The sequence below is a fragment of the Bidens hawaiensis genome, unplaced genomic scaffold (assembly GCF_021521415.1).
Source record: "Bidens hawaiensis isolate Kalapana, Puna unplaced genomic scaffold, B.hawaiensis_p1.1 tig00054151_1, whole genome shotgun sequence".
NCBI classification, from domain to species: domain Eukaryota; kingdom Viridiplantae; phylum Streptophyta; class Magnoliopsida; order Asterales; family Asteraceae; genus Bidens; species Bidens hawaiensis.
Genome location: NW_027499767.1, coordinates 22,233 through 94,321, shown reverse-complemented (window position 1 = coordinate 94,321; position 72,089 = coordinate 22,233). Strand labels below are relative to the sequence as shown.

Sequence of the window (72,089 nt, the reverse complement as noted above, 5' to 3'; positions counted from 1 at the left end):
ACGGGTTTCCCAATGTCACGCAGAATTTCCCAATGTTCTGCTTGATCTCTGGGATGATGCGGATAGGTCTGTAACCTCCCCGCAAGTCAGGAGCGTTTAGAACCTTTTGTGTAGATTCTCCATGAGGTCTTGGTGGTTTTGAACATAGTGATCAATCATGTTATAACCACCAATTCCATCCTGAAGTTTCAAACAATCTAGTTCTTGACGTTCCCGCTATGCGGGGATGTTAATCCCGTTTCTGCAAGCATGGCCCAGAAGATCCTTCTTGGTTTCAATTCCCATGGAGTGCTCGGTATGCGAAGGGTTTTGCCTTGACGATGTACCCGCACTTCGTCTTATTAGTTACTTTACTCCCAAGGTATCCCTGGCGTTAAATCCCTGCAGGGCTAGGTGCGTGAAGGGTTTTGCCTTGACACTGTACCCGCGCCTGACTTATGGTTGCCGAGGTGTTCCTGGCGTTTAATCCCCTGCGGGCGCTAGGTATGTGAAGGGTTTTGCCTTAACACTGTACCCGCGCCCGACTTACAATTGGGTGCCGAGGTATGACTTTTTACGGGTGTTAGGTATGTGAAGGGTTTTGCCTTAACACTGTACCTGTGCCCGTTTTGTAGTTGGGTGGAATGCCAAGATATTCTCGGCTTCACTTCCCTGCGGGTGCTAGGTATGTGAAGGGTTTTGCCTTAACACTGTACCCGCACCCGGCTTTATAGTCGGGTTTTTCCGGTTTCCGTGCCCTGCGGGTGCTAGGTATGTGAAGGGTTTTGCCTTAACACTGTACCCGCACCCGACTTCATAATTGGGTTTTTCCGGTTTCCGTGCCCTGCGGATGCTAGGTATGTGAAGGGTTTTGCCTTAACACTGTACCCGCACCCGACTTCATAATTGGGTTTTTCCGGTTTCCGTGCCCTGCGGGTGCTAGGTATGTGAAGGGTTTTGCCTTAACACTGTACCCGCACCCGACTTCATAATTGGGTTTTTTTTTTGGCTTCTGTTCCCTGCGGGTGCTAGGTATGTGAAGGGTTTTGCCTTAACACTGTACCCGCAGCCGTCTTACGGTGAACTGGATAGCCAGGGTAAGGGGTTTTTCCCGCTTACTTTTCGAATCTTTTTGAATCTTTGAAATTTGAAGTTGGTGAAAGGATAAGAACAGTCGTCGTGCGACGGTTTCTTCTGACTGTGTCAGGACGTACTGGAAGTTATGACGACGTGACATTATATGGTCATTCCAGACGCTTTTTACGGCGCGTGGGCGCGATTTTTCGGGCGCGTGGCCGCGAAATTAATGGCACTCGTCCTGTCAACAGCTGTTGCCAGCTTGCCCGGTGCCACATGTCACGGTTTCATTGCACCTTCAATTTCTCTCTCCTTCGCATTAAATTCACCGCATTAATTGCGATCACTATATAAAGGGGAAGAGGGTCCTTTGTAATTCACATCTTCACTTCTTCTCTTCATCTCTAAGGCGATTTCTGGTGAATACTCCCTTATTCAGTTGAGCATTCCTCCGAAATCGTTTCTTCTTCCTCTGCAATATGTCTTCCCATAATGCTGAAGCTGTAGCCGACGATAGGAGTACCGCTAGCTAGTGCCAGTGTGCTCTACCTGTCGATCTGTACCAGTACGTCGTCTGGAAATTCATGCTTGAGTCTCTTGAGCCTGAGTTTCCTGAACCCCACCAGACTGTGTACGATGCCCCCAGCGGCAAGATCGGGGTATATGCTGCATTCTTTGTTTATGGGAACCTTAGGTTCCCATTGACAAAGTTTGTGTACCGTGTCCTGGAGAGGCACGGTGTGCACCTGACCGAGGTGCATCCGATGGCGATTGCCAAGATCCGGCACTTCGAGTGGGTGTGCCGGATTCTGGGTATTGAGCCCTATGTGGACCGCCTGATGACCTTCTATACTTGGAGGTGCATCCAGGGGTGGTACACCCTGACAACCCGTATTAAGGGTTTGAAGATTTGCGCGACCGAGCGCAGTTTCCGATCGTGGAAGCGGGAGTTCTTCTACATTTCTGCCCGCGCCATCCCCATTGCCATGAAGTTTAAGAAGGGGCAAGCGCTTCCGAGCCTTCACGCTTCCAACTACCAGGAGGCGGAATGGTTCGCGAAGATATCCCGGGTCCAATCTCCGGTTTACCGGTTTGCGGAGTCTGGGATGGTGATGCTGGGGATGAGCCGGGTATGGAAGGAGGCGTCTCGGTTTCCCATCCTTCTCGAATACGGTTTGAACTCTATTCCTTATGGTATGTCTTGTCTTTCTTGCTGATATGAGTTTGTCTTCTAACTGTTTCTTTTCTTTCAGAGGGGAACGATTTGGAGTCGCTCCTGTACCCGCGGGAAGCTGACAGTCCCGTGCGGGTGGGTACTCGTGCTCTAGACGAGAACGAGTTGCCCATCCTGGAACAAACGGCGGATCGGTTTGTGGAGGTCTATCCGCTGGGCCACGAGATCCTGAGCTACCGGCGGCCAGGTAAGTCGATACTCTATCCTCAACCCCTCAATGCTGTACCCGCTGCTGGAATTCCTGACATCCTGTCTTCTTCTGAGGAATCCGCAGATGGTCCTCCGCTGGTGCGGAAGAAGAAGGCTGCCGGCGGGAAAGGGAAGGAGAAGGTGGCCTCCACAGCTGATCCGGTGCTTCTATCTGACACCGAGTCAGATAGTGAAGAGGTGGCGGGGAACCCCGGTGGTGAGAAGACCACTGCTCCGGAGGCTACGACTGTTACCTCCGGAGAACCAACGACGACGACGGTGACCGGCATCAAGAGACCGGCTCCATCGGGCTCGTCCCCGCCCGTCCGTACGTTCAGGCTCAAGAAAACCCGTAAGTACAAACATCCTTATTTTTGTAGATTTATCACTTTATAAATTTATTGAAACACTTATCTTCTTGTGCAGGCGTGGATGTTGACGCATTCCAGGGTGGAGCGCAGAGGAGTACCCCTCCGCCGATGACGGTAGGCTCGGTCAGCCTACCTGAGGCGACGACCCAGGCGCCTGCGCCTGCTTCCGCTGGATCAGTTGCTCACTCCCTTGAGCCGACTGTTCCAGCCGAGATGACGTCACCGCCGGTGGTAAGTGCGATTTTTACAGCATCTTTCACCGAGCCGGCGGTTACGATTGCTGCGGATTCTGCGGCGGTGACCACGGCGGCCGCTACTATGCCTCCGCCACCGGCAACGACGGCCGGCCCATCAGGTACGCGTGGGGCTTCTCGCCAATCTTTGTCACCTTCCCATCTGCCCAACCTTTTGGATGGATTTCCCTTAGGTTCAGGTGATGGGTTCGGTGGCTATCGGCCTGTGATCGACCCTACAGGTGCGTAGGGTTCTTTTGGCCTTTATATTTTTCTTCATCTTTTCCTAACTGCTTTGTTTCTTTTGCAGTGTCGGATTCCAATGAAGTGTATGTTCCGCGATGGAACATCCGCCGAGGAACAACCCTTCGTACCCCTGTGGAGTGCGTGGAATGGGCTCGCCACGCTGCTCCCCATGGTGCGTTGGGGGAAGCCATGGCTAGCTACCAGGAGGGTAGGCTAACCAATGAGCTTCGGGTTCTCCAGGCCCGAATGCAGCCGCGCGTCGAGCTGCTTTGTCGTGAAAACGACAAGTTAAAAGCAGCTCGCGCCAAGGAAGTATCTCAAGCGCGGGCTCTTCGGGAGGAGAACCAACAGTTGGCCGCAGCTGCTGCGGAGAAGGAGAAGGCCTTCAAGGCCCTCGAGGTTGAGGTTCAAGCGCGACTCGAGGCCCGCTCCAAGGCTGCCCAAGCTGTTAACGAACAGCTTCGGCTGGCTAAGGAGACTGCGAGGAACGCAACCGAGAGGGCCACCAAGGCTGAAGCTGTTGCTGAGCCTTTACGCGTGGAGAACGAAGAGCTCAAGGCCAAATTAGAGGCTCTCCAACGTGCTCATGATGCCTTGGCGATGGAAGATGCCAAGAAGCTCCAAGAGATCCTGGACCAGAGGGGCGTGCTTGACCACACCGAGCGGAAGCTTAAGGGCGTTGAAGAGGCTGCTGCAAAGGAAGTGCTACTTGCCAACCTTAACAAAAGCGAAGCCGAACGCGCCCGCACCCAAGCTCAAGCCGCCCTCCAAGAAGCTCTGGTTGCCAAGGAATGGCTTCTTCGAGAAGCGTTGTCTCAGGTATGTTTAGCTTTACGTCTTCACGCTTTCCATTGTACATAGAAAAGGTGTTTGACACTTGTATTTTCTTTGTAGGTTGTGCATCGGGTCTTCTCAGAGACTACTTACGATGATGCCATGAGCGCAGCCCTCAACGCTTCTCATGAGGATGGGGAAAAGGCCGGCTTCCTGCTTGGTCTAGGGTTCGTTGAGAAAGGCGTCCCGCCTTCCAACTTCCCTTTGTTCGATGTGGACACCGAAGCCGCATATGACCAAGCGGTGAGCCAATATGCCGTCTTCCCGCATCCGGTGGTGGAGAAGGTGAAGGAAGTCGCTGCTGCTGATGATGGACTTGCTATCCTCAAGGCTTTCCTTGAACCGCCACGCTCTACTGATGGGGCGGGTCCAAGTGGAAGTGGTCCTGAAGCTTGATTCTGAAGATCCCTTCCCGCTGCTAGGATAGACTATAGATTTTGTTTTGTAGGCGGGTAGTTACCCGGCCATTCTTGTAATATATCTTTCGTGAAATACAAATCTTTTTGCGGATAAGACTGTTATTTCCTTTGGGTTCATTGCTTTATAAACCTTATATGACTTGCATACTTAGTTTAAATTAGCGATTTCCCAAGTGTTTAGAATAAGTTAACCTTGAATGTGGTTGACAGTAGGTTGAAGTTTTGCTTCCCCCTTTGTGAGTGTGCGGATAGGACCGGCACTTGCACTTGGTAGGATGGCTAAACTTTACCTATGTCTGACCTGCGCGTAGGTTTTTCCTTATCCTTTCAGAATGACTTTTAACCGTTCGATGCGCGGTTGTTAATGAGTTAGTGTTCAGCTTCCGCTACCAGGATTCGTGCGGGTATACCGGCACTTTCACATAGTGGGATGGCTGAACTCTTCCCCTTTAACTGTCCTGCGTGAAGGTCTTGTCATTTTCTGGGTTTATGCGGGTTTTGCCGCCTTCCCCACGCAACGATTCTTCACTTGATGCGGTGAATACCGGCATTAGTGTTCGAATCGACCGTTCAACGCGTGGTTGTTAATAGGTTAGTGTTCAGCTTCCTCTACCAGGATTCATGCGGATATACCGGCACTTTCACATAGTGGGATGGCTGAACCTTTCCCCTTTAACTAACCTACGTGAAGGTCCTGTCGTTTTTTGGGTTTACGCGGGTTTTGCCGCCTTCCCCACGCAACGATTCTTCACTTGATGCGGTGAATGCCGGCATTAGTGTTCGAATCGACCGTTCAACGCATGGTTGTTAATAGGTTAGTGTTCAGCTTCCTCTACCAGGATTCATGCGGATATACCGGCACTTTCACATAGTGGGATGGCTGAACCTTTCCCCTTTAACTGACCTGCGTGAAGGTTTGATGCTTTTGGGTTTGTGCGGGTTTTGCCGCCTTCCTGCGCAACGATTCTTCACTTGATGCGGCGAATACCGGCATCTCCATGTGCAAAGTTCATAAAATATAAATGTAAAATCATCAACTTCAATTTGAAGGAGAATCGTTTCCATTAGAAGTGGCTCTAGGCCTTTTCTTTACAAATTTGGAATTGATCTACATAAACTGTGTAATTGAGCTCCCATTAGACGTGGCTTGGATGGGAGCACCATCGAGCCGACATGTATCTTGTTCGGGATCTCGTTGTTTACGCAGTATGTAATCTCCGTTGAAGCTGCGATTTTATTCGTGCGTTTCCCCAGCTGGGGTTCACGCATCAGCCTGCTCGACGCTCACTTCGCCACAAGGTGCGCGAGTGTCCCATCCTTGACAAATGCTTCGACCAAGTCCTTTACATCTAGGCATTCTTCAGTGTTGTGATCTTTGGTTTTGTGAAAATCACAATACTTTCTCCGGTCAGCATTGTGGCGATGTCGGATAAACGGAGCCTTTGGCCACGGGAGCTCCTCCGTGGCGAATATCTCGGTCACACTCTTTGTGAGTGGCGTCCACCTGGAGTTCTTCTCCGGTTTCACGTTATCTCTTCCGCCCAACCGATGTTGGAAACCGGACGGGGTGTCAAAGTTTACCCTTGACTGCCAAATGCCCAGCTTCCGCTTTTTGTTTAATCGGGCGGTAAGAACGTTGTTTTCCCTCGTCTTCTGGGTGTAGAGGTTCGTGCTCTGTGGAAGATCTCTACCCAGTTGCCTTTCGGTTTCCGCAAAGCGTTTAGCTGCGGTCATGATGGCATCCCATGTGGATGGCATGCCATCTTTGCCCGTTAGGGTGCGGATGAGTTCCGGGTCGTTTGCGCCCTGGATGAAAGCGGCGCGAACGAGATCTTCGCTAACGTTGCCCAGGCTTAGCTTCTTCGAGTTGAAGCGAGTGATGAAGTCAGGCAAAGATTCTTCCTCCTCTCGGACGCACTTGAGGATTGTCCACTGCTCCTCAGTGTACTTTCTTTGCTGACTAAAGTGTTGGCTGAACTTCTGTTGGAAGTCTGCCCAATCATAGATGTGGTGGACCGGCAGACGGTCGAACCACGCTCTAGCTGCCCCGACCAGCGTCATTTGGAACATATAACACCACGTGGGTTCCGTCCAGTTACAGACGGTCGCCCCCGCGATGAATCTGTTCAAGTGATCGTCAGGGTCAGAAATACCATCGTACGTGCCTATGTTGGACATTTGTTTGGCACTTCTTGGGGCGATTGCTTCTGCAATGTCCCTTGCGAATTTGGACGATCTCGCCCTTGCCGCAGTTGGCGTGAATGTTTTGGAGAAGCCCCGTGGGCTGTTGCCCACGTTTATTGGACTGAATGCTTCTCCAAAACGCCTTCTCGGTTGGGAATCCGTTTCTTTACGCTTCCCTTTCGCCCTATGACGAGGGTTCGCGTCTTCCTCGGATTCCTCCGAATCATCGTCGTATTCGAATTCTTCCACTTGTTGGAGTGAACGTAAACGTTCATCCAACTCAGCTTGGAACTCTTTTTGACGTGCTTCGGCCCACGCTTTAACCTCATCGAGTGTTTGGCAGGGGAGCCTCGTCTGTTGATTTTCTAACTGGGTATCGGTGAATCCCAGTGTCTGATTTTTTACTTCACTTGCCCCGGCTTGGGTAGCTGGGGTAGTGTTCGTAAAGTTTGTGTACTCGGTATTCCCCCTTACAGCTGGGGTTGTAATTACCGGAGTGTCTTGGTTACTCGGTTTCGGGACCGGAGTATCCTTAACCATCTTTCCAGAAATTTTGAAGAAACTGGAGAAAAATAAAGTTCTAGCTTTATGCACGGATGGCGCCAATGAAGAAACACCAATCGAACCCCGACAGATTACGAGTAACCTGAGGGTTAGATAGACGTTTCCCACGAGGGGTTAATTTCGGCAAGATGGTTCTTCCGATAACCTGCAAAACAGACACCGTGAGCTCGTCACTAAGAAAGGGGGGGGGGTTCCTCCTTGTGACCACCCTCCGGCGTGAGAATCAGTCTATATTACTCTTTGAATATAAAAGTATATTGAGAATACTAGAGCAGTTATCAGGTAAATTATACAAGATATTAGATTATGAAATGATAGTACCATTTGATGTCTTTTATAGCCGAAGGTGGGTTTCCAAGGAGGTTTAGCCGGCCTATTACTCTGCCAACTGTGGCCTACACACGTGCCCTGCTGGTAATTGGTGGATAGGTAGCGGCTGACAGTGACCAGGCGTGCTGTTCACTTTTCCTTTTCCACCAACTACAGGCTAGGCACGTGGTATGGCAGGAGTTGGTGAGCAGGCGGCGGCTATTGGTCACAGTGCTGTGGCGTGTTGTCTGCCATGCTGCTGTCAGTGAGCTGTCGTATCCTTGGTCAGATCTTTTGTCCATACCTTATCAGGTATCACACAAAAGATCCTCCATTATTATACGGACTGGCTCATTTAGGCGGGAGATTTCCCCCTCCCGCCTTTATGCGGGAATGTTCCCGACTTTGCTCATTCCTTCTTCAGGTGACTACTGAATTATTATGAGTGTTAAGCCTTGTGCGTGTAGCCATGCTGCGCGGGTGGCCAGTCCCTAATGGCGGGTACCCGCGCCTGCGGGAACAGGCGGGTTACTTGGAAACCATAGGGAGGCATTTCCTGCAGGACCAGCTTGCGTACCGCATGTGAGGTCGTCACAACTCTGAGCGTGGTGGGTCCTGCGGGTTTGGTAGGTCGCGGCGCAGACGTCCCTATGGTGAAGTCTGCGTGTTCAACTGCGCAGACGTCCGTTTAAGGAGTCTTGCGTGTTCAACTGCGCAGACGTCTCCTTTTAAGGGAGTCTTGCGGGTCCTAACCACCTCTGCTGAGACCTACCTCTTCAGTTATATACAATCAATCTTTTACCATAAACTTTGTCTAAACATAAAGTGAGAAGTGTGTGTTTTATTTTAGGACTATGATTAGTGGGGCAATTATATATATCTTCTTACTTGAAGGCTGAAACATGTGTCAAAACTAAAAAAATAAATAATATAAAATAAAACTAAAATGATGAATTATAACAATTTATTGTATTTGCCTTTTGGGTAATTCATGTTTCAAACTTTCAATATTAGTTGTACCATTGGTATTGCATAATGTATAATTGTTGTTGGGAATGCGACATAAGATCAAGATATGACAAGTCCATGTGGAGTAGAGAAAAAGCAATTCAACTAAATCCTCAAAAATTTAACTTTTCTATGAATTTAGCAAAGATCAAATCAACTTGTTTTGTAGAACATATTGAATTTTGACTTTCAATAGTCAAATCAATAAACTTTTAGTCCAGAAAATTTAACATATAATTTCATGTTGCATAGAGCTAATAATTAAGTAATTAACACCCTCCTTCAATTTTAAACAATTAATACTCTCTCACACAAAAAAAAAATTTAAAAACTAATAAATTCAACACAAATTTTGAAATTCTATATATTTTTTAAAAAACCAAACTTTTTATCCATCAATTTTACCTTCTCAATCGAGACTAGAACCCACAACCATTTTACCAGTCGAACAAGCTAAGTTTGAACTATAATAATATAATATTAAACTATTAATTAAATGGTTAGTTGGTTTACCTGAGAGAGCAGATACAATCTTCATTGCTTTTCTTTTTTCTTTATCATCATGCAAATCCAATTTAATTATGAACTTCTGAAATAATAAGTATACAAAAATAAGTAAAAAGTATTAATTCATAATAACCTTAAACAGACAGTGAGTTGAAAGGAGATTCTGGAATCCACTTTGGAACCAGAAGACATAAACATGTGTTGGCAATCTAAAGATTCATGGGAAAGTAAAATGAAATTGTAACTAGGAAAAAAAAATAAAAAGAATCAATGGAATGGTACCTTCATGTGGTTGAGAGAATTTGGGATCAAAGCCCAGAAAACAAGTTGAGAGAGAGGAAGTGGAAATGAATAATAATTTGTTGAAAAGGGTAGAAGATTTATGGACACAAGAATGAGAAGTTGGAATCAAACAAGAATTTGCAAACGAGGAGAGAGAATATAAAATCATTTATATTTTGTAACTTATAAATAATAAAATAAGATAAAAAGGAGTGTTTTTTTTTTAATATAAGATTTTACTATATGACATAGTGGTACATAGTATGTGTTATGTTGTGGTCTCCGATCCATCATGGGTCGGGTCCGGTTTAGACGAATAGACAGAATTAGGAGATTAAGCTGTTTGAGTTTTGGCCAAGCCCAAAAGCTCTAATCAGGCCCAGTTTAGTTAAAGGGTTAAACCCTAATTGTCTAGTCTATATATTCTCTCCTGTACTTGTAAGTTGGTATCACTCAATAATAAGAAAACCCTAGTTATCGACAGTGGACGTAGGTCATACACCGTGACCGAACCACTTAAATCCTTGTGTCTCTTTCGTTTATTCTTTCGGTTTTACTATTGTATTCGTGTTTGTGTGTGACTCCGAACCTAACAATTGGCATCAGAGCCTGGTTCTCGATTATACACACAGTTCCGCCGCCGCTGCTCCGCTGCTACAGTACCGCCGCCGCTACAGTACCGCCGCCGCTACAGTACCGCCGCCGCTGCTACAGTTCCGCCGCCGCTGATTAGGGTTCCGCAGCTGCTGGTGCGTTTTTTCTGATCAGTTTCCAGTCCTTTTATTCCTTGGGTAGTTTGGTTGTTTGCTGTAATCAAAACTCAGTTTGGATAATGGCTGAGGACGGAAAGATCAAGATTGAGAAGTTTGATGGTCAGGATTTTGGATGGTGGAAAATGCAAATTGAGGATTTGCTATGTCAGAAAGACTTAATGGAAGCACTAGAAGAGAGGAAACCAGAAAGTATGAAAGATGATGAGTGGAAGGTACTTGACAGAAAAGCCATAGCTGTTATTAGACTCTCACTAGCTAAGAATGTGGCATTCAATATTGTAAATGAAACTACCACGTATGGTCTTATGAAAGCCTTGTCAAATATGTATGAAAAGCCTTCTGCATCAAACAAGGTATTTCTGATTAGACAGCTAGTTAACACCAGAATGAAGGAAGGGGCATCTGTTACCTCTCATGTTAATGACTTCAACACTATTATTTCTCGTTTGTCTTCTGTTGATATCAAGTTTGATGATGAAGTTCAAGCGTTACTCTTGTTATCCTCGTTACCCGAAAGTTGGTCAGGGACTGTTACTGCAGTTAGTAGTTCTTCTGGGAATACTAAGCTTACTTTTGAAGGAGTCCGGGATTTGATTTTAGGGGAGGACATAAGAAGAAGGAATTCTGGTGAGACATCTAGTTTTATATTGAGCACCGAAGGGAGAGGTAGGAGAAGAGAGAAAGGTAATGGCAGGGGTAGGTCAAAGTCTAGAAGAAGAAGTCAGTCAAAGCCCAGAAAAGACATTGAGTGTTGGAATTGCAAAGAAATGGGGCATTTCAGAAACCAATGCCCTAACCCCTCAATTTCAAAAGAAAAGAAAGAATCTAAGAAGGAAGTTAATCTGGCCACCGGTTCAGATGATTCAGAAGGTTCAGAAGAGACTCTTATCTGCTGTGTTGAAGAATCAACAGATTCATGGATTATGGATTCTGGTGCATCTTTTCATGCCACTTATAGCACGAAGAAGATGAAGAATCTCCGAACAGGTAATTTTGGTAAAGTTCGTTTGGCTAATAATCATGTTGTTGATATCACGGGGATGGGGGATATTGAACTAAAAACTTCATTGGGCACCTCATGGACTCTAAAGGATGTTCGGGTCGTTCCTAGCCTTAGAAGAAAGCTAATTTCTATTGGGCAGTTAGATGACCAAGGATATGATGTTATGTTTGGTGGGGGTAAATGGAAAGTTGTGAAAGGGAATCTTGTGATCGCCAGAGGTAAAAAGAATGGCACTTTATACATGGTTGAAATTCCAGCTGATGGGGTAAATGCAGTGACCAGTGGACCGAGTCAGTCTAGTTTGTGGCACCAACGACTCGGCCACATGAGTGAAAAAGGGATGAAAATGCTCGTTGCTAGAGGAAAAATTCCAGAACTGAAGAAGGTTGAATCTGAATTTTGTGAACCATGTGTTTTCGGTAAAAAGAAGAAAGTATCTTTTGTGAAGACCGGAAAACAACCGAAAGCTCAGAAATTGGAGCTTATTCACTCTGATGTCTATGGACCAACTTCAGTCTCTTCTTTGGGAGGATCGCACTATTATGTCACCTTCATTGATGATTCGACACGCAAGGTATGGGTTTACTTTCTTAAAAATAAATCTGATGTTTTTGATACTTTTAAGAAATGGAAAACTGCTGTTGAATTGGAAACTGATTTGAAGGTGAAATGCTTGAAGTCGGATAACGGTGGTGAATACGTTAGCAAAGAATTCCGTGATTATTGTGAAGAGTACGGTATTCGGATGATCTTTACAGTCCCTGGCACTCCTCAACAAAATGGAGTGGCAGAACGAATGAACAGTACGTTAAATGAAAGGGCAAGAAGTATGAGACTTAATGCCGGGCTTCCAAAGACGTTCTGGGCAGATGCTGTCACACCCTCAAAATCCACTAACGGAGTTTTACCGTCAGAGGGTGTGAACTGGCAGGATCGGATTCATTAGTTATAACCAAACCAAAGAAAAACGTTTAAATGAAAGTAAATGCGGAAGCGTAAAACCTTAATTCAAAAGTTGCGTCACGCAGGACGACTTAAAACCAAATGTAACTGTTAAAATTAAGTTTGCAGAATAAAAGTGTTTTCATTAATGCATGCTCCTAAACCGCGCGCCCGCCTCGGCTACCTGAGAATAACATACTAAAAGTGTCAACACAAGGTTGGTGAGTTCACAAGTTAAATAAGATAAATCGTTTAGCGTTTTGCGTAACCTCGTTACGGCGTTTCAGTGTTGCGTAACCCCGTTACGACGTTTGAGTGTGTAACCACGTTACAGCGTTTGAGTGTGTAACCACGTTACAGCGTTTAAGTGTGTAACCACGTTACAGCGTTTAAGTGTGTAACCACGTTACAGCGTTTAAGTGTTTTGCATTACCAGATAGTGTTATGTCAAATTATATATCGATAGGTAGCTAATCTATACAACAAGTATCGCTAAGTGGTTCGCGACCGAAGCTGACTGTTTATCAAGTGCCCGTCACCAGGTCCTCCAGACCATGGTAAGTGTTAGCCAAAATTTACACCCACTCAACCTCCAGTTGAGCTTAGCGTCGGGTGGGGTTTGTCAAACCCAGTAGTACTACCCAAAAGTGACTCGCTATTCCAAATATTAACCGGTCCGATGTGTGGGACTTCAAATGTTATGTATGCCGCTTAGCCTTTACAAGTGATATATAATTTATAACAAAATCTTTCATATGCGTTTATCTCAGAAAATATGTTTATCGGAGTATGTTATCTCCCCCAAGTGAAAAACGTTTGAAAACAGTTTAAGAGTGGGGTAAGTGAACTCACTGTTTGCGAAGAATATCCGATCTAGATCACCAAGTGATGCGCGTCGTAGAAAACTCTCTAGCGTTCTAAAATAACAAGGAAATTTTCTAAGTAGCGGAACATTTAACGAGTCTCTAGACTCGGCACATAATACCTATGCACGTAACATGTTTCGTGTTTCGTTTGTGAATCGTGTGTGACTTGAACAAGTACAATTGTGATACGATACATGAGTGAGCAATTACTTTCGTGTCACGTATTAATAACATACTTATTAGCAATTATTCCCGTAAGGGCATTTTGGTCAACAAACAAAGACTAACTAACCATTATTCCCCATAAGGGCAATTTGGTCAATTCATGGAAATCAACTAGCAACTATTCCCCGCAAGGGTATTTTGGTCAAAATACAACAATTATATAAAAACTATCATATTTCATGCATTCCTATACAACTCAGCAGCTAGTTTCGTTATGACAGAATTTCTACTTAAAAGATTGCACTAGTTCACCGATTATAACGTCTCAATTAATTCACCAAAAATTACCACAGAAGCATACATATCTTAGGTTTCCAGAACATGTTTTATCTTATTTTTGTTCCATATAGATTGCTCATAATGATCAAAACACTACAGTAAACTCATATCAGTCAGATTCATGCGCAACAGAATGTTATTTGAAATTCCCGTTAAACGAAAAATCCAATAAATGCAAGACCACTTGGGTTTGGTTCCTAACTCAGTGAGTCAACTTCCAGAAGTGGAACCAACCCAATTGGTCTCGTGGTTCATGAGATATAACATTTACAACATAACCTAACAGCAGGTCTAACAGCTCAGCTTTGCATCACGTTTTTGTAAAATCATAAAAGTATACTTCCACTTATCCAAAAATTACGAATTTATACTTCATAGAAACTAGACTCAACCTAGTTTACTGCAGTACCCACAATCTCAATCAATTTTCACGTTTACACTTCGTTACAGTCAGTTAAACATCGTATATACATTCTGTCCAGAATCTGTTCACATCAAAACTCAACATAATCACAACCTATGAACTATCATGCATCCATATAACCCTCTAGACACTATAACTACTATCCATGCATATCAATCACACCATACATACAAGATTAGGGTTTGTGATCTAATCCAAATCAAAGACAACAATGAATCATGCAACAACATCAATCTAGTTATCAATCTATTATGCAACTAACAAGAATCATATTGATCACATACATACATATAATCGGCCTACTTAGGGTTTACATACAACCCATTAAACATCAAAATTACACAACAAGGAGGTAAGGGATGATCAAGTATACCTTCCTAGCACCTAGTTCTTGGATTGATCTCTTGATTGATGTGTGTGTGTGTGATCTTTGTGGACGGCAGCCGTGGAGAGGGAACAAGAGACTTCCGATCGGAAGTTGTAGGGTTAGGGAAAATAGTTAGGGTTTAGTGTTTAAGTTATATTTATAAATAATCAAGTTACATTCTAGTCCCTCTTCTTTCCAAGTGTTGTTTTTCTAGAACATTCCATCATACTTGGACAATAAGTTAACATGACCATAGTATTATCACATAGCACATAATCCTAACACATAATAATCATATAATTATTGTTTTTACGTTTGTCGTTTATTTATCAATCGTTTGCGTCAACTCGTTTGCGTTTCGGTGCAAATCCCGAAAGACTACCCATGTAGTGAGTGTTAAGCGTCATTTAAACCCTAGTTTAAATGTAATGAAGTGTGCGTTATAGATTCAACGATCTTAAAGTTTGAATTGACGGAGTTGAGTTAACGGAGTTAACCTGGAATTGACGATTGTCACAGATGCAGTTAACACTGCAGCTTATTTAATTAACCGGGGATTGTCAGTACCGTTGGGTTTCAAGACACCAGAAGAAGAGTGGAAAGGTAAAGCTGCAGATTATAAGCATTTGAAAGTCTTTGGGTGTAGCGCTTATGATCTAGTGAAAAATGACAAGCTTGATGCTAAAGCTAAAAAATATGTTTTCATTGGATATGGGTCAAACGAAATGGGCTACAGGCTTTGGGATTTAGAAAGCAGAAAAGTAGTCAGAAGCAAGCATGCAACTTTTAATGAGGCTGAGTTATACAAAGATAGAAACACTTCAAAATCAAGGGTTCAGAAAGAGCATGTTGAATATGAAATTGATGCTCAGAAAAAGACAATTGAGTCAGCTACCGAACCCGAGACAAAAAATGAAGAAACCACAGTTCCTGAATTTGAAGATGATGATATTGGTGGAAATGAAGAGTCAGATGGAGTCTCTGACAGTGGGAGTTCAGAGTCTGAGGATGAACAGTCTCCACAAGAACCTAACCCGCCTCAGCACTGGGTTAGGAGGTCCACCAGAGTTTCTAAACAGCCGGTACGTTACAAACCTTCAGTTAATTATCTCCTTTTAACTGAAAATGGTGAGCCAGAGAGTTATTATGAAGCACTTAAGTTGAAAGATTCGCTCCAGTGGGAGCATGCTATGAAGGAGGAGATGAACTCTTTGAGTAAAAACCAGACATGGGTTTTAACCAAGTTTCCACCAGATAAAAGAGTTCTACAGAATAAATGGGTCTATAGAGTCAAAGAAGAACATGATGGGTCTAAACGATACAAAGCTCGTTTAGTGGTCAAGGGTTTCCAGCAAAAGAAGGGAATTGATTATAATGAAATATTCTCTCCAGTTGTGAAGATGACCACCATCAGATTGATCTTAAGTATTGTTGCTGCAGAAAATTTACATCTAGAGCAATTAGATGTTAAGACAACATTTTTACATGGTGATCTTGACGAGGATATCTATATGGCACAACCTGAGGGATTTCAGGTTGCCGGGAAAGAAAAATGGGTCTGCAAATTGAAGAAAAGCTTGTATGGTCTGAAGCAGGCACCTAGGCAATGGTACCTAAAGTTTGATGATTTTATGGTGAGAACTGGGTACAAGAAATGCGAGGCCGACCATTGCTGCTACTTAAAGAAGTTTAAAGGCTCATATATCATTCTACTTCTTTATGTAGATGATATGTTAATTGCAGGATCTGATATGAAGGAGATTCGCAAGTTGAAGAAACAGTTGTCTGATGAATTTGAGATGAAAGATCTTGGTCCAGCCAAACAGATTTTGGGGATGAGTATATCCAGAAAGAAAGATGGCTCCATAACACTATCCCAAGAGAAATACATAGGGAAAGTGTTAGAAAGATTCAGGATGAATGATGAGAAGACTAAACCAAGAAACACACCTCTGGGAAGTCATTTCAAACTTACCAAAGACCAGTCTCCCAGAACAGAGGAAGAAAGAACAGAGATGGCTAAAGTTCCGTATGCATCTGCTGTTGGCAGTCTCATGTACGCCATGGTTTGTACACGGCCAGACATTGCTCATGCTGTCGGGGTAGTTAGTCGTTTTATGTCGGATCCGGGAAAGGAACATTGGGAAGCGGTGAAATGGTTACTCAGATACTTAAAGGGTACTTCCAGTTTGGGGTTATGTTTTAAGGGGAAGGATACAATTCTCAGGGGTTATTCAGATGCTGATCTGGGTGGATGTAAGAAGACGTTTAAAAGCACTACTGGTTATGTTTTCACAGTTGGGGGAACAGCAGTATGTTGGATGTCCAGACTTCAGAAAAGTGTTGCTTTATCAACCACTGAGGCAGAATATATGGCAGCAGCCGAAGCAAGTAAAGAATTAGTATGGTTGAGAACTTTTCTTGAAGAGTTGGAAAAGAAACAGGCAGAGTTCTTCTTATATTGTGACAATGAGAGTGCAGTGAAACTTGCGAAGAATCCAGTCTATCATTCGAAGACTAAGCACATCGGGAGGAGATATCACTTTGTCAGAGATTTGATCAGTGATGGTGTTTTCAGTTTGAAAAATATCTCATGTGCTAAGAATCCAGCAGATATGTTCACCAAGCCGGTGATGCTGGATAAGCTGAAGCTGTGCAGAACTTCAGCAGGCCTTCAGGAATAATGTTGAGAAGGCGAAGGGTAACTAGGAGGTGCAAAACCAGATGGGTTTTATTTTACATGTACAAGGCAATGCAGGTGAAGACATTTTACGTCTCCAAATGGGAGCAGGTTGAAATGTTTGACGCATCCAAGTGGTGGTTTAGAGAAGATGTCTCGAAGCCCAAGTGGGAGATTGTTATGTTGTGGTCTCCGATCCATCATGGGTCGGGTCCGGTTTAGACGAATAGACAGAATTAGGAGATTAAGCTGTTTGAGTTTTGGCCAAGCCCAAAAGCTCTAATCAGGCCCAGTTTAGTTAAAGGGTTAAACCCTAATTGTCTAGTCTATATATTCTCTCCTGTACTTGTAAGTTGGTATCACTCAATAATAAGAAAACCCTAGTTATCGACAGTGGACGTAGGTCATACACCGTGACCGAACCACTTAAATCCTTGTGTCTCTTTCGGTTTTACTATTGTATTCGTGTTTGTGTGTGACTCCGAACCTAACAGTATGTAGTATAAAAATGTGATAAAGATAAAGTAGAGATGATATTCATCATGTCAATCTTAGACATGACCATGTCGACCATGTTCGATCATAGACGTGACAAACCAAGAGTGTCCATGGTGGACAAAAGCTACGATAATGAATTTCTTGAGAAGTTCTGTCCGACTCAATCATGTCGATAATGATATGACGACGTCGACCAAAGAAGTTAAGCACTCAAGCAATGACACAAGACACAACGTGCTTGTGTCATGGCCAACGATTGAAGTGAGCGTGTCATGTATGTGGCCTGACCATGTGATGAGAGTTTTTTTAGAAATTAATGTTTTTGATATTTGAGCTGACATATTTAACTGTCATTGGACACCATCGTTGGCTACATATGATGTAGCTTGGCCTTGGGTCATTGGTACCATGTCAGATTATTGCACATTTGGGATATTTTCTTTTGATAAAATCAACTTGATAGCTTTCACTAACATGAACTTAAAACACCCTTTCATGATTACAAAACATTTTTTTAATATATGCATCTCTTTATTCAATTTTTTTTTAAAAAAAAGTCGTACACAAATATAAGCCACAAGGTTTTATAATCGCCTAAGGAGTCTTCATCCTTCCAACAATAATACCCTTGCTAAAACCATTATCCTTCTATGCGATTATCTGAAAATGCTTTTACAATAATACGTCAACGAATGCTTATGAATAAACAACACACATGAAATAATTTTATGGTATGAGTGAACAATAAAACATGAAACACCGACCATATTTGAGTGGTGGTCTATACACTCAGTACGACTACAACACCCTAAAAGTACAACCGCTTGTACACGATAGGTCATCCTAGCCTACCTATAGATCTTATATAAGTAGGCCTACCACTAGGTTCCTTACTAGCACGAACACAACATCTTATTTGTAACACGTATACATTGGATTCAACTATATGCGTATTAATAGTTGAGTGATTATCACGTTAAACTTCCTTATACAATGTTCTATTTGTTTAGACTATAAAAATATCAGCTAGAGAACCGAGATGCATTACCAAATTTTGTCTGAAACCCTATCCAGCTTCAGTTAAAAAAACGCTTTATTTTTTGTTATTCCGATTTGATCACAACAAACAAATTTGCTACTATATTTTGTTTTTTGTTTTTTTGGACCACATTAAGCTTCTCATTTATAGTGTAAATAGATTGACAAATACCATAGACATCCAAATTATATGCACAAAAGACATACTTTTAATGACTACTAAGACGAAAGAGTAAATAAAGTTTTAAAATGATGTAACTTGTTAAACTTACATTTTGTGACAAAGGGGTATATATTGCTAGTTTTGCCAACTAAGCTTTTGGTTACAAACTCCTACTACATCAACGAAGTGGGCCAATTTTTATTAAGTTCCTTTTTTCTCCCTTTATCGTCTCATGTCACTTGTGTTTGATAATTGATCATTTCTTATATTAATATAATTAAAATGATGATATCATTCACATAAATCATTTTTTAATTACGTTAACTAATTAACCAAAGATAAAGGATATCAACAATAAATTAAGACGTTAGCATATGAATTTTTCTTTATGAGATGTAATCTCATACACCATTCCATGCTGACTGTATATTATATAGGTATATATGACTCGTATAGGACTATATGGGTCGTATATGTCACGCATGATTGACAAGTGTACGGAGGAAAAACAAGTTTTTCAGCCTATATGGCATGTATAGGCTATACGAGCCGTATAGATCTTCAACTACTCACATAGAGCCTTATACAAACTGACACAACTTAGGTCTTGTACGGCCATATAGACGAAAAGTGATGTATGAAAATCAATGATGATGTATGAAGATCTTGTGCCTTCGTCATTAAGTTATAAGAAAACCTAGCTATATGAATTTATCTTCTTTTTTGTGTCTCGGTATCTCTGTTATTACTTGATGCTTATAATCTCTACATGATAGTAAATTGATTAAAAAAACATTTTATTGAGTAAAAAAAGAGAGAAGATGATGACATCAAAAAGACTCAATTTCTAACAAGGACAATCTTGCTATTTTGTCTTGTTAACTATCATTCAATAGTTTTAAGATAAATTTTTATTTTCATATAGAATTATCGTCCAACAAGTTCATTCCAGTGACAATTTAGCAGATTTGTTTACCAAATCACTCTCGACATCAACATTTAAGAAACTAGTTCAAGGGATCGGGATGCGTCGACTCAAGGAGCTTAACTAGATTCTCATCAGGGGGAGAAATACGCGCTGCACTCTTTTTCCCTTAGCTAAGGTTTTGTCCCACTGGGTTTTCCTGACAAGGTTTTTAATGAGGCAGCATAAAGCGTATGAAGTTGATAATCAAGGGGGAGTGTTATGAATATAGATATTATTATGTTTATTATTATGATTATCAACACCTAAAATAGATTAGCTTTTTCTACAAGTTTTCCTCTCCTATATATACTCTATTGTATCTCATTGTAATAGACACCAATTAATAATATAAACTTATTCTCTCCCTAATTCTCTTTCATCTTCTTGCTAGTAGGCTTGTTATAAAACACGTTATCAGCACGAATTGCTTTTGGAGTTGAATCATCGTAAGGTACGTTACATAAATTAATATTTGTTTTTTATATCTATCTCCCAACTTGATCCATATTATAATTCATATAATATTGGGTGTGTTAGAGATTGGTTTAATTCTTCTTTTATACATCACAAAATAATTCATAAGTTCATGTTGTTTGTTTATGAAAAATTATTGTTCAGTTATTAAAATTAATATGGAATTTATTAATACGAAGTCTGAAAGTTATTCTTATAGAAATAGAATATACTTTCTATATCATCAAATTATGAATACATGTAAATTTTATAATATTAAAAAAGATATATATAAACGTTCCTTTAAGAAAATCAAGCCATTGAATTTGCATCAAATATTTTTCCTCATATCTTGTTATTGTTATACGATAAGCTTGAATTTGCATCAAATATATATTCACAATTTATGAAATTTAATTTACGATAAGCTTGAATTTATTAATATGCATCACCTAATAATAGTATCTATTATACAAGTATTTTTATTGTCGTCTTATTTTCATAATATTTAACTCAATTGTATTGCTATAATATAGTTCGCTATGACAAATCTTGCAAAGCTTGAGTTTTTAGCTCTTGACATTACCGGAAAAAATTATTTGTCATGGGTATTGGATGCTGAAATCCACTTGGATGCTAATAATCTTGGTGATACAACTAAACAAGGAAATAAATCAACTATCCAAGATAAGGCAAAAGCCATGATTTTCTTACGCCATCATATCCATGAGGCTTTGAAAATTGAATATCTAACTATTAAGGATCCACTAGTCCTTTGGACAAATTTGAAAGAAAGGTATGACCACCAGAAAACGGTAATATTACCGAGAGCTCGTTACGAGTAGATTCACTTAAGATTGCAAGACTTTAAATCTATAACCGAGTATAACTCGGCAATGTTTAGAATCACGTCACAACTGATTCTGTGTGGTGAAAACATTACTGATAAGGAGATGTTGGAAAAAACATTATCCACCTTTCATGCTTCAAATATGTTGCTGCAGCAACAATATCGTGAAAGGGGTTTCACCAAGTATTCTGAGCTTATATCTTGTTTGCTTGTGGCCGAGCAAAACAATGAGCTTCTCATGAAAAATCATGAGACCCGTCTAGTTGGTACAGCCCCATTCCCAGAAGCGAATGTGGCAACATATAATGGCCAAAGTGGAAATCGTGGATGTGGTCGTGGTCGTGATTACCAACGAGGTCGTGGTCATGGTCGTGGACGTGGATATAACCGGGGGAATCATCATGGTGTTCAGTTTAGAAACCCAAAATGTGATATTCGTCAAATTTGAGTCTCGTTCTATATTCATTTTTTTTGTAATCATTTTGTAACATGCTGATTTCTTTCGCGTTTATTTTAAATAAGTTATACTTCGTAATTGTGGTTAAACTTGTAAATTCGAATAGGAATTCATCAACTCATTGATAATATAACTCTAGCGTGTGCGAGGTTTGTCAAAATAAAGTTATTTATAGTTTATAAGCTCGGTTAAATAAACTCTAGGGGCTAAAGTGGATTTCCTTAAACCTATTCAAGATTTAAACCATTTATAACTAAATACCAAACTTGAGGGGCCAAAAACGTAACATTTATACCCACCTATAAAAAGAACAAACCCTAACCCTATTTCATAAACATCAAGCCGCCACCCCCTCCCTCTTGCCGATTTCTGGCGACCGGTGAGGAATTCCGGCCGCCGCCGCAGCCACCTTCGCTGGCCACCATCATCTCCTTCCTCACATCCGAACACCACCCACCATCTCCACCACTGCCATCACTCCAGCCGCACCACCACCACTTCCCTTTTCCCCTTCTCGGCTTTCCGGAAGCCCCGCAACACCCCCTCCTTCCCTCCTTTCGTTCTCCGGCTGTATAAAAATTGATGTATATGTTGATGACTTGAATATAATTGGAACTCCGGGGGAGCTCCAAAAGGCGATTGAGTACTTGAAACAAGAATTTTAAATAAAAGATCTTGGAAAGACAAAGTTTTGTCTTGGGTTACAAATTGAACATCTTAAAGATGGAATTCTTGTGCACCAAGAAAATTACACAGAAAAATTACTCAAAAGATTTTATATGGAGAAATCGCATCCATTAAGTACTCCGATGGTTGTAAGGGCACTGGATGTTGAGAAAGACCCATTCCGACCTCCGGGAGGTGGAGAAGAAATTCTTGGTCCAGAGTACCATATCTAAGTGAAATTGGTGCACTAATGTTTCTTCCTAGCCATATAAGACCGGATATATCGTTTTCTTTAAAATTATTGGCAAGATATAGTTCATGCCCGACAATAAGACATTGGAATGGGGTCAAACAAATATTTCGATATCTCCAAGGTACTAAAGATATGGGTTTGTATTTCACTAACCAATCGAAAACAAGTTTGGTTGGTTTTGCAGATGCAGGTTATTTTTTCGATCCTCATACAGGTCGATCTCAAACTAGATATTTGTTCACATATGGAGGTACTGCAATTTCATGGCGTTCAGTAAAGCAAACAATCACCGCTACTTCATCTAATCACGCGGAAATAATAGCAATCTACGAAGCTAGTCGTGAAGGTTTTTGGTTAAGGAAGGTAATACAATATATTCGTGGATCTTGTGGTATTTCTTCCGAAGACGAGGGGCCAACCGTTTTACACGAAGATAACGCAACATGCATTTCTCAACTTAAGGAGGGCTATATCAAAGGTGACAAAACCAAGCATATTTCGCCAAAGTTCTTTTTCACACATGATTTGCAAAAGAGTGGAGATTTTATCGTCCAACAAGTTTGTTCCAGTGACAATTTAGCAGATTTGTTTACCAAATCACTCCCGACATCAACATTTAAGAAACTAGTTCATGGGATCGGGATGCGTCGACTCAAGGAGCTTAACTAGATTCTCATCAGGGGGAGAAATACGCGCTGCACTCTTTTTCCCTTAGCTAAGGTTTTGTCCCACTGGGTTTTCCTGGCAAGGTTTTTAATGAGGCAGCATAAATCGTATGAAGTTGATAATCAAGGGGGAGTGTTATGAATATAGATATTATTATGTTTATTATTATGATTATCAACACCTAAAATAGATTAGATTCTTTTACAAATTTTCATACTCCTATATATACTCTATTGTATCTCATTGTAATAGACACCGATTAATAATATAAACTTATTCTCTCCTTAATTCTCTTTCATCTTCTTGCTAGTAGGCTTGTTATAAAACAAACAATGATTTTATATATTTAGGCATTTAGCCTTTCCTCCACCCCAAATGTCTATTTATAGTTGGGAGTAGATACAATAATTGTACATTAAATAATTAATGGAAACGAATGCATCCACAAATCTAATCTAGTGTGGCAAAAGAAAATTGTATATAGAATAATGATATGCTATTATATGTGGGAAACGACTCTTTATTTTGGAGCATTACTTTCATTTTCCTCAAATGACAACTTACTTCTATTAAATATTTAAAATTAGTACGTTATAGTTAAAAGAATATATATAATAAGGTTTATGTACTTTGGCAAAGAAAACAAAAGGAGTGAGTTTTACAAATTTTGAACACACACATACATGGACCATAATCTGCAAAGCGTAAGACACATTTGGTCAAAAGGGTATTTTCATCTGCGACATAATTACGTACAAACTTAAATAGTTAGACACAAGTTATGAAACATATATACATAATTGCGCAACTTATACAAGTGATTACACAATATAATAATGACGTAACATGTGTTCGTAATTATGCAACTCGTATTTAAGTTTACGTACATTTAATAATTACGTTTTGTTAAGTCGATTTGAAAAAAAAAAGGTATACAAAAACATACTATTTAAATGCTTCGTACCTGATATCAGCCTTGGAGTTCAACGAAGTAAGAGGCATTGGCACATGCTTTGGTCGATGTCTCATATGATCGGATAAATGGTAACACACACCGGGTTACGAATCAATATCACTAAATCCTACCAATTCAAAGTGAAGGGATTTAGATTTAAAATGAAATGGTCAATTTTGAAATCTTGATGAGTAACACTGATTTAAAAAACTAATTGGAACTCAATGTGAAGCGATCAAAGCCTTGAAGACAAAAATTGCCAAAAAAATATGGGTATTAATTTTAGTGGTGTTATTTTTAGTTTTTATTATGTATTTTCTTATATGCATTTTTTTAATATGTATAAGATAACTATATGTTAGTATTATTAAACATTATTTGTTTAAAAAGAAGAATTATAAAAGGTAGAATGGTGATAAATGATGGGTATTTTCTTGATTGAAACTATTTGAAAGATTGTGCACATATAGAGGACGGTGACGAGACACTAAGGGGGTGTTTGGGATTTTTTATTTTACTTTCTTATAATTTTTTACTAAGTTAATAAGATAATAGTGTAACTTATGGAACTTTTCATCTCACAATATAAGCAAATCCCAAACACCATATTACTTCTTAAAAAGTATTTAAGTTGGTGAAAATAAACAACCCAAACACCCCCCCCCCCTAAAAGGAATGTATAGCTTTATATCATACTAGTTTTAATCTCCCCGTGTTACAGGGTTGTATTACATTATTCGTTTCTAATCTTTATATATTTTTTTAGGATTTTAATTTTATTTATTGTATTAAAGTTAATAATATACATAAGATTTGATGATGAAATAGTTTCACAAATAAATGAGATATTATAACTCGATTTAAAAGCCATATGGGTTTGGGGAGACCCATGACCCATTTTTTTATTATAAAATTTTATCTTAATTATAAATAATATTTTTTTTAAAATAAATCGGATATTAATTTTTAGTATATTAATCTTTTATAGGATTTTAATATCAAATATGTGATTAAATTAATTTTTAATATAATAAGATGTTATAACCCGTTTAAGTGCTATCTGGGTTTGGTGAGACCAATAACTGTGAATTTGTGTCAAATGCATGAGAACCTTCATTTACAAATAAAACAGTCTGATGGCTTGAGATAATTTATAGATGTTTCGTTTATAGATACTTAAAAGTCTTTGGAAATATTTCTAGTTTTTGGTTAGCTCTTGATTGTGTTAATGAATCTCATTAGTTTTTAACATATTTATTTTATTTTTATAGTTGCTAAATTAAAATTGTTTATAAAATACATATTTTACAAAATAAAAAAAAAGTATATAATATATACCTCTTCATATGTATCAAAATAGTGAATAAGACAATATTTTTATTGCTCCTCAGGTGTTAAAGTAAAGGGTTTATGTATCCTGTGGTCTTCCGGCAGATTTTAGCAAATAAATATTTTGATAGTCAATATTTGTGTCATTCAATTTCAAACTTATTGACGAGACCTTCATGATAAAACCTATTATATATTATCTTAACTTCAAATCTCGAATTAATAATCAAACACAAAGAAAACGACTAACTCTCATTTATATTAATAAAAAATCTCACTTAAAAAACTTATCACAGTATCTCAAACCTTAACTCGGTTTAACTCTTGATGAACCATAACTCGGTTAAATCATGTTCACCCTCTATAAACCATAACTCGGGTTATATGGACCAACATGACTTTATAACCAAGACATCGCCAAATATAATAAAACCGTAATTGTAACCCCACAAATCCATTACATATTAATGAATCTCACGGACTCAATAGGTCCAACCAGACACCTACACATGACATGCCTATTAAGTTGAAAACTACGTCCAACCGAACTTAGTTTTTAATAAGTTTGATGGAATTTTCAAAATTTATTATTAAAGTTAAAAATCAAAACTATAACACAAATTAATTAGTATTATTAAATGTCAAAATTCAAAAATTTAACACTAAGGTAAAAGTAATATATAGCTAACAAAAACAATATTTATTATCATAGAGATATTTTTAAGTTCTTTTAATAGCAAACGTATTTGTCAAACCGGCCTCAAGTCGTGGGTTTGAAAACATAAATTGCATTTACTAATTTAGCATCTTTAGTGAGAAGTTTAGTTAACTTTATAAAATTGGTCCACACAACGTTTTAAAACCGGTTTTTGAATCTTGATGGGTTGAGTTATAAAATAGTACAACCATTGTATCAAGACTTCAACCCGGGTGACTAGTGATTCTATAAAATTACAATTTCAAATAAAAAAAAATAACCTAAAAGTACATGATTATGTGGTTTAGGAAAGATCGCTAGCTTAAAACTTTTAATCAGTGGTCTTATGGGCTAGGGGTGTTCAACGAATCGAATTTCGAATATTCGAATCGAATTATTCGAATTTTGAAATTTTGAAGCTGGATTCGAATTCGAAATAGATTCGGCAAATTCGATTCGAATTCAGAATAGCTAATTCAAAATTCGATTCGAAAATGAAGTTCGAATCGAATTCGAATCGATTCGAATTCAATTAAAAAATACATTTCAATTTCAAAACCACTATAAATGTGAGCTTTTTAACAACAAAAAATACAATTCTATAAAATAAATCATTTAAAGTTATCAATGTCCAATTACATTAATAATTAACCAAAATTATGACTTTCTATTTTTAATCTCTATAACTCAAAAGATCTATATAGTTTATCTTTTCATAAGTATGTATATATATAATAAAAATACAAATGTATAATTTGAATTCGAATTTCGATTCGAAATTCGATTACTTAAATCGAGTTCGAACCGAATCGAATTCGAATGACTGAAAATCGAATTCGAACCATCAAATTCGAATGCGAGCCGAATCGAATTTCGAATTATTCAAGTCCGATTCGAATACTGAACACCCCTATTATGGGCCGCTAAAAGTCTTTACTCTAAATTCTAAATAATAAAATTTAATTTAGCATTTAACAGAATTCAACACTCTTTAAAAAACAATCTACATATGGTAGAAATATTGTACGCTAATGCCTTAACGTACGAGAGGTACACGAGATGCTCAAAGGCAAAAACCTAAAACGCTCAGAAAACGCTCACAAAAGCTTAAACGCTCAGCCAAAAACCTAAAACGCTCAAAAAACGGTCTTCGTGAAAAAAGTAAAAAAATGATCGATTAACGATTCAAACTATTTTTTTTTCGGTTAACCAATGATTAATTGGGTATGTATTGACGATTCCGAGATGTTGGGATGTGATTTCATGGATTGATTCGTGAAAAATGGGATTCGCGTTCGTTAATGTACGTTAAAGATTAGTGTATTGGATCTTTTCACATAAATATAATTTGTTATTTTGTTATTATCTTATTATAGTTTCCTATGAGCAACAAATACGTTAAAGATTAGTGTATTGTTCTTCCCTGGAGTGTTTTTCAGCTACTTGCTGAGTTTTGGTGTTTTGGTTGGAATGAAATTTTAGCTATTCAAAAAAAAAAAAAATACAAATACTTTTATGTACCAAACCCACTGGTCGTCTCATCGCCCACCGTCGGAGTACATTGTATAAAATTGATGGCTGTCCTTCTCTTACTCCTGGTCAAAAATTCCGCCCATATAATAATAATAATAATAATAATAATAATATAAAATTTATAAAGCACCGACATTTCACTTTTTGGATGACCACTTTTTCAACGTACGATTTTATCCATGTTTTTGGATGACCATTTCTTCAAAGCAATCATATACATTTGTTCCCCAAATAGTCACCTCAATAGTAGTTTGAAATAGTAAAGTTTGTACTATAAATATTAACGCATGTAACAATAATGAAGACGATCAACAAAAGTTACTGAATAACATATTCCATCTTCTCTTATTGCATATTGCTACAGATAGCGGTGATCTCTTTATTATCTTCAAATTCTCACATTACCCTAATAATCTTGTTATAGTTAGGGCTAATATTATAACACGTTATCAGCACGAGCCGCTTATATCCTAACCAAGAAAGGTAATAGACACAAAGGTATCTACATAAGCATCATAAACACTTCTTTAATTATGTACATTAGATATATATCTATGCATATACATATACTAACTAATATACTGAGTAATAGTAATAATGTGTATAAACATTGTTATTAAAATTTGATAACTATTCTAACTTTTATTTATATATGCACACTAATATCTCATTTAGAAGTTAGATTTATTTACACTAACAATTCTATTCTTATTATTGTGCATACTAATATCTTATTTATTATCTTACTTTAAATAATTAATATTATATATATATATACACACACACACAAATGGTAATGTTACCGTTATAAACGGTGATATAACCGTTATAAAAGGGTTATAAATTTTCACTATAAATAACCAATCATTAACCCCATTTCATTTACAACAAACATTCTTCTTATTAAATTTATCCAAGATAAAATTCTCAAAATGATTCACCCGGTTTTGATGTTGGTCACTATAATGCTTATACTACTTCTTATTCTAATTTTTAATCTCCCATCTGAAGATTTCGGCATTTTCTTTTTCTTTTATATGTTTATAGCTCTACCAATGCATTGTATCTCATTGTTGATTGATATATATGGATTCTAATATTTATCTTATTATTTGCTCTATTATGTTTAGCAACAAAATGTCAAATATAGCAAAACTCGAATTCCCTGCACTCAACATTTCTGGAGAAAATTATATGTCTTGGACAGCAAATGTCAAAAGACATTTAAAATCTATGGATGTGTTAGACGCAATCCAAGAATACAATGATTGCTCTGACCAGGATAAAGCAAGAGCTGATGTTTTCATCCATAAACATATTGATGAATTACTACAGCATGAGTATTTTAATTATGATAACCCATATATGATATGGGAATATTTGAAAAGCAGATTCGGTCATCAAAAGGAAGTTTTACTTCCTACTTCTAGAGATGAATGGAACAGTCTTAGGTTCCAAGATTTTAAGAGGGTAAATGATTACACCTATGCTTTATACCGAATTTGTTCAAAGCTAGAATTTTGTGGGTATCCCGTAACAGAGGAATAAAAGTTAGAGAAAACTTTCTCCACATTTCATGCATCAAATATAAACTTGCAAACACATTATCGTTTGCAGAATTTTAAGAGATACTCTGATCTAAATGCATTACTCCTTGTAGCAGAGAAAAATAATGAATTATTGATGAAAAATCATCAATCTCGTCCCACGGGTTCATTAGCCATACCAGAAGCACATGTTGCTCACAAAAGTTCTCATAAAAATTCTGATCATAAATGGGAACAAAGTCGAGGACGAGGCCGTGGACGTGGACGTGGTCATTTTGACAAAAGACATTTTAATGATCGTAAGCATCCATTCAAATGGAACAATAACTCTTACGGTCGTGGTCGTGGTCGTAACCAGAGAGCCAATAATTATCATGTCTCACACAATACCAATTCCAACCACCAAAATAAATGGAATGAAGCTGGTAGGTCCGAAAACAATGGCACTTCATGTTTTAGATGTGGAAGAACAAACCACTGGGCAAAGGCTTGTCGCACGGCTTCACATCTGTGTGAACTGTACCAAGCCTCTCTAAAAGGAAAAGAGAAAGAAGTGAACCATGTTGATAACTTTAATAATATCAATGCTGAGCTGAGCGTTGAAGACTTTGGGGTAGAACTTTGAAACAAAGTTGCTTGACTACTATAATTAGATGCAGTTATTAAGTGTGTTCTCATTATCTTTAATTATGTAGTTCCTCTTTCATGTACTACTTGTGTTTCAATTAAATAAAGTTCTTATTAAAATATCATATGTCTTCGTTATACACTTATTTTTTCTTTCTTAATATATTTCAAGATTTAAAATGAAAATCACCGGATCACAAGATCAAACAAATGAAGAAGATATATGTATAGCGGATAGTGGAGCCACGCATACTATACTTAGATCTAAAAAATATTTTTATAAACTGAAACCAACAAAAGGGATTATCAATACAATATCAGGTCCTACAAACTTGATAGAAGGAGTGGGAAAAACTAATTTAGTATTACCAAATGGTACAAAGCTCAAAATAGAAAATGCTTTATTTTCCCCAAAATCAACAAGAAATTTGTTGAGTTTCAGAAACATATATCATAATGGATATGATACTCAGTCAAGGACTGTTAGTAATGAAAAATATTTGCATATCATAAGCAAAGATCAAATATTGGAAAAATTGCCAATGCTCCATTCTGGTTTGCATTATACATATATAAATGTGCCTCAAGCACATATGGCAGTCAAAGAAAATTGTTGCGATTCTGGTATCATAAACTTATCGCATGACAGATTAGGCCATCCAGGATCCACAATGATGAAAAGAATCATTGAAAATACACATGGGCATCCACTGAAAGGTCAAAAGATCCATAAAATAGATAAAATGCCTCAATGTACATCTTGTTCTCTTGGAAAATTAATTACAAGGCCTTCGCCATTAAAAGTCGATAAAGAAACATCAATGTTTCTTGAAAGAATTCAAGGTGACATATGTGGACTAATTCATCCACCATGTGGACCATTTAGATACTTCATGGTCTTAATAGACGCATCCAGCAGATGGTCTAATATCTCTTTATTATCGACTCGTAATGTTGCTTTTGCAAAATTTCTTGCTCAAATTATCAAATTACGTGCACATTTTCCGGATTATACCATTAAAAGAGTAAGGCTTGATAATGCGGGAGAATTTACATCACATGCTTTTAATGATTATTGCATGTCTGTGGGGATTGTTGTAGAACACCCTGTTGCTCATGTAAATACACAAAATGGCTTAGCCGAGTCGTTGATCAAACGCCTACAGCTAATAGCTAGACCATTAATAATGAGGACAAAACTCCCTGTTTCTATTTGGGGCCATGCAATTATGCATGCTGGATCATTAATCCGCGTGAGACCAAGTGCAAATCATAAATACTCTCCCACACAACTTATTTCTGGAAATGAGCCAAATATCTCTCATCTTAGAATTTTTGGTTGTGCTGTGTATGTTCCTATTGCACCACCACAACGCACAAAAATGGGTCTCCAAAGAAGGTTGGGAATATATGTTGGATATGAAACATCTTCCATCATAAGATACCTTGAACCTTTAACAGGTGATGTATTTACAACACGTTTTGCTGATTGTCATTTTAACGAGACAACGTTCCCGACATTAGGGGGAGAAATGAAAAAGCAAGAAAGAGATATATCATGGTGTGTGCCATCATTGTTACACCTAGACTCAAGATCAAAACAAAGTGAGGCAGAGGTTCAAAAAATAATACATCTACAAGAAATTGCAAATCAGTTACCTGATGCATTTACTGATATAAACAGGGTCACTAAATCTCATATACCAGCTGCTAATGCTCCAGCTCGAGTTGAGATTCCAAGCAAGCAAAACCATAATAATGCACCTCATAAATCTCAAAAACGTTTAAAACGTGGAAGGCCAATCGGTTCAAATGATAAAAATCCTCGAAAAAGAAAGGGTTCTGAGAAGGATACTGACCCTAAGGAAGGAATGATTGACAAAACCTTCCCTCATGAAAGAATAAATGATATAACATTTCCTCGGGAAGAAATAAATGATTCCAATAAAGAATTGTCAATAAACTATGGTAAATCACATATAATGTGGGATCGAGATGAAATGGAAAATATTGATGATATATTTTCTTATTCTGTAGCAAGCGATATCATGGAAGAAAATGATGACCCTGAACCAAAATCTGTAGATGATTGTAAAAATCGACAAGATTGGAACAAATGGAAAGATGCTATGCAAGCTGAATTAAACTCACTAAACAATCGAAAGGTTTTTGGACCTATTGTCATTACACCAAAGTCAATGAAACCTGTAGGATATAAATGGGTTTTTGTGAGAAAACGAAATGAGAAAAATGAAGTTACAAGATATAAAGCAAGACTTGTAGCTCAAGGTTTTTCTCAGAGGCCAGGAATTGACTATGAAGAAACGTATTCTCCTGTCATGGATGCTATTACGTTTAGATATTTAATCAGCTTAGCAGTCCCTAAAAATTTAGAGATGCGCCTTATGGATGTTGTCACAGCTTACTTGTATGGATCACTAGATAGTGACATCTATATGAAAATTCCTGAAGGATTTAAACTCCCCGATGCAATAAGCTCAAAGCCTAAGGAAATGTATTCCATCAAATTACAAAGATCCTTGTATCGACTGAAACAATCTGGAAGGATGTGGTACAATCGTTTGAGTGATTATTTGATAAGCAAAGGATACACAAATAATCTTATTTGTCCATGTGTCTTCATCAAGAAGACAACATCAGGATATGTGATCATAGCTGTGTATGTTGACGATCTAAATTTAATTGGGACACAAAAAGAAATTAATGAAGCAATTGATCTTTTAAAGAAAGAATTCGAAATGAAAGATCTTGGAAAAACCAAATATTGTCTTGGTTTACAAATTGAGCATATGCATAATGGAATACTTGTGCATCAGTCAACTTATACTGAGAAACTCTTAAAACGTTTCAATATGGACAAAACAAATCCTTTAAGCACACCGATGGTTGTTAGATCACTCAATGTTGACAATGATCCATTTCGTCCTTGCGAAGATAATGAAGAGATTCTTGGTCCCGAAGTACCATACCTCAGTGCAATTGGAGCACTTATGTATCTTACTAACTGTACAAGACCTGACATTTCTTTTGCAGTTAATTTATTGGCAAGATTCAGTTCATCCCCTACTAAAAGACATTAGAATGGCATTAAACATATTTTTCGGTAGTTAAAAGGAACTGTTGATTTAGGTTTATTTTATCCTAACGATTCAAAAGAAGGGTTAGTTGGTTATGCAGATGCATGTTATTTATCTGATCCCCATAAAGCAAAATCTCAAACTGGATATGTATTTAAGAATGGAGGAACTGCGATTTCATGGCGTTCTCAGAAACAAACACTCATTGCAACATCTTCAAATCATGCTGAAGTCATTGCATTGCATGAAGCTTCAAGAGAATGTGTATGGTTAAGATCTATGTCAAGACACATATTGATTTCTTGTGGACTAGAGAAAGATCGAATTCCAACTCCTATCTATGAAGATAATGCAGCTTGTGTCTCGCAAATGAAGGAAGGATATATCAAAAGTGACAGAACAAAGCACATACCACCAAGATACTTTGAGTATACTCGAGACCTTATTAAAGACAATTAGGTTGAAATGAGATATGTTCAGTCCAGCAACAACTCAGCTGATCTTTTCACAAAAGCACTTCCCACAGCAACATTCAGGAAACATGTTCATGATATTGGCATGCGCCATGTACGAACAATGTAACGACCTGCAATTTGGGGGGGGGAGCTATATACTGCACTCTTTTCCCCTTAGCTAAAGCTTTTTCCCATTGGGTTTTTCTTTAGCAAGGTTTTTAATGAGGCGGTACTTCAAGACCCCGAAGTTTTGAAAAAGTGTCATCCAAGGGGGAGTGTTATAAAGCACCGACGCTTTCACTTTTTGGATGACCACTTTTCAACGTACGATTTTATCCATGTTTTTGGATGACCATTTCTTCAAAGCAATCATATACATTTGTTCCCCAAATAGTCACCTCAATAGTAGTTTGAAATAGTAAAGTTTGTACTATAAATATTAACGCATGTAACAATAATGAAGACGATCAACAAAAGTTACTGAATAACATATTCCATCTTCTCTTATTGCATATTGCTACAGATAGTGGTGATCTCTTTATTATCTTCAAATTCTCACATTACCCTAATAATCTTGTTATAGTTAGGGCTAATATTATAACAATAACATCATTCTTTTATGGAATAAAATATGTATGTAACACAAGCAAAATATTTTACTAATAATAGTAAATAATAAATACCACGTTGAATTTTATGAGCATAATAGTTAAGGCTATGTGTAGTGGAGGGGTTACAACTGGGGGCGAATTGTGACATGTGACGTCCAGTCATCAAAGGGGGTGAATTTGTTTTTGGGGTGTAATGGTGTAGGGGCTACAAGTTGGGCCCACAGTATCTTTTTTTAATATTTTCTTTTTATAATTAAACTAATCAAATAAAAACCAATTTATTTAAATAATTAAATAAAAATGCATTAAAATTAAAAAGAAATACCAAAAAAAATAACTAAAATAAATAAATAACTAAAAATATAAAAAAAAACATATAGCTCGGTTGGCGTACATGTTTAGGTTTGGGTCGGGAAATTGAAACAGTTAGCTCGGTTGGTTTAGGTTCATCGGGTTCCATTGTATGTTCACGTTCGGTTGGTTTTGCGAACCATGGTGTTGACCGAAAGGAGGGAATGGGTGGTTCGGTTGGTTCGGGTTGTTTCTAGGATTCATTTTGCATATACATATATACACACACAACATATATACATATACATATACATATACATATACATATACATATATATATATATATCACACACAACATATATACATATACAAATACATATATATACACACATAACATATATACACACACAACATATATACATATACATATATATATACAATAGTAATATAATAATAATATATAATATAATAATAATAATCTTCATCTCTTCGCAGGCAACAAATATTCCTCGCCCCGCCCAATTTTCGCCCAGGGGGCGGTGTTTGCGCCCTTTGTCGCCCCTTCTCACCCCAAATTGTAGCCCACTACATATAGTCTAAGAAGAAATATGCGATGACAATAGAAGGTGTCCTAGTCAGAGTGAGTCACTAACTATTACACAACTATTACACGATATAGACACTTCTTGACTTTGTGGTACAAACATTTATAATCTATGTTTGGGGCACTGGTTAGGTACCCATTCAGCTTCATCAGTGCCGATCAGGTACCCACCCTTATTAAATCGGCCACATTCGTCAATCTTCGTACACCTCTTTTAAATCTCTATAACTCTTTGTAAACCTTTTACTTTTGAGGTGGTAATTATTCATTGATCAATTTCATTATCCATCTTTTCATAAATCTCTATATACCTCTTGGACCCCGAAACGTCAGATAAAGCTAACAATAAAAGTTTACGAAGTTTCAATAGCACGAGAAAAAGGGATCGGGGTCAACCACTCCTCCGGTTGTGTAGATTTTGCTCTTTTATCAACATAGATTTACCATAACTTAACAAAATAAATAAAAATATCACTTTGATTTGAGTTAAGTTTTCTAATTTTCATATTTTTTGTAAGGTTGCTCACTATGATGGGGCTTTAAAGCCCTCCACGTTATCATCATGTCATCGACACGTAAGAAGTGTTGCTACGAACCCCCCCCCCTTCTCCATAACGTCTCGTATGTGTGTGTATGAGAGAGAGAGAGAGAGAGAGAGAGAGAGAGAGAGAAACATGTCCCCCACCACTACCTTCCTCAGGTGCCCATCGTTGTAAAGCTGCTCCCCCTTGAGCGCCCCTTGGCGATGTGCAGGGGCTTCGGCGCCATATGGGAGTCCCCAAGAGCACCCATAGCCAGTGGCGAAGCTTGGACTAAGACACCGAAGGGACCAGACTCAAAATGTATACAAAATTTCACAAACGAAAGGGGGCTGAGCTCAAATTTTCGGCCGAAAACGATTAAATTTACGCTACCTATAAAAAATTTCATACTAAAACGGGTAAATTTACACTACTACGAAAACGTCTAACTAACCTTCGCCCCGGCCCATAGCGTATGGTCTAAAGGTGACAGTCATATCGGGTTGACAGGATCGAAGTCATGAACTTATGTAAAGGGCATCCACAAGGTCGTATAACTTGAGCATTACCGCATGTAATGTAACCCATTTATGTGAACAAGTCAAGTACACAAGTCGTAAACGAGTCAAAAATCTTATAAACAAGTTGCAAACATATTAACCTATGTCACGTAATCCACTCTATATTGTTTTCAAACTCGAGGGAAGATACAAACATTTGAAGGTACTCAACGCCATCTTTCGTCTCTCTCTACGAACACGCGTGCCCGAAGCCCATACCCAAGTTGGCTACAATACGATGAAAAGGGAGAAAGAGTAATGCCACCATGCCTCGTCAAATTGGTCATTAGATAAGCTTTACCAAAAGCTAAAAGGATGCTCTAAATGCTACAAAAGACACTTTAAAGTTTAAAGTGCACACCATATACCAATCATTTGCCTATAGCATCTCATTAACTTCCTAATTCCCAACTTCCATTAACTTTATTTATGTATGCATAATTCAAATATTTTTTTCGTTTACCTTATGAGTCACACACATCATATAATATTTCAAAATTTTCTCTTTGAATGTTGTTTACAAATTTGTTTAGTTAAACAAGAGTAAATTAGTATATAAATAAACTAAAGGATTATACTTGAACAACAAACACATCAATGTAAGTGTTACATAAATTCCATTTTTAGTATGCTTCTCCTTTTTCCAATAATAATCACTACTTGGAATTATTAACTTTTGGCCTCACAATATAGTTTGTGCATCAACAACAATCTTTAGCCTCATAATGTAGTCCATTCACTAGAAATTTTTTGTAGCCTTATAATTATTATCTGTTTAAAATAAAGAAATGATTTAATGTTTTGATGCGGTAATTCATCACCTTCGATCCTACACCAATCAATCAACCATAAGAAGTTCAGTACCAACACAACTTCTACAATGTTGCATACTTGCATGGTTGGATGTCAGGTCGAACTGGATTCGGGTTGATTGGTTGAATATGGTTAATGGCTCATTAATTGTAAGCCCTTATAAATAACCTGGTGACGTACATGCAAAAGTGATGAACGACGATTTAACTCTTATTCTAACCACTGTTCAAGAAAATAGAGCGTTATCATAAATTTGGAAAACATATAGCATCTAAACAAAAGTACCACCCTATCAACTTCAACAGTAATTCCTTGTTTACTAGTTATATGCATAGATTTATAAAGTAATTTTTTTAATAGAGTATTTAATTTATATAGTAAAAATGAGTTATGATGTTCTAAATAAATCATGTTTTAAAATATTCAATAGAAACCATTAAGAAATTATAAACATGTATCTTATAATATAATCCAGCTTCAGATGTATTCTATTCAGTTAACATATTCATATATGTTAGAAATTAGTTAGTCGCTGATTGGCTGCTGTTATTGAAATTTGATGCTAATCATATTGGGCTTAGCATAGCTTTGGGTCTTCAATAATTAAGTGGCACGTGGGCTGGGCTCCTCACCCCATTTATTTCCGTTATCTACTTTTCTTTTTATAATAATCATATTAGACAATTAAGAGTACTAAAAATAAAATAAACTGTTGACTTAACTGGTCGTGTTTGTGTCAACCCCGCAAAAACTAACACATGTGTTTGGATTCTTGTACCTCTCATGATTTTCGAGTTCCTATGTAGTTCGACCCGCTAACGTCCAACCTGCAAACATGACCAATTTGACACCTCTAGACTATTATTCACATTATATATTAAGCATTCGTATAACACTAACGAGTCATGATATGTTAAAAGAGTCATGATATTATGTATATTTATGTTTGTTTTTACTTTGATTAATTAATATTGAAAATGTTTAATTAAGATTAACTGTGCTAGACTATCTTGACTACCCTTGACAATTAAATCATGATTGACATATGAAGATTGAACTGAACTGTTTCTCTACCACTAACTTCACTTCACCTGATTGACAAATACTTACCAAACTGACAAAAACTAGGTTACAAACTTTATATATCAAATCTTTTTTGAATATTTTTTTCTGAACGGCTATCCTTTTCTAAAATAATACGTAGTTGTATGTGAACATGATTGATAATGATGTTGTCTCTTAAAATCTTGGATGATTATACATTTATACATGTGATTTATCGTTACAAAATTTGTTTATTATATGTGACGATATTCTTTTTTTTAAAAAAAAAACAAACATAATTGAAGAAACATGGAATGCATCGATCTCCTCCAAGGTACTCAATTAAATCAAAACCTCTTAGGCAATGCCTGAAAAAAACCACGAAACAAACTAAAAATTACAAGCACTTATGAATCTCGTGCACCTAAAAACCATCACAATAAATCCTGTCTTCTAACTCAAATGAAATTTAAGATACCAACTCTGGAAAACCGGGGTTAGAAGACAAGCAGTTGTGATGATGTTTAGGTGAATGAGAAGCAGAATTGCTGGTGGCTTTCTTTTGTTTGGTGGTTTATTTTTCTGGCATCACCTATGGTTTCAATGGAAAGAAAATGTTGATTAAATCATGAGGTACACAATTGTATTTAAGCATCACAAATTGTTGTAACGGGTTAACCTTTCTCCCGGTTATCATGTGGAACGTTAGTTGTAAGCTACTTATTTATATTCCATAATCTTAAATTCAATTAGAAAATTATATTGATAATCTTATACTTTCTATTATATTAATCACCATATTTAATATCCCTAAATTATTTGGCTATTTAAACCTTAAATGTTACACTCATCCTTTACTTAGACTAAACTTTTGTTTTCAATACATATCCGATTAGGAATTTTATACGGATAAATTGGTATGAGCCAATTTAATCTAAATTAGTTATATTTAATTTCACATTAGGCATGCTCATATAATCGAATTCGGCTTATCTGAATCGGTATTCGAATTTGGAAATTTTGAAATTTGAGTAAATCTAAAATTTTGAATAAGTGCATTCGAATTTGGGTCGAATTCAAATTTATTCGAATGAACCAAATTAAGAAAATAAAAAAAGTATAATAAAAGTTCAACTGGTACTAGATTTAGAAGGTTTTAAGTTTTAACCATAAGCTAGTTACAAAGACCAGTAACAACACAAGTAAAATAAGTCCAATAACATAAAGGCTAAAAAATAACATCCAAAAGGATTAATATTCTGGTTATTTGAATTGATTGTATTGCTATAATGCTACTTGTAACTTGTTACTCTTAATTAAGTAATACAAATAAGTGAAGAACTGACTCTTTCTTTAGCCCAAATAAATTGAAGCCGAATTTGAAGTCCAATCTATATTTAACTCTCTGTTATTTTTAAACACAGTTATAATTTGAGTATATATTTATACTAGTTGTAGTTGTGTGCCCGCGCGATAAAGCGGGATATATACGCATCATGACATCGAACATGTAACCGGTGTTACCGTTTCAGTAAATGCGTGACTTGATGGCAATATGCACGTAACTCGGCGACAGCATGCTCGTAATGCGATAACACCTTTGCTTGGGGATGTATAGAGTACAGAGTATCTACAATTGTTTACCAAGACCATATGGTTTTACAAAACCAAATGATCCATGCTTGAGCTCGCCTTTGACTTACAAGGCTTGAGTTATGGCTCAATAACTAAACGACCTTTATTTGAAGCTCATGATTAATAAAGCTCCGTTTACTTCAAACCTTCTATCGATTTGATCTAAGATAACTCACAAACGGCTTGGTTCATTTGTAACCCTAAACCCGGACCCCTTCCACAATTTGTACGTAGATTCGAATTGCTAAATTCAAACCTCTCTTTTGACGGTGCCTCTAATAAAAATAAATTTGCAAATCATTAAAAAGATTAAAATTTATAGATTTACAAAATAAAATATAATCATTAAAATACAGTCAACTTTCCACCATCGTCTAAATTAAAAAAAACAAATAGACACAAACACTCTTCATCAAAATCCTAAATTAAACAACATAACACACGCCCGGTTGTCATTTGTCAAAGCTCTTACCAGATCAAATCACCGACCACAATCCCACATATTACTTTCCGATGGCTCCGGCTATCCAATTAATATTACTCCCACTTTTCATTCTCATCACCGGCGCCACCGCATACACTAATTACACCGTCGGAGACAAATCCGGCTGGTTTTTCAATCCGGACACCAGTATCGCCTCCGCAGATTATGTTAAGTGGGCTGCTAATAAAACCTTTAGTCTCGGTGACTATTTAAGTAAGTCTAATTGATATCACCCAGTACTTTTTATTTAAGTAGGATTTAGATTTGGAGAATGCGTTGATCTGATTCAGATTTAGGTTTACATTTTGACGTTAAGTTTGACTTTGATAAGTTGTGTAGTATTTTAGGGCTGTAAACAAGCTGAACGTTTGATTGTTAACGGTTCAACAGGAAGTTCGTTTACATTCGTTCTGTTAATAACTTGGTAGCCGGACCTAGGGGTGCAAACAAGCCGACCCCAATCTCGACTAGGCTCAAGCTCGGCTCGTTTACTATATATTAATTAAGTTATATATATATATATATATATTATTTAGTTATTTTTCATAACATTATGTATATATTTATTTTTCATAACATTATTTAGGATCGGTTTTGCCATTCAAAAGGGGTGGCGACGCAGCTTGTTGCCCGCTTACCTGCCTCTTTATTGTAATTGGATCCTTTTATTTGAAATGAAATATAACCAAACCGAAGTTTTAGTTAAAAAAAACAAAAAAATAAAAAAATTAGTATTATATATAATTGGCAGGCTCGTTTAAGCTTGGGCTCGTTCAAGCTTGATAAGTGAAGCTTGGGCTCGTTTAAGCTCGGCTCAATCGAGATTTTTGATGAACCGATTTCGAGTAGCTTTTTTGCACTCCTAGCCTAACTGAACTATTGACACTTACCATTCTCGATTAGTAAATATAGCATTTTTTTTGTGTTTTATGAATCGTTCACGAACAAGTTCATTTCCTTAATGAACGAACATGAAATATCGTTTGGTTAGCTGTTCGTGAACAGTAGCTTCACTAACAAACATGAATATCGCTTTATTTATAATGATTTTGACTTTGATCTGTTTAATGTGCAGTATTCAACACGAACTCGAATCAGACGGTGATTTTAACCTACAACGAAACAACGTTCCATAGCTGCAGCATCGACAACTCTTCTGATTCCGATACGTTCGTGTACACCCAAGGGAACGTGATCGGACAGCCGTTGACCGTCGTCGTTCCGTTGACTATTGAAGGACCAAACTACTTTTTCTCGGACGCGAATGATGGTATTCAGTGCGAGAGTGGGTTGGCGTTTGGAATCAATGTGACTCACGGAGTCGGACTTCCACCGAACCTTAACCAACCTCCACCGCCTCCGTATGTTGACCCTCCATCGAACGCTGACGGAAGTGATACGACGGTGGTGACGAGTCAGCCAAGTGGAGCTGGATTAAGTGGTGCTGATAGTGTGCAAAGGGTGGTGTGTTATGCACTTATGTTGTGTGGAATATTTGGTTTGTTTTTTTAGTGTGAAAGAATATGGTGTTAAATTTGGTTTTTGAAAAATGTTTTGTTTTGAGAATTTGAGGTGATGAAGAGTTAGAAAGTAACATTATTGATGGAGTTAGGTTATAATTATATGAACTTTTGTGGTTAAAATAACATTTGTTGGATATCTTAAGTTAAAATTTTTATTTTTTTTAATATTTATTTTTTTTACTGGTGTAATAGTCTTTTGATATTCGGATATGCATTAACTTGAGGACTATTCTTCATCAGGTCAGGTTGGGTCACAATAATAATATGCGGATTCAACTAATCGTTCACCATGCTCTATTGCTTGTGTATCTTTATGTATATATCAGTTTAGCCAGATTAAACGATAATAGTTTTATTCAAAACTAATTCATAATATAGTCGGGATTCGGGAAGATTAGATAAGAGTAAAAAATTTATATTACTAACAAAAAAAAAAGCAAAATCAAAGACTTCTAAAGAAAAAATGACTAAATTTATTTTTATTTGCTTTCCTTTATATTATTTATTTCTCTTTTTATTATAATAATAATATTGGCCTTTGAAAAAAGTAACAATAAATAATTAATTCAATTACACATATTAATATTAAATAAATTTTTTTAACAAAGCAACCATACCAAAAGAGCAAACTCATTAACTCAACACACAATTCAACCTCTCACGGCATGGGATGGACTACACACAAAATAAATAAATAGTTTACGGATTTAAAGTGTCACATGTCATAGTTTATATTTGCTATAGTCTGGAAATGTACGATGAAATAAAACAAAACATATAAAACAAGTTTTTTGTTGTCATGTGACAAGTGTGCTCCATACATGAAACTGACACTCACATTATGATTATAGTTATCAAAATGTTATATATTTGGTCCATATTGACCAAAACCCCACACCCTTTTAAACCTATCTACATCCATCAAATGTGGTTTCTTTTGTGGATCTACACATGCCATATAAATGGTATCCCAAAAACTGGATCTAGAATATAAAACAAAATTTTTAATTTATAAAAGAAAGAACCAAATTGATTTATAAATAAGATAAGAAAAGAATTTGTGCAATGTCATGTGAAAAGTGTTCATGTACCTTTCATGTAAAAAAATAAAAGAGTACATGTGTCACCACATCTTTTCTAACCCGTTTTTCAAGTTTAGAATATCAAAGATAACATGTAACAAGCTAAAGGATAATTAATATTATACAAAATAAAGTATCAAAACATATACATAATGTGTTATTATGCTTCCTTCTTTTGTGGTGCTATCCATAAAATATAAACAACTATGTAAATGATGATTTTTTAATTCTTAAATCCCGGAATATTATGCTTTTTAACTTTTAGAACAAACACCAACAAGCTGATGTACTTTTTCTATAATTATATCTTGCAGACTGTAGAGATTCTGAATCATCATAGACCAATGATAAGTAATCTCAAAATACCATTTATTTTGACAACCACGAGTTAAGATTCCAAAGGCTTCGCTAATTGGTAACTTGAAAGTTGGAAGAATTGTACCACTCAAATCAATTAAAGTAGGTTTTTATTGAAATATAATAATATCCTTCAAGTTGAAGTAGGGGAATTCACAAGGTTTTATAAAGTTGTTAATTTGTAACCTAGTAATCAAAACAAACCAAAAGATAAACCCTAGTTGTGGGCTACTATACTTGTTACAAAATTATGCACAAAATTAAATTTATAACAAGCTTGGAGTTTGGACTTCCTACATACTAAATTTTGAAAACCGGTTTCAAAATTTAATTTTCCAAAAATATATTACATGAACAATTAGCGAAGAGCTAATGATTAAGGTATTACAATGGAATACTAATATTAATAATATTCTTTCTTTTCACAGGTTTTATAATCATGTACTCTCATTGTGAAATGACTACGTAAAGATCGTGTACTCTCATCATGAAATGACTATGTAAAGAAGTAGCACATAGTCATGTGATCCAATATTAATCTACACACTTCAATAATAGGATATAGTTAAATTGTCAATATCTAGACACTTACGTATTGAGTTAACGATCTACAGGTTGATGGCATAGACATATCCCATTGGTTTCGTTGTGGGCTCTGTGTTTCCTTTTGCGACCACTCATCGGCCAATTCACCCTTGCTTGACCTTTCGCGAGTCGCGACCTTCTCTCTCAAGTAGAAAAGCACAAATTATTTTTATTTTTACTACTTCACAGCCCAACGTTTCTCCCCGCATAAATCAGCTTCCAAAACCAATCTCTTTAGTCCCTCTTGAACAATAAGCATCCAAATGTATAAACAAAGAAAAAACTGAGTTGTGTAAGGCTTATAACTAAAATGATCTCATCACGATGCAAGTAGTTGACACCCAAATTCTTTCTTCTACTAAAATATTATCTCTACAGGTGATATCTTTTTACTTGTGTATTAGTGCGTACAATAATGGTTTATGGAAGTAGTTAACTTTAATTGAAACATGTAAAGCTTATGATACAAATAGACCATACTGATTCTACTAACTCGAAAACTTAAAAAGTAATAATAATAATAATAAAACGACAAGCACAATAAACTTCTATAAAATATTATACAAATAAAAAGAGCAACATAAATAGTATACAATATGTAACAACGTAAAAATTTCGAGTTCAAAGTATCAACTTTCCAAAGTCTAGGGACTAAATTTGCCAAATTTCAAAGATGAGGGTTTAAAAGGAAAATTCTGATTTCCTGACCCATCGCACTACGTGATGAGTCAGAGGGGAGAGCTCCATCGCGATACGCGATGGAGTACCTGACACAATGTGACACGTGTGCCACGTGGCACACGGTGGCGCTGGTTATCGCCACGTGTCACCACGTGGCAACACGAACACTGCTGCCACGTGTAGCGGTGCCTGCCACGTGTCAGCACATGGCAGGTCTACGCTGTGAGTCAGCAGGCCTATATCGCGATACGCGATAGGTCTGCTGAGGAACCTATCGCGTATCGCGATGGGAGCCAATTTGAAGTCTATAAATAGCAAGTCCGGGACTTCATTCTCAACATCCCAAACACAGCTCTCACTTCTCTCTCTAACATCTCTCTAAGCCCCGACAATCGTATAATCGATCCACCTCGATAAGCGTGCCATAATTCATCGTAAAGCGTGTCCCGAATCTTTATTTGTGTACACCGTCTCCTCGAAGTTTGTGCCACCCTCCACCCTCAATCATCAAGAAGGCGTTGTTATGGCAAAGAGTCCCGAAAGACGTGTCGACGTGTGTTGAAGTTGGTATATCAAAGTTGAACGAGAAAAGTAAAGCGGCGTCGAAGTGCTGCTCAAGTCCCTAGAGGTTCTAAACGCCATTAAGGTTAGGCATAATGATGAATTTAATACAATTGAATATTATATTCAAGGCTTAAGCCTTAAGTCGAGGTTATACTCGATACCTCGATAAAAGAAAAAAAAACGAAAACATAACAAAGAAACAAAAGAAAGTATGATTATGAATGTTGTGATAACATATATATGTGTGTAAGTATATATGTATATATTCTTTGTTATGAAATATTATTTAATGAATAAAGAGTATTCTTAAATAATAAAAGAAAATGATTACGTTTCTTGGAGAAGAAGAAACGTCGGGTTTCTATATAAACTAAAGGTTTATAATTTACTTTTAAACTAAAGGTTTTCAATTAAATAAGAATTGAACTAAAGGTTCAATCGAGGATTGAGATATAAGACTAAAGGTCTTAAGCCGGATCGTGTATCCGACTAACAAATATTTATACTCGTACTATAGGTGCGAGATAAAGAAAGGGAAAGACCCTTGGACGTTGAGTGAAGCCGATCCTAAAGCAAGAAGGTGAATACGCCCCCAAACTTTTACTTATTTTAAAATGAGTCAAACATGTTATTTGAAATTGTTTACAAGGAACTATGTGTTCCTAAAACCGTTATAAATAAAGGGTATGAACCTAGCCCTCAGGCTGTGGTATACGTATGTCTGGATCTTTACATAGGTGGTACTATGCGATGTATGAGCATGATCGCACCACCCTTGGTCGTAGGACGCTCTCCTGCAGGGAATACGACCTTATGTGTATATTTACGGGTACTTAATTAAGTCGAACGCTGCGGTGTTCGCTGAGGTGACCTAGCGTAGAGGCTCATATTTATAATGTGTTATTTGACTTTGTTATTCCTAAGCCACGTTGGGCCGATGCAGGCGTAGTCTCGAGGGGTAATAAAGTAAAAGAAATATTTTTGCGTCAGCGTGTTCACCAGCATTCGTTGCTAACGTATTTTATTACATTTTGCAGGTGAACAAAGTTAGAGCTTGGAAATGACGAAGTACTAATATCCGATGGCTCGGATTCTTTTTGTGAACTTAATGTTTTAATGTGGTGGTTTTGTAAATATAACAAATAATCTTTTGTTAACAACTTAAACGGGTATTTTATAATTCCCGTCTTTTGAATATATATAAATATTACACTTTCGATCCTTAAAGTTTTATAAGACTTCTGCAAACTAACGCAACTATGATTTATTTACAAACACGATACCAAGTTGTGGGTCGCACTCCTAAACCCTGGACGGGGTGTGACACAATATATAACAAAATAAATGATAAACTAACATAAACAAATATTGTGTTTCAGATTTTTGTCGTGAAAGTATTAGATGAGTTTTAGTTACTAATGTGTTTATATATTTATTAATTAATTAATTGATTAAGTTTATAAGGTGTGGCCTAAGTGGGTACACATTACATTTTTTTGGGGTGCAGTGAAACCCAAAATCAAAGTCATGTAATGATGTGCATTCACTCATGCCACATTTAACTATTACTTGATATTTTCTTTGTATCCACACAAAAATAATACTCTTGGTAAGGGAAAGGAAGATTTTGATAATGTTAACTTCATTTAATATCAAATATCCCCTTAAATCAGTTCACAAAACACATCATGACATTTCATTTTACCTTTTCTGTATAAAAAAACTCAAAAAACATATATGATATTTTATAGCATATGCGTGTATAATTGGTCCAACGACAATAAAGTGGTACTAGATGATTGATGTAAAATATGAAAAGGAGAGAAATAGAGATAGAGAGTGAGATGACAGATTGACAATGGCTGATGTTAATTGCATTGTGCTATGCAACAACGCCATACTCAAATAGGGCATAAACAAAGAAGGGGAGGGGAGGAGCGGCAATGAAAATCATGATTGAATAGGACGTCACATGATGGTGGGAGCGGAAACACCGTCCTCTCCATCTGTAAACTCTAAAACCACTAAGTGGCTTGCCTAGCGTCACTCTCTCATACTAAAAAGAGGTTGAACTACTCATGCTTGTTAAATGACAAAGTAATAAAACGGGTATTGACATACGTTACTTCATCGTTATGGTACATGTATGTTATGTGATGATAGCCGACGCAATTGGCCGTTTGGTCTAATGATACGAGGATGATGGTTAAATCTTAAGATCTTTGAGGTCTTCGGTTCAAAATCTTCCTCAAATGAGTTTTTATACAGTGGTGGGTTTTCTCATTGACAGTGTTAATTGTTCGAGTCAGATTAGAGGATCAAAATCAGGATGTACAGTTGATATCCCATCTAAAAAAATGCTTACTCCGGCATTGAATTTAGGGGTGTTCAAAAGTTGGATATTCGGACTTTTCGGATATCCGAAATATCCGAAAAAAATAATTATTATAAAAAAAATTTAAAGAACTACTTTTTAAAATATTTCGGATATATCAAAATTATCCGAAGTTTCCGAAAATTATCCAAAACTTGTAAATAATATTTATTATTTGTAATAATAATAATAATAATAATAATAATAATAATAATAAAAAGAAAGAACGTTACACGATGATTCACCACCTCATCTTCTTCTCTCTCTCAAATTCTGCAATTGGCTTCAACATCGACCCCATCAACGGTAAAAGCAATCCTTCACTATAAACAACAACAACGAAGCCGATTGTGACTTCCAGAGAGAGAAACAAACCCCCAAATAATAATAATAATAACACTACTTGATCCACCTCAATTAATTACAACAATCAATCAATCAATCGGTGGTAAACTAACTCATCTCTCTTCTCTTTCTCATCAACTTAATCCTAATAATAATATTAATATTCTTTCTTTTCACAGATTAAATAGAAACAACTTGATTCACAATGGGCTTGATTACTGGAATCCTTATGGGAACAATATTCGGGATTGCAATCATGGCCGGCTGGAGACAGATGATGAGATACCGAAGCAGTAAACGAGTCTCCAAGGTACTAATCAGTTCAATTGCTAGGGTTTCTTAATATTATTATTATTATTATATGCTAGTCAATTTCATTTCTAGGGTTTAGTTTCTGTACTTATTGGATCTTACTTAGGGTTTAGGTAATCTGCAACTGTAAGGTTTAATTAGCATCAATATGAGCTGTATGATTGTGGTTATATGTGACAGTGATGATAGATTATCCGAAAATGTTGAATTAGGGGCTTATTTATACTGCTCATTTTATTAGGTTTAGTGATATGATCTGATATTAGGGATGAGGTTTTTTTCCTGAATACCGATACACACAGTACGGTATTCGGTATTTTTCAGTGTCCGATACCGGTATTTTGTTGGATATTTGGTACCGGTTGAATAATGTATTTTTTGAGTTTGGTATTATCCAAGAAATGTTATATTAGGGGTTTATTTCACTTTTTATTTGATTAGGTTTAGTGATATGATATGATAATGGGATCAGGTTTTTTCCCGTACCGAACCGATACGGTGTTTGGTATTTGGGTAGCGATACTAGTACTTTTCTTGGTATTTCGGTATTTCGTACTGAACTACTGATTGAAAAAGCTAAAGTTTTTTTTTTGGTATTAGGTACCGGTAGGCGGTAACCATAACTTTTGTTCTTTTTTCTATAGAAATTGATACGGTTTTTGGTATTGGTATTATGTTTTCTTGATTATGTTTAGATAAGAATGAATTCGACACAATCAACAAAGATTAGAAAAAAATAACCCAAAGTGGGTACCGATACTGGTGTGGTATTCGGTAGCCAGTTTTGTTGAAATTTGGTATCGGTACTGGTACGGTACCGATGTCATCGCTATCTGATATGCTTTGTTTTTTCCTCAGGCAGTTGACATAAAACTCCTTGGATGTCTCAACAGAGATGATTTGAGGAAAATATGTGGTGACAACTTTCCAGAGTGGATATCTTTCCCTGTTTATGAACAGGTTGGTATTTTCTGTATAAACATAATTACATTAAGGTTGCATCATTGATTCATTGTATGTAATTCTTGTTTTTTATCTGTCAAACTATCATGAAGTCCTTGTGTAGAATGTGTCTCATCTTTATGGCTTAATATATCAGGTGAAATGGTTGAATAAACAATTAAGCAAACTTTGGCCATATGTTGAAGAAGTAAGTTCTCTATGTTTACTGATTATTATATCTTCTTTAGTTATTGGGTACTTAGGTTTACTGATTCTTTTTGTTAAATGCTATGTGTTTAGGCAGCTCGTATTATAATTAAGGAATCTGTTGAGCCACTATTGGAAGATTATCGCCCTACTGGAATTACATCATTAAAGTTTAATAAACTATCTCTTGGGACTGTACCACCAAAGATTGAAGGTACCGTTTTATGCTTTTATTTTGTTGTTTCAAAAGGGTGTAATAATTACTTAAAATGTGCAGGTATTCGTGTTCAGAGCCTTAAGAAAGGTCAAATAACAATGGACATCGATTTGCGATGGGGCGGTGATCCAAATATTGTTTTGGGAGTTGAAGCTGCAGTTGTTGCTAATTTACCTATTCAGGTTAGGTTAATCATCTTCTTTTATAATGTTTATTAATCATTGTGCTAATATAATATCATGTGTTCTTTTACTGTTTGCAGCTGAAGGATCTGCAAGTATTCACAGTTGTTCGTGTTATTTTCCAACTCTGTGAAGAAATCCCCTGCATTTCTGCTGTTGTTGTTGCTTTACTTTCTGAGGTATAACTTATATATGATTTAAAACATGTGAAACTCGATGCTTATTGACAGTAATCTGTATCAGCCACCGCCAAAAATTGACTATACATTGAAGGCTATTGGTGGAAGTTTGACTGCCATTCCTGGACTTTCTGATATGATTGATGTAAGTTTGTGTATGGCATATGATGAGTATCATTTAGGCATCATCATAATTCGTGTGTTACTTGTTAATTTGTGTAGGATACTGTGAAGACGATAGTTGCAGACATGCTTCAATGGCCGCATAGGATTGTTGTTCCAATTGGTGGTGTAAATGTGGATACAAGGTAATAATAGTTTAGTTCTCGGTTTGTAAAAGATGCAAATTTTAATTATTTTAATATTTTGTAGTGACCTGGAGCTTAAGCCACAAGGACTGGTCACATTAACAATCGTTAAGGCGAATAATTTGAAAAATATGGAAATGATTGGAAAATCTGATCCTTATGTGACTGCATACATTCGACCGCTTGAAAAGTTCAAAACAAAGGTTATTGATAACAACCTTAACCCTGTCTGGAATCATGTACTTGAGTTGATTGCAGAAGATAAGGAAACACAATTTGCTGTATTTGAGGTCAAAGCTTAAAACCTTTTGTTCTGTTTAGAATCAAGCATAACGCGTTATTAGTTAAATAATAATATGATTATATGTGGTGGTACCCACACAGGTGTTGGATCAAGATATCGGGCAAGACAAGCGTTTGGGGATAGCAAGATTGCCTCTTATTGATCTTGAGCCGGAAGTTGAAAAAGAAGTTGAATTGAGATTGCAACCGTCACTTGATATGCTCAAGATAAAAGATAAGAAAGATAGAGGAACTCTTACAATCAAGGTATGCTGTTAGTAACAACTATATATAATTTGATTATTATCGATTATGGGTGTGCTTGAGCCGGATTTGAGCTCAAACAAAATCAAAAACTGAAAATTTGGTTTTAGAGTTCTTGAAAACATTTCGGTTTTGGTTTGGGTTTGGGTTTTTTGGTTTTACTATTTGGGATTGAAAATCTCGGGTTGAAAATGAAACTGGCTCATAATAATGTATTTGGGCCTAAATCTTTTTGTTAGGTAATAATTAATCGAATGGTATACATTTGGGCATTAAATATATGGGTTGACATTATTTATTAAATTTTTATAAACTACTTTACTTTCAAAGTTAAAATTGAAAATCCATAAATTCAGTTCAGTTTGGTTTTTTCGGTTTTAATAAAATGCAAGCTAAAACCAAGCCGAAAGTTCGGCTTTTATGGGAACATAAAAGCAAACAGTAGGTTTTTGTTTTGGTTGTTGGGTTTGTTTTTTCCTGTTTTAATCACATATAACACCAAAACCAAACCCAAAGTTCTGATTTTATGGAAACATAAAAGCAAGTTGTCGCTTTTTGTTTGGGTTCGGTTTTAATTACATGCAATATCGAAACCGAATCGAAAGTCCGGCTTTTACGAAAACATAAAAGCAAACTGTCTGTTTTTGTTTAGGTTTGGCTTGGTTTTTTCGGTTTTAGTTACATGCATCTTGAAACCGAATCGAAAGTCCGGCTTTTACGAAAACATAAAAGCAAACCGTCGGTTTTTATTTAGGTTTGGTTCGGATTTTTCGGTTTCCACTAGATGGAATGAAAGTTCATTGTTTACAAAAACAGAAAAGGTTGGTTTTTGTTTGGATAGGGTTCAGTTTTTTCGGTTTAATTTACACGCAACACCGAAACCGAACCGGAAATTCAGTTTTTGCAGAAACATAAAACCAAACTGTTTGAGTTCGGTTTCGTACATCATAAATTCACTAATTATACATTGGAACATGCATATAGATCAAGTATCATCAGTTTACCAAGGAAGAACAAGATGCTGCTATAGAACAAGAGAAGAAGATTCTAGAAGAGAAAAAGAGACTCAAAGCAGAAGGATTAATTGGAAGCACCATGGATGCCATCGACGGAGCAGCAGGGTTAGTCGGGTCAGGTGTCGGGCTAGTGGGCACCGGGGTCGTAGGTGGGGTTGGGCTGGTTGGAAGCGGGGTTGTTGGTGGGCTCGGGGCAGTTGGCAGCGGGCTAAGCAAGGCTGGAAAGTTTATGGGCCGAACCATCACAGGAACCGGTTCGAAAAAGAGCGGTGCATCGACTCCAGTGAACTCGGTTGAAGAAAACGGTGGGGCTAAACCGCGCTAACCGGTGTCGGTTATACGTGTTGTTTATTAAAAGTGAAAGTGATTTACTTGTTTTGTGTATTACGATATTATTAATAAGTAGATGGAGTGTAAATCATTGATGGGTTGTTAATGTGGGAATTGTGGATATTTGAATGATACTTATTATTCAGAAAAAAGTGAGTGTTGAATTGTAACCTTTTATGGATCTGAACATGCATTAGGATTTAAGAACAAAGGATGCAAATCTTATTCTTATGCAGTGATCATAAAATCTAATAAAGAGCAAAAAACAGGAATTAGCGTACCTTAATTTGCTTGAAATGAAACTTTGGATCGACGAGGAAACAATGAAACATAGATTCCTTTGAAGCTGTTGGTAATCTTCTGCATTAGAAAACTAGAACAATTGAGAAGTTAGGTTGGTAAGTTGGTTAAGGTTTCCGTTTATGGAGGTGGGTAAAACTATAAATAGCCTAGTGAATAAATTAATATATATCTGGTCAAATAAAATAAAAAGTTTGAATATTTCATCCCTACTTTTAAGGTTTGTAATGCTAGACTTGGGGCTGTAAACAAACCGGACCAAACGAGACTTTGGTCAGACAAACGGACAGTCACGTATCAAACGAAAATTTGTGTCCGTATTCTTTCATTAAAAAACTGAGCTTGTTCATGTTCATGTTCATTCGTATTCGTTCGTTAATATTGTAAACGAAGGCAAACAGACACCAATGAACACTATAGGGCACAGACAACATAACTGGACGCCAAAGGAAGATAACGGGCACTAATGGACATGGAACATAAACGACCCTAATGGGAAAATGAACAGAACGACACTAACGAACATACACGATGCCATATTAATTTGAAAATATGCATAGCTTCAAATTCAGAATCACGAATTACACCAAAAATACCTAAAATAAACATAAACGGCAGAGGAAGTCGGGGAACTGAAATAACGTACCTTCAGTTATTCGCTGTTCAATCCAGGAAACTAATTGCATATTCGATCAATCGATCAAACTTTTGTATATTCTGTGTTTTTTTAGAACATCTCATTTTTATTCTCCACCTTTTTTAGCCTTTTGTGAGGCTTGAACCTTAGTCTTAGTTAACACCAACACCTTTACCATTATACCATAAGGGACGGACTACTCCTACTTTTAGTTAAGGTTTTTCTTTTAATACTTAAAATAAATTCCAAAATTACTCATATACGTTTATTAATCTATGTTAGTTATGCATCGAGACTTTCAAACATAGAATATACAAACGTTTGATCGAATATGCATTTAATTTCATGGATCGAACTACACTAACTTCAACAATAAACAACGTCCAAACTCTTTTATATCACTACTAGACACAAAGGCCAACACACCATCATCACACTTTTAAACCCCAAATAAAAACAAATACATATATAAACCATGACCATTACATAATTTAAAAGAAGACGTAAAATCTCATACCCAATATGGGCCAGTCTAAATTTTAATTTAAACTCGACCACGACTCGATTCAAGTTTCTACATAACTAATCTCGAGTAGCTCATGATTGACTCGACTTGTTTAGACTCTTTTAAGTTTAAGAAACATTTCTTGAAGAACAAAAATATTATATATACATGCAACAATGCAACATATATATATATCGATGTATATATCATGTATATGTATGTTTCATTTTGTATGGATCCAAAGTGTAATATATGATTATAAAAATACAACTAAAACGGATCATGTCCACCATATTATTATTCTTATTCTTATTATAACTTTTTAACTCAATCACTCCGTGCAAACACCTATATAAACAAATCACCTCATATACTCTAACCGGAGATTAATCGCTATGGCAACGACACAATTAGCCCCTGCCATTCTCGTCCTTGGTCCACCGCTCGTTTTCAAAGCTTACGAAAGCGAATTCTCAAAGAAATACAACTTCTTGAAACCATGGAAAACTGATGTTCCTCTCCACCAATTTATTTCCACTCATTCAGCTAACATCAAAGCCATTTTATGTTCAGCCGTCAGCCCAGTGACCGGTGAGATCATCCAAAGCCTGCACTCTTACTTATAAGGTTTGTGTTGACTTGTGAAAAGGATTAGTGCTTGTAATCGACTTGTGAAGAATAGGGTTTGGCCTCGGGAAGGATACTGCACTCTTACTTATAAGGTTTGTGTTGCATATTTTAGTGTAATTGGATTGACTTGTCGACCAATGTAATAATATTATACATTAAACAAATCAGGAGTCCTTGGAAGAGGGGGGGGGGGGGGGTTGACTGTTGATGCCCCCTGACTATTATTGTTGCATTAAAATTTATTAGAAAATGAATTTTAGAATTTGTCGCATTACCATCACATGTTAAAATATGGATGGATTTTGATGAAAAAAAATTCAAAATGTAAAATGGTGATCCGGTTCATTTTGGACGCTTATGCTCTCGTATCTGGTTCACAAATTTCACAATCAAATCATACTACGATCTTGTCTCATCTGAGTTTTATCCAGTTAAATATTTGGAGAACCACCAAATAATTTCAATCTGAAAGTGCTTAAACGAGACACAGAAAATCCTAGTTTTCAATTTCGAAGTTCCCCAAGAGTTTGTTTATAAGAAAATATTTAGCTTTTCTCCCTTTGGATATTGTTTCCAATTTTCCAGCTAGATGGCAAGCGAGTTGGGATTGTTGGACTAGGAAATGTCTGGCATCATATCGCGACAAGACTCAATGCAATGGGTTGCGTCATCTCGTACACATCAAGAACCATGAAACCATATGTGACATTTCCCTTCTATCCCAAGATTCAAGAACTAGCGGCCAACAACGATAACTTGATCATTTCTTGTGCATTAACGGAGCAAACACATCACATGATCAATAGAGAAGTGATGTTGGTTCTTGGAAAGGAAGGGGTTATCGTTAACATTGCTCGAGGAGCAATCGTCAATGAGAAAGAGCTAGTTGAATGTTTGGTTAAAGGGGAGATCGGTGGTGCTGGTTTGGATGTTTTTTAAAACGAGCCCAAGTTTCCTGAAGAGCTTTTCGAATTGGATAACGTTGTGTTGACACCGCATCATGGTGTAGTGACGGAAGAGGCGTGTAGGAATGTTTATGATCATATATATAAGAATTTTGATGCATTCTTGTCAAACAAACCTTTAGAGTGTGAGGTTATAGATATGTGAAAGAACATGTATGGTTTACAATCCTATGATAATCCAACTTTGGTTCCATATTTGAAAAGTTTACCAGAAAAGTCAACTATAATGTTCTTCGCTACAACTACCCGATTGAGGGGCTTAAGGGACTAACAACGGTTCACGAGCTAAAACAAGTAAAAACAAGTAGATAACAAAGAATAGAAGAATAAACAATGTGGGAACGTATCATTGTCGGTCATTCGTTAATCTTGCATCCCCGGACGTATGGATGGTCAAACTTGATGTATTTTACCCAATATGATCGGTATCTAGTCATAGCCAACTCGAGCCACGGTTTCATGTTACCGTTGTAGTGAATAACGGCTGCATTCTCGATGTCACTCTTATCGATACTAGGATTATATCCCAAACCGAGTACATGCCAAGACTTGTCAAGCGGATGTGTAAGCCCATAAAACGTCATTAGCCCCGGTGGCAAAGTACCAAGCTTCCATAAAACGCGGTCTTCATTCTAATATCCAACAAATATATAACATTATAATAAGACCAAGATAATAATTTTTGAAAATACAAAAAAAAAAAAAAATACTGACCATATTTTGCCATTTGTGGTAAATGCCGGTAATATCTCTCTTTTTCCACTGCTTGAGGTCAAACATGTTCATCCCGTAAGCCCATCCACAAGCATTCGGGTCAAAGTTATGGGCAATATGAAGATTTGAGAAATTTAAATACTTATCGAAACGATGGAAGCTTTCGCCACAGGTTTCAACAGCACCGTTGACTTTCCCGTGAAGGTCAACCTTCCACAACCCAGTCAAATCTTTCTGGACAACAATGTCGTCATCGAGGAAAAGTATTTTGTTTAATTTGGGATAAACTTGAGGAAGATAAAACCGAAGGTGGTTTAACATGGAAAGGTACTTCGGGTTTCTATATTTTAGATTTGATGATCCGGCCGAGAGCGTTGTGTGATGATCCGCTTTGAAATAGAACTCTTTCATTGAGGCTGATTCTAGTTGTCGGAGAACGGGACAATATGACGAATTTAGCCACTTGAATTCATCAACATTTTCTACATGGATGGTAGCTTTGCCAGGTGGATTTAATAAAAACCACATATTCATTGCTCCAAAGTTTAACTTATCAGAAACAAGATGAAAAACATGTTTCTCTGGTTCCTATATTTCCACCAAAAAAAGACATAATTAAGCCATGAAAATAATTATTAACTGCAAACGAGTCAACCCATGACACCTAGGCCCGTAAACGAACCGAACAGGCTAATTTATGTTCGTTTATTTGATAAACAAACAAACAAACGTGAACAAAAAAATGTTCATTTAGTTAAACAAAAGAACGTGAACATGTCTCAATCTTCATCAATATTCATGAACGTTCAATTAAATTCGTTTACGCACGTTCATTCATGTTCGTTTGTTTACATTTATTTAACTTCGTTCATTTATGTTCGTTAATATATATATATATATAAAGCTTTAGGCCCAACACATTGTTATTCAAGTTTACTTTTAATTGGTTTTAGCTCAGTTATGTTCGTTTATGTTCATGAAACATTCGCTTATATTGTTAACGAACAAATGTAAACAAACACGAACATGCTCCGTTCGTGTTCATTCGGTTCATTTACATGCCTAATGAAACCAAATAAATATTTACCTTAGCATTCATGATTGTAGAATTGACAACAACCGAAGCAGCCAAAACATTATCCGAGAAAAGAGCATAGTGATATAGGTTCGGGTTTTCAAGATTCTCACTTTTAGGGAACTTTCTTTTCTCGGGTGGAAGAAGAAAATACTCGATTGTTAACCGCATTGATAAACAATGAATTCCATTTGGGATTGTTTTAGCTGCTAATTGGCTTAAAAACGTGCTTTGTTTCTTCAAGCTGCGAACTTGTTCATCAGCCGACTGAAGCATCGCTCTCAACTTCCCAGTAACTAACTTGCAGTCATAAAGTTGATCTCTAGCTTTTGACAATAACTGTCCCATTGCTTTAATTTTCTCAGGGGCACTATAGTCAATAACAAAACAAAAAATATAGTAACAAAATAATGTTTGGACCAAGTTATATTTAGCAATTTTTGGTTATTTACGAAATTAATAAATAAAATGACCAAAAACGAGTGGCATATAGGCATGTGAACGAACCAAACATTCAATGAACAGTTCATAAACCATTCGACGGGAATCTCGTCTATGTTTGTTTATTTAATAAACGAGCGAACATGAACACAAATTTTGTTAATTCAGTTATAAAACATATGAACATATGTCTCGCTCGTTCATTTATGTTTGTTTACGTTCGTTCAGTTAAATTCATTTATATTCGTTCAATTGTGTTCGTTAGTTTACGTTCATTTGTTTACATTCGTTAATATATTCATTTAAATATTTTGGTTCGTTACAACAATACAACATAGCTTGGTTTTAATAACTTTTTAGGACCAACAAACCGGTTCTAGCTCAATTATGTTAGAACATGTTAGAACGGACATAAACAAACATGAACATTTTCTTAATGAACAAACACGAACATGAAACCTCGTTTGTTAACTGTTTGTGTTTGATCATTTGTACAGTTAAATCGAAACGAACGAACACAAACATCTCTGTACATGTTCATTCGGTTCATTTACAAGCCTAGTGGCATACTGGCATACTTACCTAGGGTTAAGATCATTATCTGTTGTCGCATCTCCTAAGGCCCGTTGACTTTCTTTGACTCGGGTTTGCAGTTCACGAACCATGTCGGTCTTGTTCTTCATAGATGCAATGCTGATATAAACCCTAGCCATGATCATTTGGTCCCGCATTAACCGTACGGTTGTGTCTATGTTTTCGTTATCGGTTTCTTTTCTCCATATACTGTACTTCCCGAGAACAGCAGAGTCAACTGATTTGGACCGTTCAATGGCTGCATTTTCAAGCTTTATAGATACGTCATCATCTTGCTTCAATAAATCAGCTGCTCGTTTTTCACGTCTTTGTTCTCTCAGTTGCTACATAAAAGATTAACAGACCATGTTTAATAATTTGTTGAAAGTAGCAATTTTGACCTATTTTCTTATAAATTGGGGTCGGTTTGGGTCAAATGGGTCAAAAGTTGGGCAAACTGAATTTTGATGTATGCAAACACCTAAATCATTTTATTCAAAAAAACTTTGATCATTAATATAACAGTAAAGTTTTAAAAGTCATCCAAAGTGAATTTTGCCTAAATCATTTTATTGAAAAACAAATGATCATTAACAAAATAAAATTGTTTTAAAAGTGAAAATTTTGACCCATTTTCTTATAAATGGGCTGGTTTGGGTCAAAACGAGTCAAAAGTCATGCAAAGTAAAGTTTAATGCATGCAAACACCTAAAACATCTAATTCAAAAAAAAAACAAGTTCATTAATATACTGATAATATGATATAGTTTTAAAGGTTGCAACTTCGATCCATTTTCTTACAAATGGGTCGGTTTGGGTCAAATGGGTCAAAAGTCAAAAGTTGTGCAAAGTGTATTATATTATATGCAAACACCTAAATCATTTTATTTAAAAAATGCATGATCATTAACATAATAATATAGCTTTAAAGGTGGCAATTTCAATTCGTTTTTTTATAAACCGGTTGATTTGGGTCAAATAGGTCAAAAGTCATCGAAAGTGAACCTTAGATGTATGCAAACACCTAAATCATTTTATTCAAAAACATAATCATCAATATAATAACATAGTTTATTTGTTTATAAGTTCAAATACCCTTCTCGCAAGGTTTGCGGGTGAATCATCACGTTGAGTATGATCATCTGCATTAAAAAAAAAATAAACATACACATCATTAGACTCACATACGACTAAACTTATTCCAAAACATTAGTAAAAAAAACATGATTTACCATCTAAAAGAGTATCTTGTTTGGCTTTTGATGTCTCTTGTATGTTAACACTATCAACCACATTTTCTTGCCCGTCAAACTTCCAAGAAGCCGAAAAGTTGTTTTTCCTAAAAGAATCAAGACTCAACGGTCCCATATCCTCTGTGTTGGCCTTGATGACATAAATAACCTAAAAAATACGGTTGAAGGTTACTAAAACCAAATATAACATAATAATAACGTCTGAGACTTATTCAATATCATACCTCCTTTGAAAAAAGAGATTTGACATGTTCCAAAGCAAGCTTTGTTCTCCAATCTACATCCTGCAGTTCTTGATGTTTGCTAATTGAATCATTTTGATCTGTGTACAAGAATTCGACACCAATTGTAATTCATCAAGTATAAATATAAACAAAGCGAACGTTCGTTATACTGCTCATAAATTGTTCAGCAGGATGTTTGTGTATGTTCGTTCATTCGTTCGTTTAATAAATGAACACTCATGAACAAGGAATTCCGTACAATTAACTAAATGAAAGAACACGAACATAGGCCATGTTCGTTCAATTATGTTCATGAACGTTTGATATGTATCCGTTTACATCTGTTTATGTTTGTTAATTATAGATTTAAGCAAAAGGATCAACTATAAAACAAAATTGGTAGCCGGACCGACCAAACTACACTGTTGACACTGACCATTCTCGCTTAGCCAAATCAAATAAAACATTGTTTGTGACCATTCGTGTTAGTGTACCATTCACAAACAATATAATTCCCTCAATAAACAAACAAAAACCAAGATTTTTTGTTCAGTTAGGTGTTTGTGAACCGTTCGCTTCTCCGATAAAAGCTTAACGAACCAACATGAACAAGGCCATGTTCAGTTCAATTCGGTTCATCTACACCCCTATCGACAACGCAAACATTCAACTTTACAAACCACAAATTTATAAAATGGCAACTAGCAACATCAATTACATAAAAATGATCAAAATTGAAACTCAATGAGTAAGCAATCAACTCACTTGTATAAATCCCACGGCCAATAAAGAACACCATGGGCACAAGAACCAAAATCAAAACAAGGGTCACAACCGGAAACCGGTTTCCGCCGCCACTGCCACCGCCTCGGGTTCTATAATAAACACCTGATCCGCCTCTCTTGATCGCCATCTTCGATTAAGGATAACCCCTAATCACAGATCAAGGTATACAACTACTGGGTCACAATAATAATAACAAATAATAATATTATTAGTATTGCATTTGGGTAAATTGAAGATAAAGATTGAGACTTTACGAGCCCTAAGACTTACCAATGCAACTGGGTTGAGTAAAGATCTGTAATTGCGGACTGGGTTTTGTGAATCTTGATCTGGGTTAAGGTTTTTAGCGAATCTTGAAGGGTTTCTTGACTGTAATTCGTATCAATTTCTTTCTTGGTTATTACTTATTAGTTATTATCTTCAACATCACACCGACGCCATTTATGCCAGTGATTTGTTTCTAAGATTGTGGGTTGTTTTTTTTTACCCCTCAAGTTTGGATTTAAGTGGGTTTAAACCTTTTGTGAAATGCAGTTGCTGAAAAGTTATTGAGGTTATAACGGTTATCTCATACACCCATTGAATTTTAATTTTAACTTTATATTGTTCGTCTACTACGGACTCTGATCATTAAGTTATGTTTGGTATGATGTAATGAAATGGATTGGACAAAGAAAATAAATTGATCATTACCATTTTAATTTTATTGTGATATCCGATGAGAACGCATTAACATCACATCTTAGTAGTTAGGACACTTTGAGGTTAAGGGTTTGAGTTATTATTATGAGAACGGAGAAAGAAGAAATCGAGACCTGTGGTACTGTGGTAGCGAGGATCCGAAAGGGGGGAGAGAGCAAGAAATCATGAATATCCATCCTTGGTTTCAATATCGGAAGGTTTTCTAGCGTGGTAGTGGGTAGGCATCCAATGCCCCCCTAAATATACAACATATTCATCATGCTATAAATATTACAATAGAACGAGCTTCTGTCAAGTTTGAGCCTAAAAATAAGCTTGTTTATTAAATGAGCCCGAGTTTCACTTATCAAGCTCAAGTGAGCTAACGAGCCTATTATTTGTATAACTTTTATCTAACATATTAAGAGCATGTTTGAGATTGAGTTTGAAAACAACTTATTGACTTATTATTTTTTTTAAACAATAAGTTAAAAAATTGTCGACTTTTCCAAATTTTAATTTGAATAATACTATGTTTTGAATTTCTAAAATATTTAAGCATGAAAAGTTAGCAACACGCGTAAAAGAAATTAATGGATCCGCCCCATAACATCATGGTCGGCTCCGAGAAAGCGAAATTTTTTAGGCCAAAGACGAATTTTTTTTAGGCCTTAAGTAAAAAAAACATTTTGTTGGGTTTAAATAATTTAATTTTAAATGAGATTACTTGATTATGATTTGAGTTGTGTAAAAACCTTTTGTATAAAAATAAGCTTAAAAATGTCTCAAATATGACTACAACACAACATTTTGGTTATATGTCGTACTCCTTTGCCACTAGACCAAGCTACTGGTTATGTAATTGAAGCATTCATTATACATATTTTTCCATAAAAAAACACATGCAATTTTTTAAAAAAAAATTCGGGCCTAGCGGGTTGTTAGTATGTGGCCGTCGACTTCCTTGCCACCCTCTAAGGCGGCCATGCTTAACATTAACAAAATGTTGTTGGCATGTTATGTTCAAATAAGCCGACAAAGCAAGTTGATTGAGTTGGGTAACAAGATAAACATGTTTAGGTCAAATTAAGACCATCATGGGTCGTTTTAGGAAGTATTCATTTGGTTTGGGTTAAAATCAATTTAGGTAAAATGAAATATATTTTGGCTCATATACACTTTTAAATAAATTTTAAAATGAGTTCACGAGTTATATTTGTGTTCATGATAGCTAGTGATGATAACGGGTCATAAGCGACGTCGTCGGACAACGGTAGTCATGACGACAGGGGAGCAGTACATGATAGCATTGACGGAGGAGGTAGTGGTGACTATATCCGGTAGCTAGGTGGTGGTAACGCTGGTGATAGTGATAGTTTCGTGCAAGATATATAGTTAATGGCAACAAATGGTTACAATGAGTGGTGTTAACCATTTTAATATTTTGTACAAATTAAATATACTTAGATAAACTCATTTAACAAAACAAATTTAATCTAACCAAAACTTGTTTCTTATGGATTCTACAAATATTGTATACACACATGGGAAGCCTTATTTATGCCAATGTTTTATACTTTTATGCATATAAACGAATCATATAAAATTATAATTTCTACCCTTTACGTTCTTTTTTATTGTTTCCAACTCCATGACGCCATCTCTCTCACCCCATTTCCATCCAGCCAATTTTGTGACATGCATCTGTTATTTGTGGTTTTGTTAAGATGACTCATTTCTTGTTATTATGTCTAATTTATGTTTTCATTGATGATGTCATGGTTGTATTTTCTTTACTGTTTGTACAATTGTCATTTCAATTATTTTGTTAAGATGACTTATCTTTTTATTGTTTGCCGGTTAATTATTTGTCACCTAAGCGTTATTGTTTAGGTAGATTTTATTCTGCTTAACAAACATTGTAATCGAGACCCTTGACGCCTGACCCTTAGGCAACATGTACGTTTGGAAATTTTAAACAAAACCGTCACAATCTTGTACATTCTCCTTGCGTACTTTAACCCGTGACGAAGCGCTAGCTAGCCTTATTTTGCTACTTCTTTTAAAGACAATTTAATTCTACTTCTAAATTACATCAATTTGATACTATCCCCTAGTCATATATTTATGTCCTTATACGTTAGAAAACAATGAATTAGTTATTAGATAGAAAACTAATTAGGTTTGATCAATATTTAGAAAGAAAATGGTGACCATCTGTTGATGGTGAACCGAATTAGAACATTAATTAAATGACAAATCAACAAACTCACCAACAGTTTTTTAAAAAAATGAAGCTTTGGTTAATATTCAAATCATGCAACAAATGTAGATATTAGAAGATTTCTTTCTCATTCAAATCATCTCCCTGAAAAAAGAAAATGGCCCATGCAACTCCCAATCGATCCTCGACCGATACCTCAAAGAGTAATAAGAGCACCATTCCCTTATATATCCATTATCCCTTATATGTCCCCTCGCCTTTTGAAATTCTAATTTTTGGTTGGAATTTTGAGTTTTGGCGATGTAGGTTCGTCGTTGTCCTCTGAGGGAAAAGAAAGAAAGAACGGTCCGCTGGTGTTGTGTTTTGGGGAATTATTAATCGACTTTGTGCCTACGGTCGCTGGAGTTTCATCAGCGGACGCTCCAGGTTTCAAGAAAACTCCCGGCGGGGCTCCTGCTAATGTAGCTGTTGGTGTTTCTAGATTGGGAGGGTCATCAGCTTTTCTTGGCAAGGTACATTCTAATATCTTGTGTTGTTTTTGCTACTTTTGTCATATCAAATCATACGGGACATATAGGTGGGCCCACGTATGGTTTTTTACAAGTTGTTATATAATAACTTTACTGAAACTGAATGAAATACAATGGTATGTTGTGCCAGAAGCTCTACAGTCTGAATGATGTAAAAATTTGTTATATTCACCATAACATCATATGGTGACAAGCAAGCTGGTATACACTTTAAGGGCGGTGCACCTAGGTAGCATGATAGGGGATTGATAATTCGAATGAGCGAATCGTTTGTGGAATGGTGGGAATGAGGAAGAAGGGTGAACAAAATCACTCAGAAAAATAAATCATAAGATTTTTTTTAACAATTTAGGTTTTATTTTATATTGCTGGTTTTTAATTATTTTATATAAATCTAGGTGTTCATTAGGTTGTCTGATATCAATATTTAAGTTACGGTCGTTTATTTTATATAAATCTCTAGTTAATACGGTATTAGCTGTTAGCGTAGTCTATAAATTAATATAGACTCATTTGTAAAGCAAAAAACAACTTATGATATATAAATCTCTACTTAATTACTACGTCTTTGCTTGTCACTAGGTTGGCGACGATGAATTTGGTTACATGTTGGCGGACATCCTTAAACAAAACAATGTGGATAACTCAGGAATGAGGTTTGACAAAGAAGCAAGAACTGCATTAGCTTTTGTTACCTTGAGGGCCGATGGGGAACGTGAATTTATGTTTTTTCGTAACCCAAGTGCTGATATGCTTCTTACTGAAGCAGAACTTGATAAAGATTTGATTAAGAAGGTACACTCTGACCATCACAACTTGATACAGTTGTCATAAATCGATTAATATTTTCGTTGCGTGTTGTTTGACCAGTCAATGATCTTTCACTATGGATCTATAAGTTTGATTCATGATCCATGCAAATCAGCTCACTTAGCTGCACTGCAAGTTGCCAAAAAAGCAGGCTGCATTCTTTCGTACGACCCTAATCTGAGACTTGCTCTTTGGCCCTCAGCCGACGCTGCCCGAACAGGCATCATGAGCATCTGGGAGCTAGCTGATGTTATCAAGGTACAACCTTTCGTAACGAGTTGACTTTGTTGACTTAAATCTTGAACATGTTATTTTTTGGAGATGCAGATTAGTGAAGAAGAAATTGAGTTCTTGACCCGAGGCGATGATCCCCGTGATGACAAAGTTGTGATGACCAAGCTTTTTTACACGAATACTAAGCTTCTGATAGTCACTGAAGGTCCTAATGGCTGCAGATATTACACCAAGGTTAGGTTACTCTCATTTGTTTGAAAACTTAAGAATTTGGTAAATTTCTTGTGATTTTTCGTAGCGTTTTGGCATTGGGATATAATAACTTGAATAAGTTTTGCAGGATTTCCATGGGAAAGTTGGTGGTATTAAGGTCAAGTGTGTTGATACAACCGGTGCTGGCGATGCTTTTGTTGGTGGAGTATTAAACAGTTTGGCTTCAAATCCTCAACTCTTGAAGGTAACTTCAAAATCTGATAATCCTAACTTGACCGAACCGCTCAAGCCCAAGCTTATTCTGATCCAATCTTGCCAATATAACCGATCCAAAGACAAATGAACATACTAAAAAAAGGTCCTTATAATTTCTTTACAAACTTATTATGCACCTTTTTTAGTATGAGAAGAAGCTGAGGGATGCGCTAAAGTTTGCAAATGTTTGCGGTGCCATCACCGTGACAGAGAGAGGAGCAATTCCTTCATTACCAACAAAGGAAGTTGTTCTTAAAAAGCTGCAGGAAACCGGAGCCTAAATATGTTGTATCATACTATTATCTACTTCAGAAAACTTATAGTTAAAAGTTAAAACAAGAAACACAAGCCAGCTAAATTTTGCATCATTTTTGTATTTTCCTATATACTTGTACATTAAACATGATGTAAATTAAAATGCTATTACTTTCTTTCATATATGCATCTAATTTCTTCTTATAATATGATCTTCTAAAAGAATGCGCTTATTACTTTCACCGGACAATATAATACACGCATGTACACACAAAAACGATTGCATTTTCTTAAACTCCACAAGTTAAAGATGCAACCAGCCAACACGCAATCATGAAATCCATGACGTGGTCACCATCAAATGTTCGTATGTACAAAGGACGGCAGAATTAGATTATGTTTAGTGTAACATGAACATTGTTGCAAATCAACAGTAACCATAAAACTGAACACAAATAAGATCTATTGCGCGCATAATAGATCCCATAGATATACAAATACATATTTTAGGCTGGTTTAAGTGTGCTCATTTTTGTCTATCTTGCCTCGTCCTTTTTTCGGGTAATCCAATGAATAATTCTGTTTCAACATCAGAATTCTCCCCACTGTCCGCAGTTGGTAAATTTGCTTCCATCTGTTCTTTAGTTTGGCCAAGACACTGAAACAAAGACTTGAGGTTAGTAATTAATTACACCATTTTCAATTTAATCTACAGTTAACAAGACTAAATGCATAATTGCATATAAGTGACTGTACTTAAAATAAATTTATATAAATGAGCATACATACATTTCCATTAAGCATTGCATTTTGATAAGCTAGCAATTTCTCCTGAAATTTTCAGAAACCAATGACATTTTCATGAAATTATAAGAATATACAGTTGATTAAATAATAAATATATTTAAGCAAAAAAAGCTACATTTATTAGGTTATAGACATCATTTTTTTTTCAAACTCATTAATGCCTATATAGGGTCAACTGATATGTTGTAAAGATATCAATGTGTGACAAGTAAGTCTATTTATATTGAGGCATGCAAGTGAAATGTTGTAAATATATAAACATATATACAATCTAAAACTTCAAGATTGTACCTTTGCTTGTAGCTCCTCAATCTGTTCATTGTAAACTTGCATCTAAAACACCACAAAATCAAAATAAGTTAAAAAATTTTCAACTTTAACATATTCAATTATTCATAAACTAGTTCTTGGGAATCAAAATTCTATATTTCGTGCGTAAAAAGCTAACCTTTCGAGCTCGGATGATAGATACACTCCTCTCCAGTTGCTGTTCAATCTGTAGCAGCTCCTCAATTGTGCTTGATCCCAAACCTTCTCCCAAAAGTTTTCTGTCAATTTTAAGATATTAATTACATATATTTTCTTGCTTTGTAAGAACATCCATCTTAGGTTTACGATAACCTAGGGAATAAGAACACAGACTCAAACCTTTTTGCGAGTTCTCGGGACTCTATCTTCTTTGCCATGCTTGCTGTTTCATCCTTCAAATGCTGCCACTAAAGCAAAATACTATCAGTGACACTTTATAAGACTAAAATGTTAAAGCAATGATTTAGAGTGTAGGAACACAAAAGATCATGTATAAGAAACCTGAGCATCTTCTACACTCGAAGAATTTTCGGTTTGAACTTCTTTTACCTGATTCCTATATCGTTCAATAGTCTCCTCCATGCTGAACAAATTCAAAACACAAAACGGTAAGACAAATATTGATATTATACAGTTATATCTATTTTTGAGAAAACATTAAGCTAGAAAATATTTCCAAAAGTTATATTAATATCTTTGTATAGTTAGTTCAGAAAAAGACCTTGTTTATCTAAAACCTATCACAAAAATTCTCTTTAAAACTAAACAGAAGTTGCAGCTGATCATAGGTCATATGCTGTCATGAAATGTATATTATGTGAGGAGTGTTTTTATAATTTAGAGAGTGATTTAGGGTGTTGTGAGTAAAAAGTTTTTATATTATAGAAAACATAGTGATTTTTCTGTATATTTAAAAAGTTACTGTTCACCCCCTTATAATTTTTTAATATATTTTGAAAGTGGTTGTAACTGAAAGAGAAAGAAATGATAATGATAAATGTATAAAAAATATTATTTAATTGAAAAGGAGAGATAAAATATAGTATGTTTTAGTGTAATTTTAGATTTAGGGATAGGGGGTTGGATGAGAATGCTCTAAGGAGCTGGTTGTCATTCAACTGAGTCCCACTGGTTGTCATTTAGAAATCGATTGTCAAAAGTGTTATGTTTTATAGATGGTACGTTACAATTATTTATAACATGTGATTAATCATCAAATATTAATCGATAATGTTAAACTATGTATTCTAACGAAATATTAATATTTCGTGTCAAATTGCCGCAAAACGTGGCCTAGGTGATAGCGGCATAAGCCGTATAAACACCGCCCTATGGCCAAATTCGCCGTTGAATAATGGTGCTTGAGGGTCTCTCCATGCAACGGTGAGAGCATAACTTAAAAAAACAACTATTTTCTTAAATATGATCGTTTTAGTAATTAAAAAAATTATTACATTAATCCTAACTATTTTATAATTTTCACACCAAATAAATTCATATTATCTAATATTCAATCTTCTCATGCACGCCCATGGATCCAAACCAACATGAAAACTTGTTCCAACCCACCGAAGGATATCGATCACAATTCGAACCTCCGATATGGGAGCAAGTCCCGACATTTTGATTTATACGACTGGTCGATGCACAATCACTACCCAATTCGCAACTATCTCCACTACCCGAATCACAGCCATATCTTGATTCACAGTGATCAATATATACCCAAAACCCAAGAAGGAACATCACAACTCGTTAAGAGAGACAAGCAAGCAAAAGAAGGACTCTCAACATTGGTCGACTACACAGGAAGAAGCTTTAGCAAATTGTTGGGTTGGTGTTTTAGAGGACTTTTAGTGGTGAGTAATTTCCTCCTTGATGATGTCAAAATTAGTATGGACAGTTATAGTCCTGTTTCAGGAAGGCTCACTCGGGTATCGGGGGTAAAAAACGTATGATGTTATATTTAATAATGCAAAGACTATGCATAAACTATGCATTCTCTTATTTTAGGTTTTATTAGTTATTACCATGTTTTTGCAAATTGTAGGTTTTCGTTTCATCAGCTAATTAAATCAAAATCACTCCATGGACTGCTATGATGATTTAAACCAGTAAACCTCCAAAATGATGTAACAATGTAACGTATGGATTAAACAACAAAGCACGCCGTTACTACTAGAATTTTAAAGTGGCTGTTAGCGATGAATAAATCATCGATGAATGATGATTCTAATTGGGTGGTATATCTGTCGATAATCAGTCAATTATCGTCTATATATGCAAACCACGTCCTTGATATTGTTACATTGATTCCTTGGTGATAAATCAGTCGGTAATTTATATATGTCGGTGAGGTCCATAGACGCGTCATTTTTCCATGGGTCATTACCGACAGATTACCATATGATCTGTCTGTTGTTTCTTGATTTTATTTAGCTTAGCTCATTCTTTCTCCCAATTTTATTTTTCAACAACAAATAACCCATAAAACTTTCTTCTCGTACTTGTGCTTACAAGAACTTGCTTGATAGATGGACATCTTAGACACACTTTGATATCGTTAAGCTAACATCGATCCCTTGGTTTTCTCAGATTTATATCCTACTTGTCTTTTGGGTGGCCATTAAAAAGCTATACGCGGTCAATTAGCGAGGTTTTTAAGTCTTATGTTATGTAAAAGAATGAGAAAGAACAATTAGTTAGACGTTAAAAATATTATACATATAGATATATGTGGATTATATGTAATTAAATCATGGAATATTTTTTAAGATTGTATTATTGTAAGGATTAAGGTTACATCATACAGTTTATATATAGAACATAAATTACATGTGTCTAGTCTCTAAAGTTCTAATTAGTATAGGTGAATGCTAGATATTCTATTCAAGTGTACGATGATGATGATGATTTTAATAATACAACTATATATGTTAATTACTGTTTTTTATATGAATTCATGACTAGTACATGTATATCACCTTGCAGCAAAAATAAGTACTGAAAAAACATTTATAAGACTAGAAAAAGAATAGTAAAGTTTTTTTTTTTTGTATTACAGGTTAGAATTTAGAAAACGAATAGTATACTTTTTCGTACTTTTTTTCTGTATATAATTAGAAAGTTAGAGTAAGTGAAATCTATCTTTATTTGTAAACTTTGAAGCTAAATTTGGTTGTTTTACTATTATAATCATTAGAACATATTGGTTTTGGTGCAAAACATTTACAAATATTAGAAGATATTAATAATATAAATGTGTATATATTTCGTACTATGAACACAATATATATTTAGAAGTTGATTCTTTTTATGGCAAAAATCTGAAGAAAAGCAAAAGCTGATCACTTTCTCAATATGAAGAAAAGAAGTTGGAATATATGAAACAAACCACTTCCTGTTACAATCTGACTGAAACATGCCTGCAAAGAGTGTGAGTGTTTGTGACAAACTACATACAATATGTGAAATACTGTCAGAAGTTTTGAATACAATACTGATTGTCACCTAACTAAGTTAATGTATGTTTTTAATAATCTGATCTCAATAGAATGAATATTGTGATAATTAAATAATGAAGAATCCTAATAGACAAAAAAAATGTTAGTGTGCAAATAGATCCCATTTAGTAAACCCTAATTCCTTAAAGTAAGTTAAAAACAAGAACAAAGTTTCAGATCTAAATCATGTTATGTGTTAGTGTGTGAGAGAGATAGATAGATGGAGGGGAAGGAGAAGAAACCCTAAAACTAGAATACAAGTTATATAGCACATATATATTATCTGCCATGTATATGTGTATGTATCATGTATATGCATGAAAGAAATCAAAAGGGAAGAAGAACCCACATATTTAAAACAATCAAGAATCAAAAAGGAGTGAAAGAAGATGAATACCTTGAGCTTGCAAATTCACATAGCTTGCCTCTTGGTGAGAAGATAATTAAAGCAACTTCAGCATCACAAAGCACAGAAAGCTCAAAAGCTTTCTTCAATAAACCATTTCTCCTTTTGGAGAAAGTAACTTGTCTACTTGTAGCATTTTCTATCCTCCTCATCTGGGTCTTTCCTCTCACCATCTTTGGTTTATTGAAAACTGACCTATTATTTCAAGAAACAAGAATCCATAATCAAGATCCATAAAAATCAGCTCTTGAATCAAACAGAAGTTCTCATAAGTGTAATAAAAAGACGCAAACTTTGTTTCTAAATATGGTTATTTCTATAAGGAGATATGTTTAGAAAGAAGAAGAACTTACAAAAGAAGCAAAACACTAGATTGTTGTTCTTTGAGAAGAGAGAGTATGTGTGTTTGTGTGTGTGTGTGAGAGAGAGAGAGAGAGAGAGTTGTGTGTAGAAGTAAGGTGTGATTTTTTTTTTTTTTTTAATGTTTAAGCTTGCCTCCTACTATTTACAATAAACCGCCATTGCCAGGGATCGAACCCTGAACCTCTCACCCAAAGGCCTAAGCCTTTACCATCCCACCAAAGTGGAGATGACAGAAGTAAGGTGTGATGATCAGGGTAGGAGTAGTATGCCTTATTATAATATAAAGGTTTGTTGAAGTATAATTTATTGATTGGTTAATCTCTTCAATCTTTAAGGACATATACCTTTTCTAGACTGAGTGATTTCAATTTATATGTACAAATGTTAATGCATTATCTACAAGTCTTAATAATGATGTACCAAAAAGTCAATAAAACAATATAAAAGAGCCAATTAATTTTAATTTTAACCACCTTTTTATTTTAATATTTTACGAGCATTCTCATCCTATCCTTCAAAATTATGTGAGGGGTTTGCAAATTATAGGGGTGTGTTTTGAGTGTGTTTGTGAGTGTAAATTATAAGGGTGTGTTTTGAGTGTGTTTGTGAGTGTAAATTATAGAGTGTAAAGAGAACATGTGATTTTTTTGTAAATTTGGGAAACAAAGTTTGCCCATATTTAATTTTTAATATTTGTTAAATTGGTTGTGAGTATAGAGAGAAAACTGTAATGCTAAAAGTATAAAGAAATATTATTTTATTGAACAGAAAAAAGAAAAATAGTGTTTTTTGTGTAATTATAGAGATGAGAGTGTGGGATAAGTTGAGAATGCTCTAACAGAGATAATGTTGTTTTATCATTCTCCTTTTCTAAGGTGATTAATGTGTAAAATATGTGACTATGTGTTCAAACTCTATAGATATTTACAGATAATGTTCTTATAATTGCGGATCATGTATCTTCACTATTTAAATTTAACCTGACAAAGTGTTAAAAACAAAACAATGGAGATGTATTCTTCAGGCATGATATTCTTTGATGTGTTCCACTTTTGCCTTGGTTGGAACCTCAACTTATGTTGTACTTGCTAATTCATGTTTGGCTTTGGATCAGCATGTGTTTGGAATAATAATGTGTTGCCATTTATTTAAGGGTCTAAACAAGCCGGTCATAATCTCAAGGCCATTCCAAAGGAGAGCTGAGGTGGGTGACCATTAGGCCCTTAGTTGTTCAAAAAAATGTCATATATTTTATATAATTTTTTTTAAAATGAAAGCTTACAAATTACTCTGATGTAATGAAAAAACAAAAGTCTTAGGGTATAAATCCTGAAGTGACATTAAAAAAATAAAAATTAGGGTTCCATAAATTTACTCGTCTTGTTTATCAATTTTTAATTATTCTCGGGAACGCCCGATACGATCTCAACTAAACTCAAGCTCGCCTTGTTTACTTTATGTCGAAAGCTTAAGCTCGCACATTATGCATTAAATAAGTAATTATTTTATGGAAATGAACAATAGAAAACCATAAAGATACGAGAAATCAAAAAAGTACTACTAACTAGTCAATTATTTTTTAAATGTAGATCAGATAAATAATTTTATATATATAACTTCGTGAGCAACATAAACTTTATTATTAGTTAATTAGTAGTTTTCTCATAAGTTTACTTTATTGTTTCCGATAAACCTTCCCCATTATATATATATATATATATATATATACACTAGTTTTTATCCCCCGTATTACAGGGGTTTTTAATATTTATTTATTTTTTAAATTTTTATCTTTTTTATTGTATGAAAGTTAATAATATATTTATGGTTTGATGA

At 36.1% G+C, this 72,089-nt stretch overlaps 6 protein-coding genes and 1 pseudogene across 8 annotated transcripts in view; 4 read left to right on the top strand and 3 right to left on the bottom strand.

The window, feature by feature from the left end:
• The window catches only part of LOC143600485 (uncharacterized), a 12,172-nt gene extending 2,687 nt beyond the window's left edge, over positions 1-9,485 (bottom strand). Inside the window, exons 1-2 of the mRNA XM_077078160.1 lie at positions 9,437-9,485; positions 9,161-9,236 (exon numbers count right to left, since the gene is read on the bottom strand). Coding sequence (XP_076934275.1) covers positions 9,161-9,236; positions 9,437-9,442 — 82 coding nt within the window. The 5' untranslated portion in view covers positions 9,443-9,485. The remainder of the gene's footprint in view (positions 1-9,160; positions 9,237-9,436) is intronic.
• Positions 9,486-39,833: 30,348 nt separating this feature from the next.
• LOC143600484 (early nodulin-like protein 18) lies at positions 39,834-41,447 on the top strand. The gene is made up of 2 exons (XM_077078159.1): positions 39,834-40,023; positions 40,886-41,447. The coding sequence occupies exons 1-2, from the start codon at positions 39,840-39,842 to the stop codon at positions 41,320-41,322; spliced, it is 621 nt and encodes a 206-aa protein (XP_076934274.1). The 5' UTR covers positions 39,834-39,839; the 3' UTR covers positions 41,323-41,447.
• A 6,021-nt stretch (positions 41,448-47,468) lies between these two features.
• LOC143600488 (calcium-dependent lipid-binding protein-like) lies at positions 47,469-51,643 on the top strand. Its single transcript, XM_077078164.1, has 11 exons — positions 47,469-47,631; positions 48,492-48,593; positions 48,733-48,783; positions 48,876-48,996; positions 49,060-49,181; positions 49,262-49,360; positions 49,425-49,505; positions 49,583-49,668; positions 49,733-49,958; positions 50,053-50,217; positions 51,199-51,643. Exons 1-11 carry the CDS (start codon positions 47,527-47,529, stop codon positions 51,553-51,555), a joined length of 1,515 nt encoding a protein of 504 aa, XP_076934279.1. The 5' UTR covers positions 47,469-47,526; the 3' UTR covers positions 51,556-51,643.
• A 1,754-nt stretch (positions 51,644-53,397) lies between these two features.
• On the top strand, positions 53,398-54,742 carry LOC143600481 (glyoxylate/hydroxypyruvate reductase HPR3 pseudogene; annotated as a pseudogene).
• Positions 54,743-54,771: 29 nt separating this feature from the next.
• Positions 54,772-60,109, bottom strand: LOC143600486 (polygalacturonate 4-alpha-galacturonosyltransferase-like). Of its 3 annotated transcripts, none has more exons than XM_077078162.1 (9): positions 59,934-60,109; positions 59,643-59,836; positions 58,878-58,975; positions 58,633-58,801; positions 58,496-58,542; positions 57,410-57,744; positions 56,399-56,756; positions 55,312-55,899; positions 54,772-55,229 (listed from the first exon to the last, which is right to left on the bottom strand). In XM_077078162.1, exons 2-9 carry the CDS (start codon positions 59,788-59,790, stop codon positions 54,954-54,956), a joined length of 2,019 nt encoding a protein of 672 aa, XP_076934277.1. In that variant the 5' UTR covers positions 59,791-59,836; positions 59,934-60,109; the 3' UTR covers positions 54,772-54,953. The 3 variants fall into 3 exon arrangements, with proteins under 3 accessions (XP_076934277.1, XP_076934278.1, XP_076934276.1); XM_077078163.1 differs by having other exon boundaries at positions 59,643-59,833; XM_077078161.1 differs by having other exon boundaries at positions 59,643-59,809.
• A 1,514-nt stretch (positions 60,110-61,623) lies between these two features.
• On the top strand, positions 61,624-64,891 carry LOC143600489 (putative fructokinase-7). Its single transcript, XM_077078165.1, has 7 exons — positions 61,624-61,684; positions 62,875-63,080; positions 63,681-63,893; positions 63,969-64,166; positions 64,236-64,376; positions 64,483-64,599; positions 64,757-64,891. The coding sequence occupies exons 1-7, from the start codon at positions 61,624-61,626 to the stop codon at positions 64,889-64,891; spliced, it is 1,071 nt and encodes a 356-aa protein (XP_076934280.1).
• A 233-nt stretch (positions 64,892-65,124) lies between these two features.
• Positions 65,125-70,085, bottom strand: LOC143600483 (MADS-box protein SOC1-like). The gene is made up of 7 exons (XM_077078158.1): positions 69,882-70,085; positions 66,483-66,564; positions 66,321-66,388; positions 66,121-66,220; positions 65,964-66,005; positions 65,655-65,696; positions 65,125-65,523 (listed from the first exon to the last, which is right to left on the bottom strand). The coding sequence occupies exons 1-7, from the start codon at positions 70,061-70,063 to the stop codon at positions 65,392-65,394; spliced, it is 648 nt and encodes a 215-aa protein (XP_076934273.1). The 5' UTR covers positions 70,064-70,085; the 3' UTR covers positions 65,125-65,391.
• Between the last annotated feature and the right edge of the window lie 2,004 nt (positions 70,086-72,089).

Coding starts and splice junctions, on each gene's coding strand:
- LOC143600488 (XM_077078164.1), top strand. CDS start 47,527: ATGGGCTTGATTACTGGAATCCTTATGGGAACAATATTCGGGATTGCA. Junction 48,784..48,875: donor TTTGGCCATATGTTGAAGAA/GTAAGTTCTCTA, acceptor CTATGTGTTTAG/GCAGCTCGTATTATAATTAA. Junction 50,218..51,198: donor GAGGAACTCTTACAATCAAG/GTATGCTGTTAG, acceptor ACATGCATATAG/ATCAAGTATCATCAGTTTAC.
- LOC143600484 (XM_077078159.1), top strand. CDS start 39,840: ATGGCTCCGGCTATCCAATTAATATTACTCCCACTTTTCATTCTCATC. Junction 40,024..40,885: donor TAGTCTCGGTGACTATTTAA/GTAAGTCTAATT, acceptor TTTAATGTGCAG/TATTCAACACGAACTCGAAT.
- LOC143600489 (XM_077078165.1), top strand. CDS start 61,624: ATGACGACAGGGGAGCAGTACATGATAGCATTGACGGAGGAGGTAGTG. Junction 61,685..62,874: donor GGTAGTGGTGACTATATCCG/GTAGCTAGGTGG, acceptor TTGGCGATGTAG/GTTCGTCGTTGTCCTCTGAG. Junction 63,081..63,680: donor CATCAGCTTTTCTTGGCAAG/GTACATTCTAAT, acceptor GCTTGTCACTAG/GTTGGCGACGATGAATTTGG.
- LOC143600483 (XM_077078158.1), bottom strand. CDS start 70,063: ATGGTGAGAGGAAAGACCCAGATGAGGAGGATAGAAAATGCTACAAGT. Junction 66,389..66,482: donor CGAGTGTAGAAGATGCTCAG/GTTTCTTATACA, acceptor ATTTTGCTTTAG/TGGCAGCATTTGAAGGATGA. Junction 65,697..65,963: donor TTGAGGAGCTACAAGCAAAG/GTACAATCTTGA, acceptor TGAAAATTTCAG/GAGAAATTGCTAGCTTATCA.
- LOC143600486 (XM_077078162.1), bottom strand. CDS start 59,790: ATGGCGATCAAGAGAGGCGGATCAGGTGTTTATTATAGAACCCGAGGC. Junction 57,745..58,495: donor CCGCAAACCTTGCGAGAAGG/GTATTTGAACTT, acceptor TCTTTTATGTAG/CAACTGAGAGAACAAAGACG. Junction 55,230..55,311: donor ACCACAAATGGCAAAATATG/GTCAGTATTTTT, acceptor GTTGGATATTAG/AATGAAGACCGCGTTTTATG.